This window comes from Quercus lobata, chromosome 7, assembly GCF_001633185.2.
Source record: "Quercus lobata isolate SW786 chromosome 7, ValleyOak3.0 Primary Assembly, whole genome shotgun sequence".
Classification (NCBI taxonomy): domain Eukaryota; kingdom Viridiplantae; phylum Streptophyta; class Magnoliopsida; order Fagales; family Fagaceae; genus Quercus; species Quercus lobata.
The window spans coordinates 522,584-593,351 of NC_044910.1; the positions used below are offsets into that span (position 1 = coordinate 522,584).

General features: G+C 34.1%; 7 protein-coding genes across 15 annotated transcripts in view; 6 read left to right on the top strand and 1 right to left on the bottom strand.

Moving 5' to 3' along the window:
- The window catches only part of LOC115954015 (cytoplasmic tRNA 2-thiolation protein 2-like), a 7,923-nt gene extending 4,509 nt beyond the window's left edge, over positions 1-3,414 (top strand). The window contains exons 4-9 of the mRNA XM_031071863.1: positions 1-126; positions 284-370; positions 957-1,078; positions 1,423-1,501; positions 1,966-2,363; positions 3,061-3,414. The exon at positions 1-126 is cut by the window's left edge and continues 214 nt beyond it. Coding sequence (XP_030927723.1) covers positions 1-126; positions 284-370; positions 957-1,078; positions 1,423-1,501; positions 1,966-2,363; positions 3,061-3,109 — 861 coding nt within the window. The 3' untranslated portion in view covers positions 3,110-3,414. The remainder of the gene's footprint in view (positions 127-283; positions 371-956; positions 1,079-1,422; positions 1,502-1,965; positions 2,364-3,060) is intronic.
- Positions 3,415-5,832: 2,418 nt separating this feature from the next.
- On the top strand, positions 5,833-13,384 carry LOC115952773. Of its 9 annotated transcripts, none has more exons than XM_031070030.1 (9): positions 5,833-8,692; positions 8,820-8,858; positions 9,126-9,359; positions 9,461-9,548; positions 10,072-10,252; positions 11,779-11,842; positions 12,005-12,067; positions 12,161-12,233; positions 12,905-13,384. In XM_031070030.1, the coding sequence occupies exon 1, from the start codon at positions 5,958-5,960 to the stop codon at positions 8,589-8,591; it is 2,634 nt and encodes an 877-aa protein (XP_030925890.1). In that variant the 5' UTR covers positions 5,833-5,957; the 3' UTR covers positions 8,592-8,692; positions 8,820-8,858; positions 9,126-9,359; positions 9,461-9,548; positions 10,072-10,252; positions 11,779-11,842; positions 12,005-12,067; positions 12,161-12,233; positions 12,905-13,384. The 9 variants fall into 9 exon arrangements, 8 of the variants coding, with proteins under 8 accessions (XP_030925890.1, XP_030925889.1, XP_030925888.1 ...); XM_031070029.1 differs by lacking the exon at positions 10,072-10,252 and having other exon boundaries at positions 9,126-9,235; positions 9,328-9,359; XM_031070028.1 differs by lacking the exon at positions 10,072-10,252 and having other exon boundaries at positions 9,126-9,235; positions 9,331-9,359.
- Positions 13,385-15,613: 2,229 nt separating this feature from the next.
- Positions 15,614-19,721, top strand: LOC115952774 (chaperone protein dnaJ 1, mitochondrial-like). Its single transcript, XM_031070034.1, has 4 exons — positions 15,614-15,628; positions 17,268-17,324; positions 17,984-18,123; positions 19,673-19,721. Exons 2-4 carry the CDS (start codon positions 17,283-17,285, stop codon positions 19,719-19,721), a joined length of 231 nt encoding a protein of 76 aa, XP_030925894.1. The 5' UTR covers positions 15,614-15,628; positions 17,268-17,282.
- Positions 19,722-28,963: 9,242 nt separating this feature from the next.
- LOC115953317 (cytoplasmic tRNA 2-thiolation protein 2-like) lies at positions 28,964-36,395 on the top strand. The gene is made up of 8 exons (XM_031070922.1): positions 28,964-29,050; positions 31,707-32,312; positions 32,700-33,039; positions 33,199-33,285; positions 33,872-33,993; positions 34,357-34,432; positions 34,900-35,297; positions 35,989-36,395. Exons 2-8 carry the CDS (start codon positions 32,032-32,034, stop codon positions 36,035-36,037), a joined length of 1,353 nt encoding a protein of 450 aa, XP_030926782.1. The 5' UTR covers positions 28,964-29,050; positions 31,707-32,031; the 3' UTR covers positions 36,038-36,395.
- Positions 36,396-45,665: 9,270 nt separating this feature from the next.
- Positions 45,666-48,065, top strand: LOC115953167 (putative pectinesterase 52). The gene is made up of 5 exons (XM_031070699.1): positions 45,666-45,886; positions 46,026-46,185; positions 46,285-46,521; positions 47,252-47,502; positions 47,903-48,065. The coding sequence occupies exons 1-5, from the start codon at positions 45,666-45,668 to the stop codon at positions 48,063-48,065; spliced, it is 1,032 nt and encodes a 343-aa protein (XP_030926559.1).
- A 5,524-nt stretch (positions 48,066-53,589) lies between these two features.
- Positions 53,590-56,848, bottom strand: LOC115952490 (protein N-terminal glutamine amidohydrolase). Its single transcript, XM_031069671.1, has 6 exons — positions 56,700-56,848; positions 55,782-55,887; positions 55,537-55,614; positions 55,205-55,335; positions 54,788-54,912; positions 53,590-54,038 (listed from the first exon to the last, which is right to left on the bottom strand). The coding sequence occupies exons 1-6, from the start codon at positions 56,771-56,773 to the stop codon at positions 53,884-53,886; spliced, it is 669 nt and encodes a 222-aa protein (XP_030925531.1). The 5' UTR covers positions 56,774-56,848; the 3' UTR covers positions 53,590-53,883.
- A 4,172-nt stretch (positions 56,849-61,020) lies between these two features.
- Positions 61,021-62,275, top strand: LOC115953622 (DTW domain-containing protein 2). The gene has a single exon (XM_031071357.1). It carries the CDS (start codon positions 61,318-61,320, stop codon positions 62,131-62,133), a length of 816 nt encoding a protein of 271 aa, XP_030927217.1. The 5' UTR covers positions 61,021-61,317; the 3' UTR covers positions 62,134-62,275.
- The last annotated feature ends 8,493 nt before the right edge of the window (positions 62,276-70,768 follow it).

Sequence of the window (70,768 nt, forward strand, 5' to 3'; positions counted from 1 at the left end):
GTTCCCATCGAAAACATCTATTCTGGTGATGGGACAAACAGATTGAAGAATTTGCTAGATGCTGTTAGTGATACCACTGGAAAAGAAGATCTTTTGCTACATTTACGGATGTTGTCCTTGCAAAAGGTTCATTCTAGATACTTATAAAAAAAAAAGTTCATTATAGACATTTCAATTTCAATACAAAGCATTTCTCCCAAAAAAAAAAAAAAAAATCAATATAAAGCATATAAGAAAGGTAAGAAAAATTGACTCATCGCATAATTTTTTGTTTGTTTTGCAGGTTGCCTCTGAAAGTGGATACAACAAGATTGTACTAGGATTGTGCGCATCGAGGATTGCTTGCCATGTGATTTCGGCCACAGTAAAGGTTTGCTTTTATATACTCTTCAATGTGTCATAATCCCATATGGAGGCCAATTGATCACCTGTTTAACTTGGGGAACATGCATTCTTTTCACACAGTGGGTATATTACTACTGCAATTTAGCGTCATGTCCATTTGTGGGATGCAATTTTATGTTTCTCTCAGACATGGATTCCTAATATCCCATTGAAATTATTTCCAGAATTTTGTATTGTCTAAGTTGCTGTCGTGACCGACACCCTGTCAATCATCTTCAATTAAACATTTAGCAAAGAAAAACTCACCTTAAGAAGTGATGTATATACGATACCTACTTTCCTAGAAAACAATATAATGCATCGTTTGACAACTTTTCAACTTGCTTATCAATCTGTCTGACCTTTATCAGGAATGCTGCATCATTATATTTTAATTTCATCTATTTTCTCTTAATCTGCTTTCTTTTCGCATCAAATATGGCGTGAAAAAAAAAGGCAGAATTTTTAGTAAGCACCAATTAAAATTTCAGCTCATTGAAAAATACTGGTCAATGTTGGTTGGCACCTTGTGCTGTTATAAATTTATAGTTACTTTTTACCCCCCTTAACAGGGCCAAGGATATTCTTTGCCGGCAGATATACAATATGTTGATTCAAGGTGGGAGATACCAATAGTGCTTCCGCTCCGTGACTGTCTTGTGCAAGAGCTGAACATGCTTTGTCACCTTGATGGGTTTGTAATTCATGCTTTTGTCCATTCATCTTATAATCTTTTGTTCTATTACATGTAAAGAGCCGTGTAGATCAAGTAGCACCTCCTAGTGTTTCCAACGAAGACATCAGGGTTCAAATCCCCCCACCTCCAACTCTTGAATTATCAAAAAAAAAAAAAAAAAGTTTTGTTTACATGACTATTAATAAAACTCTGTTATAACTGAGTCATATTTATTTCTTTTTCACCTATTTTTTTGTATACATTTTATTTAATACACACGCCCACGTACATCAAATAGGACTATGAATAAACCTGGTCTTTTACTAATTGATGATGATTCTCATCTCATCTTGACAGGACAGTTTAAAGACAGTGGAGTTGCTTAAAGGTCCTTGCTCTGGCATCAATGGCTTGGTATCGTCATTTGTAAGGATATTGCAGGTAGACACATGGGATTGCATGTCTTCTATTTCTTTTATGGTGGTCTGAAATAATTTTTAGAGTGTCTTTAGGGGAAACTCATTGGAAGATTAACTTCTTTTGACTGGTTGAAAAGTATGATTCTTGCGGTGTTCATCACAGCTGAGAGGATTTATGGCTCTGGAAAGGCTACCCCACCGTAAAGTCCAATATCGCCTTTGGACCAATAAAAAGAGTATATGATTTGTTCCAATGCATTTGTAGATGTGATTGTAAAAGTAGTTATTGAAATGTTGGTTTTAGAGATCAGAATAGATTAACTTACTGAAGCTACTTGTATATAAATTTTACACCTTAAAAGAGAATGCCCTTTTGAGCTTGTTAGAAATATTCACTCCAGCTTTCTACGTTTTTTTTTTTTTTTTTTTTTTTTTTCCCAAATAGAACCTTGATCAGCAAATTTTTTATGAATCTTTTTTGTCCAGGAAGAAAATCCATCCCGAGAGTGCACAATTGTCAGAACAGCTGGAAAACTTACTCCATTTCATTTCAACAGGATTCCGGAGAGCGATGACTCTGTCATCCCTTTGGCAACCCGAAGGCGTCAAAAGAGATATAATCTAAAGCCTAATGAGTCAATATCCTCAGAGTCATTCTGTACTATCTGCAATAGCCCACTTAACAAATCTGACATGCTAAGATTGAGCAATCTTGGGAGTTGCCAAACAAGTTCTGATAGTTTTGGTGCTGCCTGTTGTTCAAGTTGCCGCTTTCAGATACTTCCAAAGGATCCCTCATCAATGGATCACTTCTATTCACTTTTACCCCAGCCATTGGTTGCCCGAGCAAAGCATAGTAGCTATGATAATCTTAGTTTGCTTAGGTGAGAGTTTTCATTTACTATCAGCACTAACTCTTAGATTTATTTGGGGATTACACGTGGTTGGAAGTTCTATAAACACATTGATCTCACATTGGGCATAATAGTATAGCTGATATATATGTGTGTGTAAATAGATAGATAGATACATAGATGTCAATTGGCAAATAAAAGAATAATGTTGGATGCTAGATGACTTGGAGCAGATTTTGAACCTGCTAAAACAAAGGGTAGAAGAAAATATGTTGGAGCTCATTTTATCTTCCTTTTTGATAGCAAACTTGAAGATGTGGAAGGGAAGTTCCAAATTAGGATTTGTCATAATCATTAGATAATGATTTATGGAGATGGCATTTTTGAATGGAGGCAATCTAATTGTTGATCTGCTACATAATGGGAATCACTTGTCTGCACTTGGTTCTGGGATCACATGCTAGATATTTGCCACATTTTGTCTTCTGCACTACTAGTATTTTGGTACTTCAGTTTTGTCTTTCTCATCCCACAGCAATATGGGAAATTGTCCGGGATTACTTGTCTGCACTTTGTTATAAGTGGGCCTGGTCCAATTCTGAGTGTAAAATATTAGAGCATGAGTGCCCTAAATTTATGGGTACAATGTAACTTTAACTTTTCTACACACAAAGTGTCAAGCATTCTGTGCCAGTGTTAACCTATTTTATGTGTTTGTTGTTTTCAGGGAACAGATACAAGATTGCTTGCTCTCAGACAGTGAAGATGAAAGTTGATTTTACTTGCCCTTTCCTATGGTCCTCAATTTTTGAAGCATATAATTCATTTTTGGTGTTGGATCCTATTACAAATCGCTCAGTTAGACAGTTGCTCAAAGATAGCCTGCCTGCCTTATGAATGACATCATAGCTTTCCTGCCGTCTAAGATGATATATAAATGGTTATCACAGTTTTCAAGTACTGAGAAACTTAAGATTCAAATCTTTTGTACTTTGAAGTGGAAGATATTACTAGTTGGTTACAGTGTTTATCATTTTACCCATTAATCCATTTGAATCCCCCTCCATTGGTTGAAAACTTATCTTCTTCTTTTTTTCCCCTTTGCTTCATAAATTTTGTTTGTTTCCTAAGAATTTTGTCTTTGTCCAACTTGTTTCTATCAGCTATCCATAGTAATAAAATGGAGGATAGGTGTCTGATAATCTGATTGATATATTGGAATATATAATGCATGGAATTGCTTTTACAGCAAGCGAAATATTGTTGTCTACATAGAATAAAAAGATGAGTGCCTATGGACTAAAAAGATTAGCGCTTAGGAAACTGTCAAATGAGATCAAATAATTATCGCATATGGAGTTCAAAGGCTCAATCTCTCCATTTGTCCAGACTCCAGAGACTCCAGACCTCTCAGATTCCAACCATTGTGGGTGGCACCCCCACAATTCCCAGAGATGATTGGTCTAAGGGTTCATACTTGCAAAGGGTAATTCAATAGTTTATCGTGGCAGCTCAAGTATTTCAAGGTAAAACAAGGATTATAAAACAAGGATTTTATAAAGCACATGCCAAAAGATGTAAATTGAGTACTTCTTTTGGAACAAAGTTTCTTTGGTTAGGAAGCAGATTAATTTCTTAATTTCCAGATCAAGGACTTGGGGTTTCTCTAAGAAAATTAATTCCATGCAAATTAGTGAAAGTGTTTGCAAGAATACATGATGGTTGGAAATTGAATACAAAAATTAGGGACATAAGCTTGTGCAAAGGGCAAAGTGGTTTAATCAGTAGTAACTAGTAAGCCATTAAGATAATGTTTGAAGCTTCTCTTTAAGTTGGGTCCTTGCCTTTGATGTTCCCTCATTATCCTGTAGTGGTCTTTAAGTGCATTCGTTAGCACCCCAAATACTAAAAAAAGATCTACATCCAGTGAGCCATAGCTACATTTGCTTTTGCTTGCACTAAACATTAAAAAATTGTTCTTAATTCAATTTTCTCTCTCTTCCATGCATAAAGAAATACTAATAAAGAATATATAAAAAAAAAATATATAGATATATTTAAATGAAGTGGTATAAGAATAGGATATGAGATGTAACTCATGTAAGCTATATTATTAAGTGGTATATTAAAATAAATAAAGTAGTTTTTTGGTGTGCTAAATACTAAATTATTTAGCAAACCGTGCTAAATTTTTAGCAGAACGGATGTGAATACTGTTGCTCCATATTGTTGCTTCCCTAGTAGGAATCCTCATTGATTATTATGTTATAATTTTTTTTGGTGTCTGTAACATTTTTGAAAATATAAATCAAACTAGCTTTTTGTCACATATTTAGCATAAAAGCTACCAAAAACTATATCTTTTGATTAAAACAAATAATGCAAATAAGCTACTAAAAATTATAAAATACATAAACAAGTAACGTTGAGTCAATTTTGTTGCCACTGCTAGCACCATAATATTTCATTACTTTGTAACGTCTCAATTGCAGCTTGCATGGGTGATTGTAGACTAAAGTACACTTAGTGTTTGATTCTACTTTTCTTATAGTTTATGTTCATAATATGCTCATCCATAATATGATTTTCTCATTACAATAACGAAATTAATGTATTTCACAACATTTTAGTGGTACTATTTTTTGAAACAGTTAAACATGAAAGGCACTTATCGACTAATGAAAATGCCAAGTGCCTTATAGTTGTGGGATGCAAAAGACTATTATAGGATGCAAAAGGCACCCTACTTGTAGCCAAATTAGAATGTAGTAGAAGAATGACCTATCCGATGTGAAAGGGTGGATACATGTAATGGAAACATGATAGCTCGGCTAGTTAACACTTCTTAATCTTTCCAAGACCTTCATGGTTTAAAAACCTTGTCCCTGTTGTAATTGAATTATCAAAAAGATTACTAACAAAAATAGACCCAATATGAAATCATAATAAAAATGAAAAGCCAGAATAAAAATTTTAAAATGTAAAAAATCAAGGAAATAAAAAAGGATAAAGTTTTTTTTCCAAATTAAATATGAATTTTGAAAAGCTAACCGTTGGATTGTATATTTTTTATATTCTTAACACGCATGTCGAATTTTGTTCAAATAAGATATTATTTACTATTTCGATTAATAAACTTATTTTTTAAGTATAGTATTTTATCACAAAAATTTGAAATTTAAATATGTGATAATATAGTTATTTATCTTTGATTTTATTAAAATATTGTAAGTATAGAAAATATAATAAGTATATGCAATTTAACGATTAGAATTTTTAAAATTGACAAATAAAAAAAATATAAGAAAGAGTTTGAAGGATAGTTTGGAGAGAAACTTAAAAAAAATAAAAAATAAAAATAAAAACCAATGGGACAAATTTGCTTTTGTTTTCAAAAACTGGATACAGATTAAAAAAAAAAAAAAAAAAAACTAATCTGAATGTATCTGCGAGTGTTATTTTTCTCCACGAGATACCTCTTCGTTCTTTACTTTTTTTTCTATTTTGGTAACTTGGTTGAGCTGAGCGGCTAACTTCCCTTTGCGTGCCCCTGCGATTTGAACATTGAAGTGAACAAATAAGAACAGTTCTATTATCTACGCAGAGAGAGGTTCAGGTTGAAAAATGGAGCTCTCGTCTGACTGGAAATCCCTCTTCCCAATATCATCAGTTTTCAAACCTCCACTTCTCCTCACAGATTCAGACTCAAAACCCATACTGGGTCCACTCTTCTTCAACCCTAAACCCAAAACCCTTTCTGTTCTCTTCACCTCTCCATCTCTCCCAAACCCACCACCGCCTTTCCTCCAAACCCACAACCTCCTCTCCTTCCTTCGCCTCCCTCTTTCCAACTCCCTCCTTCTCTTCTTCCCCACCGGTCCCAACTCCGACCGACTCGGCTTCTTGCTTCTCTCTATCAAAGCTTCCCGTTTCGACACCTGCGGCGCCAAAGACGATGAGGTTTTACACGAAACTACCGGGTTCGAGTACCGCATTCTCAGGATTGCGGTTAACCCCAACCCCTTTCCCTATCCAGGTAATAATCATAATCATAATCATTCCACTGTTGTTGGGTATTTGCTGGCTTCTACATTGTGCTCTGTGCATTGGTTTGTTGTTCAGGAAATTCATAATTCTGGTAAATTTCCCAGAGTCTTTTGTTTAGGTTCTAAGGTTTTTAAGACTAGCTCTGTTGTATATGCTTGTTGGAGTCCACATATACCCGAGGAGAGTGTAGTTTTGTTAGAAAGTGGTGCTTTGTTCTTGTTTGATTTGGAGTCTTGTTTTAGAAGAAGTAGGACTTTCAATTCCAATGCACGTTTTAGAGGGACTAAGTTGCTTGTATCGTGGGATGCTGATTCTGATTCGGGGAACTGTAAATGGTTGAGCTGTGAATTCAGTTGGCATCCTAGGATTTTGATTGTTGCCCGGTCTGATGCAGTTTTCTTGGTCGATTTGAGGTTTGATGGGTGTACTGTGAGTTGTTTAGCTAAGGTTGAGATGCTGAGGATGTATACTTCGGTTCAAAATGAACGGTTCCTTACGTTTACAATGGCAGGATCTGATGGTTTCTATTTTGCATTGGCCTCAGATAGTTTGTTGGTTCTTTGTGATGTGCGGAAACCAATGATGCCGTTGTTGCAATGGGCTCACGGTCTTGATAATCCGTGCCATATTAATGTATTTAGATTATCGGAATTGAGATCAAACTCAAGGGATGATAAATATAGGTGGGCTTCTAAATCGGGTTTTTGTATAATATTGGGATCTTTTCAGAATTGTGAGTTTAATCTATTTTGTTATGGACCTACTATACCAACTCCGAGAGGATCCATTATTTCTGAAGTTTCGAAAGTTTTGAAAACCCATTATGCATGGGAGCTTCCTTCAGATCTCTTATTGTCGGGTCGTGAGTGTCAATGTGGAAGTTGTCTTGTGAGAGAGGAGATTTTGAAGGATGATCTTCCTAAATGGATTGATTGGCAGCATAAGAAGGAATTGGCTTTGGGTTTTGTCATTTTAAACAAAGATCTATCAGCAATGCTTTCCGAGTCGAATGAATTTGGTGGTTTTACATTGATAAGACTTATATCATCAGGGAAGCTTGAATCACAAAGCTATTGTGCCTCGTGGAAGTTGAAAGAACTTCACACAGAGCGGTTCCATTTTAAAGATAATTCCCTGTATATTATGGATGATGAGGAGTACAAATTTCCTAGAAGATTTAAGTACGTGAAACTTGATAAACTCTCTGCATATTTGAATGGTAGTCTAACTGAAGTCCTGGTTTCAAAATTGAAAAATCCTTGCAAGGGTCCTCGAGAAAAGGAATCTTTTAGCTCAGAATCTCATGAAATCTTGTGTGAGAAGTTGAAGGCTTGTGGGTTTGGTCGATTGAGATCGCCTCCTGCAGTTTCTGTTGTTTTTAATGACATTAGCTCGCCAGCAAGCATACATGAGGTTGCTTTGAGAAGGTTGTGGGCAGGCCTGCCAATGGAACTCTTACAACTGGCCTATTCCAACTACTCAGAGTTCCTTGAGGTACTTTTGGACCAGAAAAAAGTATCTTTGGAATTTCTAGTTGTCCCTGACCTACCTCAATTGCCTCCTTTCTTCTTAAGAAGGCCTTCATGCCGTAGCAATAAGTGGTCACACAAAGTGCAGCGAGATGATGCTCTAGTGGGTCCAGTACTTCCTTTTCCTATTTTACTTACACTTCATGAGTATCGTAATGGCCACTCAGAATCGGAAGAAGAAGCAGGTGTATTTTCATTAGAGAGGGAAATTAGCCTACAATGTGATGAAATCAAGCAGGTGGCCAGTGAAATGGCCTTGTCATATTCTAGTTGTGAGCTTCATGGTGACCAAGCTATCTCCCTTGCTGATGAAAGAGAAGATATGTGGGGTAGTTCTCAAAAACCAAAACCTTTTTGTTTATACCATCCAGTTGCATTTAAGTGCTCTACCATGGATCACGTACAGGACAATGTCTTTAAGGATGAGAAATTTGATAACCTGATTTTTAAAGTGCCTGAGAAGAAGCATGTTCCTAATGGCTTGGTGGAAACCATTGGACCAGAACTGTTTGATGATCTCTGCCCTGTTGATTTGAGATTTGATACTTCTGCCAAGAACTTCGGGCGAAATGAATCAAAGATATACAAAGTTTTGAAGAAGAAATGGTCTAAATGGCAAGACGGATTTAATTTATATCAGCAATTTTGCACAGAGTCTAAATTCCAAAAGCAATCAGCATGACAGTTAGATTTTCTCCCCTAAATTTGTAAACATTCCCCTCTCGGAAGATGATTTTAGTGATATGATGGCAGCTCTGAAATTTTTCTCATTGTTATGATTCTGTAAGTTCCTACCTTTTTATGTAAAAATATGCCAGGCCATGTCAGTTGGTGTACACGATATCTTAAATTGCCTAAATTTGCATATAATTGGTAATCTTGTTCATCATTTTGTTGTGGTGAATTTCAGATTTTAAATGATTCTGAGAAGAGGGCACAGTATGATAGGGTAAGAACTTTTTTCTTTCTTCCTTTGCTTATCCGTGATCTTTATATTATTATCATTTTTTTTTGGCTGTCAACTTATGCTAGTTTTTGTGGTTATTGTCTTTGTTGTGCATTCATTAATGTGATAATGTTTGTCGTCCATCCAGTGGTTGCTGCTGAGTTTGTGTCTGTTGAAATTTTCAAAATTTCTGCAATTTAAAGCCTGTATCTCCTATTTAAGGTTTTCAAACTAACTGAATTCTTTTATGTATCTTTATTTCCAATAAAGAAGCGCACACAAGGTAAAGAAAACGTAGAATTGCTGCTGGTGATGCAGAGGGGTTTAGATATGCTTATCAAACTCATTTCTCTGATTCATTCCATAAAATATTCTCCGAGGTAGTTTTCATAACCTTAAATGTAATACAGTCTATTGTCAATTTGTTATGGATAGATTTAAAAGTCATTTGATACCTTACGGATCTTTGAAGAAGAGGCCAATCCATTTGTATCTGATATCCAGGTGAACTCCTTTTGCCTTTAGTTTCCAACTATGAAATGAGGCTAATTTCCTGTATTACCTTGGTAAAACATGTGATCTTAATCTTTTTTGAAATTTCCTAGGTCGAGCTGTCACTCTCCTTTTCTGAAGCTGTAAAAGGATGCACAAAGGATCTGTCTTTTGATGCATTTGTGCCCTGTGATTCTTGCTGTAAGTAAACTCATATTTTGTTGGAATTAATTATGTGTGTGATATCACTGCAGAAAGGGCCCTTATTCTAAATGTATAAGTAAGAATTTTTATGGGTTCCTTCTAACTCCACATGCTAATTTAGGGAATTTTTTAAAAAACTTGCTATGATGTTTTCTAAATTATCAGTGTCCTGCAGCTTAAGTGCTTGTTTGTGTTATAGCTTACCAAATCTGTCAGTTTCAGGTCCCTGGAAACAATTCTTGAAGGCCTACTGTAAAATGGGATTAAAAGTCAATTACATGAATGTAAATAGAGGATAATAAGTATTCAAGTAGCCTAACTTAATTATAATTGAATTTGAGATGTAATAGGTTTGAGGACAATCTATTGACCATCTTCCATAGAATCTTATCCACTCACTGATTTCAGTTGAGTCTTGCTAAGAATATGTCACTTCCGTCACTTGTACTTTCACTTGCATTCGCAGAACTTTTAGAATAAACTCTATTAGCAGATGTACCATCTGTGTTCATGTTGCCAGGTGTATTTCCAGAAGCCTCAGCCATCCCATTTGGAGAAGGCATGGCAAAAGGACTAAAAGGACAAGATCTTGGCGGAATGGATGGTGAACATATTTGTCACCGTGTGGATACATTGCTACATATGAACATGGAAGCATACATGGGGAGCCTGGGGACTTGATGCTAAGAACCCGTGTGGAGGTATAGGAGAATATGCCTGAAATCCCAACCAGTCAAGATTAAATGTATCAGTGCTAGTAGTGGATGACTGCTCCTGCGTAGTTGTAGGAGGTGGAGGAGTTTTCGACACCTTCTCTTTTTGCCTGTTTATCCAGCTTGCTGCTACATATGTTTAGCATCAGCACTTGCTCAAAATTTCCTTCAAGCCATTTACTTTAAACCCGGACTTGTCAAAATGAAATTGTTATCACTTTGAAACTAGATGTGGGGAAGAGCTAGAATGAAGAAGGGGGGCATAGGGGTCAATTTGAAAACAGGCGAGGCAAGATGGGGAGAAGCTCCTGGCCATTTCTTTTTTATAAATTTTTTTGATTTAATTTGATAGGATTGGAAGGGGATGAGGAGTGTGGGGATTAAAGACTGTGAGGAAAACAATCTTCAAGGGATAGTTAATGATGTAAGCTCATGCCTTAAAACATTCTATACCATGATGGCTTGATAAACAGAGCCTACATCCTAGAAATTTACAAGTCAGTACTTAAACAAAGTTTATAGTAACGTAGCAACTAATTGTGCTCATAAAATCAAGTTTAGTGTAGTGCATTTTTACCAGGCGCACCTCTGGAAGAAGGGTTTTCTTTTGTTGTTGTTGTTAACACCCCCCCCCCCCCCCCGGCGGCAGTTTTTCCCTTTTTAAACTGCTTTATGTTCTGATAAAGTATCACTTGTCCCCAAACTTAAGTTGTTAGGAGTGGTGAATCTAATCGTTTAACTATCATTCTAACATTCCTCCTCATTTGTGGGCTCAAACTCCCGCTTAATAAGTGGGGTGCAACACATGAGATTTTATCTGTTCAAATGGGTGGTAGATTAGAGACAAGGTTTGAATTCAGGACTACAAGCTTTGATATCATGATAATTACTTGTCCCAAAAGCTAAAACTATTATGAAATGGTGAATTTAATCATTATTAGAACATTAGTAATATAAATAATACTTTGTGATACCAAGTTGCCAAACAAAGCTCAATGGAGAAAATTCAATCAGACTGGAAGAATATAGCAAGGTGTTTTCTTGTCACCTTTAAAGTTGATGGTAAAGCTGAGATAAAGCTTGGCCATATCAAATAATTGTGATTACAATTTTTTTCCCTTTCTCTCTAGATAGCAGTAGAGGAAGCATATCAGGGGAAAACCATTTTTTTGGAATACATTTAATTAGCATCTAAAAGTTAGAAGGTTTAACAATTCCAAGAAATTCATGAAAGAAAGTGGATTCAAGGCTTTCATCCAATCATGTAGAGTCCTTAGCTCTAATTTTATTTCATTATCAATGAAAACCTAATTACCACAAGTCTATTGTAAAAATTTTGAACCGATTATGAGCAATTGGATATTCAAAATATTGCTTTGCTTTGATGAACATGTTTAAAGTAAAGCATGCTTTGATCTTATTCGTGCCCTTTATGTAATCCCCTTTTAAGTCTGTTGATTACTTGGTATAAATGATTGGGCTGCTCTTATCTTCGTGTTTATCTCATGATGTAGATGGCGTGGCTATCCACCTGATGCCAAGACAAAAGTTTGTCCAACTTGCGGAGGCACAGGGAGTGTAAGTGCTTTGAAGATCTACATTGATGATGATTAGTAGATAAATCATTCTGAAAGGACTCATGTTGTGAGGAGGATTTCTTTTGCCTTTTATTTTGGAAGTGTGACAGGTTAATAGTTTGAATGTTCTTTTGCTTCTAATCCTATCTAAATCATCAACCAGGTAACAATTCCTCTGTTTACATCAAGGTGTGGCTCTTGTAAAGGGTCTGGCTAAATCATTAAGGTCTGATATGAATTTCAGTGAATAACTTTATTGAGCTTGATTCTTGATTTAATTATAAGATATGTTAATGATTTTTTAATTCATCTGGTGCAGGAACACTGTATGTCATGTAGAGGATCAGGGATGGTTGAAGGTGTAAAGGAGATTAAAGTTACAATTCCAGCAGGTTGGTCTTAGACTCTTTTCTTTTAAGAATTCACTAAAGATGTAGCTGACATGGCCTGGGGATGTGGCAAAGGAAAATCATACATCTAATTCTAGCAAATAAAAGGAAAGAAAGAAAAAAAGAAAAAAAAAAAAAGAGAGGCTGCAAAGGAATTATCACATATATTATCATTTAGTAATAATCAGAAACATGTTTCTTTTTATTAGGTTGGCCCAATAAATATTGTCCGGACACATCTACATGTTCAATATATGATTTTAAAATTGGGAAAAATATTTTTGAGAGGTTATATGGCATTAATGGTTATGGAAGTTTGGTGCGATTTTCTTTATTATATTTTTCTCTCTCTTTCATTTATCATTAATTGAATCTTCTCTATGACAAGAACAGGCAGTGGTTCTGTCTTTGACATGAATGCAAGGTTTACATAATAACACAAACTTTTGAAAAATTGAAAAGCGATATGACTGGAGACACATAGGAATTGGAGTTGAAATTGAATAAAGAATGCCTTACAGGGTGAAAAGAAGGGGAAAATAAAAGTTTTTACTGAAAAACCTCCCTTTTGTTGTGATCTATCTCAAATGACAAATAACCGTTATAGATAGATCTTATTGGTAGGAGTTCATGTATTTTATCTTATCATTATTTCTATTTTCTAAATGGATTAGGTGTGGACTCTGGAGATACGATTCATGTACCAGGAGCTGGTAATGGAGGACGTGGAAGTCAACCTGGGAACTTATTCATTAAGCTAAAGGCATAGTTTTACTTATTCATAATATAGCTTACTCAAAGATTCATTGCTGGAGTCTGGAAGAGTGTGTGATTGCAACTTCTTATTAGTTTCTATGATGGTAAAATAAGTGAAAGTTCATTAAGGGAGGTTCCTAGGTTGGGAGATGGTGGGCAACAGCATATAACCTTTTTCTATGAAAAATAAAACCAAAAAAAAAAAAGCATGATTTTTGTTCTAGTTTTCAGTTGGGTAGCCCTGTTACTCTTTTACTTATCCAAAAAAGAAAAAAAGAAAAAAATCAGTTGGGTAGTCCTAATCTCTCATATTGTATGAGTAAATGCACTTGGATCTCTCTCTAAACTAGTTTTACTTATTGATTATATAGCTTATTCAAAGATTTGTTGCTGGAGTCTGGAAGATTGTATGCTTGCAATTTCTTATAAGTTTTCATGATGGTAAAAGTAGTTGAAATTCAGTAAGTGAGGTTTCTAGGTTGTGGAGATGGTGGGAAACAGCATATCCGTTGTCTATGAAAATTTTTAGAAAAGAAGCGAACAAAAGAAAAAGAAAAAGAAAAGGGCATGATTTTTGTTCTTGTTTTCTGTTGAGTAGTCCTAATAATCTGTCATGATATATAAGCAAAGCACTTGGATCTTTCTCACTCTCTGAATTAAGTTTAATCAATAACTAAACACTGTGCACATGTATCACCTCCTAATTTGTTTATTTATCAATGTGTGTGTGTATATCACCTACCAATTTGTTCATTATTTCCATTGGAATTTTTTTACCATAATGAAGTGAATTTTTAAATGGTAGCTTGCTCTGTATTTAAAATCATGTGACATAGCAAGCCACTGTCCAACCTTGATAGTACTTTGAATCTTACCTAAACTTTGATATGATGCTTCTATTATTTCCTTGGTTAAATATTTGGTCATTGATGTCAATTAAAAATGTATTGGAAACATAAGTAAACTATGATTTTTAATTTTCAAAAAGCTTCTATAGAATAGACTTGCATTTGTTATATTTTGCTAATTATATGGACTGTTTCAGATCTCTTAGTCCCTGGATTCTGCCTAGTTGTCTCAAGGATATTCTAGTGTCTGAAGGCTGATCTATCCAGATAATTAGAATAACATCAATACAAATTTCTTTTACTTTACTGCATTTATCATAAATTGGTGCATACACTTACTTACAAAAAAGTCCTGGGTCAGTCAAATCAAAGATGGGGTCCACGTGAAAAAAAAGTGGTGTACTTTTTTTGTTCTAAATATATTTTCTCAGCCTGGTCTTGAGGGCAAACGAACAATAATATACTTTTTTTTTTTTGGATAGGTATGAACAATAATAAACTAATTGTGAACATTGTTTTATTTTTATAGGTATTAATTTTATTGAAATGAGATTAATTCATGGAAAAATACATGAAGTAGCCTAAAGAATTACAATTGAAATAATATCTACATATGAATTGACTCTTTGAAGGATTGAAAAAAGTCACCATCTATGAGACTCGATACAAAAGACGACTCATAGAGAGAACTAATGAAGGATACAAACGACCACTCATTGTTAAATCTTATGAACTAAGACTTGGTAGACATCCTTTCATTTTCTGTTTTGCAAATTATGCTAACCTACTGTACAGTAACTGAAACCAACAATTTAATTTTTCTAAGCCTGCTTTTGAAAATTACTCTCTCATTATTTTAAGGAACATAATAATGCCTTGTTTAGTTTCATTTTTCCTTGTTGCATGGAGAAATTAGATTAGCCAATTTATTACCAACCAAAAAAGTTCAAAAGTTATTCTGTCTCATTTAAAATAATGATTTCTCTCTTGCTCTCTCCCTCCAATGAAAAACTAAAGAAAAAGCCATCTTGTTTGCAATGTTTCACGTGCATTTCAATGGCCTGCAACTCTCATTTGCATATTTAAGATAAAGGTGCTTATAGCATAGATAATCATTCGGTACATTGTTCCTGCACTTTAGTTGTCTGTCACAGAAGCAGAGTATTTTCGTGAACTCATCAGTGCAATTCCAGTTGGGTTGCGTTAACGGGCACCATAAGGTGCCCGTTAACGACACACTTTTGGGTAATTTGTTGGGTAATTTTTTCAACTTTTAGTAGTTTTTCAGTTTTTGGCAATTTTTTTTATCTGTTTTGGCAATTTTTTTAACAACTTTTTTTCTTTTTTATGAGTGAAACACAAAAAAGGAAACGTAACATTTCCCATTCCAGTTTATCACAATTAAAGCAAGCCCCTTCCTATTACTTCCTTTAGATTGACTTTATATTATTAATATGCATTATATGTTGTCATGAACTTGATAAGCAGCAATATGCTATCTTTGCAGTGCAATAACTTTTCTTTCGGAAATTTTAGTTTCTTTGACCGTCTCTGGACACCTATGTTTGAGGCATAGAATGTGAATTTACTTGAACTTGACTAAAAGAGGAATGCTTGCTTATGTGGATGCTTTTTGTCGGTTGTGGCTGCCTTTTGTCATAGTCCTTCTGAACTTTCTGTTGTTTTGGTAAATTAGATTGCTGAAGATCCTGTCTTTACTAGAGACGGTGCAGATATCTATGTGAAGTGTGAACTCTAATATCAGCTTTACCTAAGTGAGAACTAAATCTTTATGTAAATACCTGTCACACTTGAAAAACTTAATTTCCTTCCACATTAAAAAATGCGAACATTATCATTTGCATAGTGTACTTGTTTTTTTAATAAAAAAAGCTAAAAGTTCATTTTATACTTTCTAAATTATGGTAATTGTTTTTTTGGTCTTTAAAGTTTCAATTTTGCCAATTTTGTCCTCAAATTTTGCAAATTTTGTCAATGTGGACCTTCTATCCACTAATGTTAAAAAAGTATAATAGAAAATACACTCATAAAAAAATAAAACTACTATACTTTTTCAATAACTACCTTTTTTCAAAAAAAAAATAAATTCATAAAAAATTCTACACCTGTGCCAAATCCCCAACACCTTGCACTGCAGCAGTACCACCACCCTGCCAAGTGCAAATCTCCAATGGGGGCCTAGCAAACGCCATTCGCTGAGCCATCACAACAGAACCCCAAGCAAACGCCACTGGCCATGCTGACCTTCAAACTCACCATAAGCAGCCACTGCCTAAGGCCAAAACCATAACTGCGGAGACCCAAACTCCCTCATCAAAACCAACATCATAGACATATATTTTCAATTATGAAGTTTCAAGCTGCTGCTGTATAATTTTCAATTTGTCCCTTTTGACCTTGATTTGAACCATACTGTGGGTATAGGTGGTCATCAAGGGGATTTTTGCGTACTATACATTTCATGATTTGGTGAGCAACTCATGAAGGATTTCATTAACAATGTTAGACATATACAATATTAGAACTGTGATCTTTTATGACCTTTAAACAAAGAATATTACGAAGAAATGAAAACCAAGATTGAAGAAAAAAAAAAAGAAAAAGATATTTGGTTGCAGAAAATACATAAAAGAGAGTTTTCAAGAGTCTTGTAGCTCAATGATATTGCTTATTCTCCTTTAAAAAGTAGAACTATAGTTCAAATTCCCCCTCCCCATAGGTAACAATTGAATTATCAAAGAGAGAGAGAGAGAGAGAGAGTTTATTGGGGAAGTTTGAAAATGGGGCAGCAAAGATGAGCAGGTGGGGGAATGTAGGACCTCAAAAGAAAAGAATGACCCACTAGAGTTGAGAGGCAAAAGGATTTCGCAGTCCCATGGAAAGGTTGAATTGGTGTGAAACATAATAACCAACTGGTTCTCATTGGCAAGACCAAACTGTCCATGACCATACTAGAGTGAGATGAGAGAGAAGCTTGGATGGGCTAGATTGAGAAAGAGAGAGCGAAGAAGAGAAAAGAATAAAGAGAAACAAAGAGGGAAAGAGGGGAAAGAGTGAAAGAATATTTTTATAAAAAATATTAAAGTTCAATTTTTTATTTGAAAGATTTTAATATTTTTTAGTACTTATTAAAAAAAATTGTATTGAAAAACTGGAAAAAAGAAAACGATGTCTTTTTCATGGGGTTAATGGCAACTTTTTTTAACGGCAGTGGATGGAAGGACCACATTGACAACAATTGTATAATTGGATGACGAAATTAACAATTGAAACTTCAGGTCCAAAATGGCAACTACGCCAAACTTAGATGGTGTAAAATGAACTTTATCTTCTTCTTTCTTTATTTATTTTTATTTTTATTTTTGGATAAATATACTTTGGTCAATTAATTTGAGTTTTGAACTTTTTTCAGGCTATTCTGGGTGGCATGGTCGATGTGCCAACTTTATCAGGGAAGACGCAACTAAAAGTAATAATTTTATCCTTTATATTGTTCTTTTTGTTTGTTATTTTTTGTTTAACAGAATGTTTCTTTCCTCTCCATATTCTAAGGAAACTGCTTGATTTTTTATAAACAGTGTAACAGTGATGGGAATGGAATCTGTTGAAATATGGCTTAACTTTTATTTTAAAGATTCACTGTGAAGGCATAGGAAGTGCTATAGTTTAAGAAAAGGGATCAAAGGATCAAATATTGTCAGATAAAATGAGCTAATTTGACAAAATAGTGGCAAACTTTTAGCATGAACTTGGTCATGAGTCACAGATATGATGTGAAATTGACATGTAGTAGTGACTAGTGAGGTCTTGAAGAATTGAATGTAGACATGGCACTATGGCAGTAAAAAAAAAAATTATGCAGCACTGGAATCTTCAGTGCTCTATTCCTCCAACTAAATATTAAAGAGAAGAAATATATTTCTTCTAATTTATGCTAAAAGTGTTATGTTAGCTATCTTGAGACTGCTATGTTGGAAGTCATTGCAGCGGGTAAGTTCCTACCTTTTTATGTAAAAATATGCCAGGCCATGTCTGGTGGTGTACACAATATCTCTTGGCCCTTGTTTGGACATGCACCAGCTCAATTTGACGCTGACTTTTGATGCATTACAATTTTGGCCTTCTCAGATACCAAAAGGGGTTCAGCTAGGACAACTTCTGGTTCCAAGAGGCAAAGGTATATTGTTAGTTGCTGCAGGACTGCCAAAGCATGGCTTTCTTGTAGACCATGGAGATCAGTATGTTTGCTTCCGTGTTAACTTTCCCACGTAGGCTTCTTACTCTTTGTTGTTTTTATAATTCTAGCTAAATATTCAAATATTCTATTGCTGCCTATTTCTGCAATAGCACCCACAGATGATGATGTTGAACTTAATGTGTAATTAGGGGAGTTATTTTTTCTTCATTGATTTTGTATGAATGACATTCTATAATGGTGTATTTGGTACTGTAACCTTCGTTTCTTGTTGTGTTCTCTTCCTGGTTTTTCCTTTTTATACATCTTGTGTATTTAGGATAGCGTCTTCTTTTTTACTTTTTTTTTTTTTCAATAATAAATTCTAATTTCTTATACCAAAAAAAAAAAAAAAAAAAAAAAAACTCTTAACAGTAGATGGAGTTCTATCTTTAAAGTTTTTGGTAATCAAGGACTTGCTAAACATACAGTCTATGTAGATCACACACTTGAAGTGGTCCAAACTTGGTTGCCAACTTATTTATTTATTTTATTTTATTTTTTGTTGGGGGGGGGGGGGGTTTGGGGGTGCTAGGCTTGTTTGTTGTTGTCGGTCGTAACTTAGTTGCTACAGAGATATCTCCTGGAAAATTGAACTTCTGTTTTACCTCAACTATACTTTTCAAGAGGAAAGTATCTTAAGACATGAAACGCTTATGGAAGAGACCTTTTGTCTCTCAAAATAGTTTCTATGTTTTCTGAACGTTCATTAGAATACATACTTGTGTCCATCAAGAAGTTTTCTTCTTCATGGTTGCTTCCAAGTTTATACTCATTATCATATATATTTCCATTCATAAGTTTAAGGAAACCCGGTAAGATCATGTAGTTTGACATACTGCCTTAGAGTGGGAGAAGTTGAAGGTAAATCAGAATGCTGATGCATGATTGCTTATGATAAAGAGAAGCCAGTTATTAGAGCCGTGGTATCTCATAATGTTGTAATGTTCTCTCTGAGTTCTTGAAATTGTTGAGACTAATAAAGAAATCGTTTTGCTTATGAAGTTGGGATTGGTCAAACTGGAACCAAGTTCAACCAGAATTGGCTTCATGTTTCTACTTGGCTTGTTTACATACCTTAAGTATTGCCTCTAATTTGATTTGTTCGTGCATGTTAGTTACCATTTGTGGCCCCCCTTCCTACCAAAAAAAATTGGGAACTATTTATGTGACTGATATACTATATTTTTTAGGAAGGCTCATCTTTGTTGTGCCTTATTCCTTTTTTCTTTATTATTTTTGTCTTGTTCATCAGTGTGGCTAGGTTCCCCAATAAGAGCTCTTAGGGCATGCTTTTGAATATTGTTTCCATTGGAGTGTACTTATGTGAATGACTGGATTCTGATCACTTGAGTTTACTAATGTCTGTAATATTATCACCCGTTTTTATGAGGACTTTCAGATAATCGGCTCTTTGCAAAGACTGATATTGTATTTTACATTCCCAATACTATACTAAAGCAAAATTCTTCATCAAACTTTGTTTTTTTCTCTCTTTCCTGTGATATTTTAAAGTTCTGGTGCTAATTTGCTTCAGTGAGCTATATTGACTCACTTGTGTTCTGTTTTATTCTATTTCTTAGTGAAATAAATGAACGCCAGCATGCTATACTTGAAGAATTAGCGGAATAGCTATTTTAAATTCAAGTACATGACTTCATACTTCTTCAACAACAAAAAAAAAATATATATATATATATATATATAAATTTTCTCATTAAAGGGCCAGCACGTGCCTTGTATGTGCAACCCACACTAGTATATATATAATGTGTGGATAAGGAGAAGTTGTACCTGTACCAGGCAGGTTAGAATTAGGGAAAAAAAAAAAAAAAAATTCAATTACATACTTATTTTCTCACCCAGTGTCTTAGGTGGCAGTTGGGAAGGTAACGCGTCAAACTCTCTAGTCTCTAAACTCTCAATGGCACTTCAAGCTAGGTATAAATCATGCATCTAGTTCATGCATATTTACTAACATGTGTGAGATCTACTTCCATATTAGAGAGAGGAAATATATACACACCCAATTAATGATATATTTTCTTCACTTTCTATAAGTCTTTTGTACTGTACATTTACACAATGGCGGAGCCAAGGGGGACATGGCCCCCTTGACTTTTTGAAATTCCCATTAGATTTGTCAAAAATAAACAAAAATCAATTGCAACTTACTTCTAGGCCCCCTGAAATTTTAGATTTTGGCCTCCCAAAATAAAAAATTTAGAACTTTTTGTTATTAGCAAATAGATGGAGTAGAGTTTACTAGTTTAGTCCCTTTTTTTTTTTTTTTTTTTTTTGCTAGGTTAGTGTTTATACAGGGATAGAACCCCTGAGTTGATAGATCATTGGGAGATCGGGTATCACCTGGGCTAGAAGGCTCGGTGGTTACCAGTTTAGTCCTTAAACATTTATATTTGATCCTCAAATATTTAAACTTATAAAAAGAAATGGAACAGAAAACCCAAAACATTAAGGCTGTGTTTGAATCCACTTCAAAGTAATTCCGGAAATGATTTTCCGGAAAATAGGTGTGTTTGGTTGGTCCGGAAAATTCTATTTTCCGGAAATTGAAATCCGTTGACTGAAAAAAACGGCCTTTGACCACGGAAATCAATTACCGTCTCTATTTTCACTTCAAACGATTTCCAGAAAAAGAGAGAGAGCGCGCGCGCGCGAGGGAGAAGACCAATCCGCGCCGATCTCCAGTCCGCGAGAGGATAAGAACAGTCCGACGACGGCGATCGACGCTTCGCGAGATCGCGCCGTTGATCGCGATCTCGCGAAGCGTCGATCGCGATCTCGCCTTCGCGAGATCGCGCCGGATCGAGATCGCAATCGACGGCGCGATCTCGCGAAGCGTCGTTGGCGAGATCGCGCCGTTGATCGCGATCTTACCTTCGCGAGATCGCGCCGGATCGAGATCGCGATCGACGGCGCGATCTCGCGAAGCGTCGATCGCGATCTCGCGAACGCGAGATCGCGCCGTCGCGAGATTGCGACGTTGATGGCGATCGCGCCGTCGCGAGATCGCGACGTTGATCGCGATCTTGCCTTCGCGAGATCGCGCCGGCGAGATCGCGATCCGCCGGCGAAATCGCGATCGCGCGATCTGGATTTGTGTTTTCGGGTTGTGGCTTGTGTCACAATTTGTGTTTTCCTTTCTTCTTTTCCAAACACTAGAAAATATTTTCCGGAAAATTTTTTGGAATGCAACCAAACACACAGAAATATTTTCCTTTTCCAGAAATTAGCATTTCCGGAAAATACATATTTTCCGGAAAACGTTTTCCGGCAACCAAACACAGCCTAAATTGGAAAAGAAAAACCCAAAAAACAAAATATTGCCTTGACCCATTAATTAGTTGTAGGGGTGTGCTCGGTTCGGTTTCGGTCGGTTTGTATAGGTATGGCCAACCGAAACCGAATATTTCGGTTTGTGAAATTCTCAACCGAAACCGACTGAAATGGCTGGAAAACCATCGGTTTCGGTGTATATCGGTTTCAGTCGGTTTCGGTCGATTTTCGGTTTTCCAAAGAGAGGGTTATTGAGATTTTCAAAACCCTAAATTTAATCACATATAAAAAACAAATAGAGTAACAGAGAGAGAGCTGCTGAACAAATCAGAATGACAGAGAAAGAAAAATTTCCAACAATATTTGTTCAACAATTTACAGTATTACATACAGATTCCAACAAAAAATTGAAAATATTTTGATTTAGCAAAAGGGTCCAGACAGAACTTTACCGTTGCTGCACCATAGCAGGAGCCTACCACCATGCTTGAGTCTACCACCATGTCTTTGTAGTGAATTGAAGAAAGAACAGAGACATGTGACTTAGAGAGACGAGAAAGGCATGGCCATGGTCCATGGGACTCAGAGAAAGAAAAGAAAAGAAAAGAATGAGGCGGCTGGACTGAGAAGGGCAGAGACCAGAAAGAAAATTGGGGAAGGAACGAAGGGTAGAGAGAAAAAATTGAAACGAGAAAGGAAGAGACAAACAGAGAAAAAAATGGGGAGAGCAGCGGCTGAAGAAAGAAAAGGGCAGCTGAAGAAAAGGGAAGATTAAACAGGGGTATTTCGGTATTTATGCTACTACTAGGGTTTTAAAAAATTAAATAGCAAAAACTACAAACGTCCCGCACGAAGGCTCGAACCTGGGATCAGCTAGCTAAATCATAAGGAGCATACCATTAAGGCCACTGATCAGTTATGTATTAATATTACATAAATATATATATATATTCGGTTTGTTCGGTTCGGCTTCGGGTGAAAAAATCCAGCACCGAAACCGAAACCGAAACCGAACCGAAAATTTGAATACTTACAAAACCCCAATTGTCTAAAATCCAAATCAACAGTTTCTTCAAAAAAAAAAAAAAAAATCCAAATTAAGAAAGAAAAAAGTACAGATAAAATAAAATAGATCAGTTTATTGTGTGAAAACCACACGCCACCACGCCGTCAATCGAATCGCCTCACCGACGTGGTCCGCTCAGTTTATGCTCCAATCTAAGTCGATAGCAACCGGTTTCTTCCTCTCTCTCTCTCTCTCTCTGCTCTCTTTTTTCTTTTTTTTGGCGATACCATGAGCTCTTTTAGTAGTTATACTGTTGTCTCGTAACTTTAAAGTTAAAACTGATTGACTCTAAACTTTGGCCAAAAGACATGTATGGCTGTATGTGTTTATTTATAACTTTGTTTATTATTCTTTTTTTCTGAGAAAAATATTATTCTTTAGTTTTTAGAATCAACTTATTCACTATTCATATACTAACATCTAATATATAATATATATTATTCTTTAGTTTATATATATTTGAAATTAATTATGTAACTAGTTTATAAATTTCAAATATTCAGCTTTTAAAGTGTGAGTTTTTAAAGTTAATATATAGAACTAAGTATTTGTTTTGATGAATTTTTTTTTTCAAGAATTTTGTTATAATTAGTTGCCCACGGATAAATTTTCTAGCTTTGCCACTGCATTTACTATGCATAAATTGTTTTACAAAGCCATTACAAGGTTAACATTTTATGTAAGAGCGAAGCTTATGGTTAATATAAATTTTATAAATTTATATGATGAATTTCACATATAAAACTTAAAAAAATACATTAAAAAAATGTATTTGTCATGTTGTCGATACATAACATCCATCAAATATATTCATTATCACCGCTATCTCTCTTCGTCGCCGCCAACAGTCTATTATAAATCCTTCACTTCTTTATTGTCAAGTTTGAATTTCACTCTCACTTCTTCAACCCGATTTGTTGCTGCCATCTTATCTGCCAACTTATCTGCCAACAGCCCACTACAATTCTGTTGCTGCAATTTGGGAGAGTTCAAACTTTGTGCTCTGAAGAAAATTCATCCATTTATGGTTCAAACTTATCCTATTGGCTGTATCTTTTCATTTATTTTCTATCATAAACCTATACATCACACAACTGTAGGGAGAGAGAGCCAATATATATATATATATTTATATATAATCATTCCTATACAAGTGAGACATATTTTTACAAATCTAAACAAAGAAATAAAAGAGTCATATTGACGAAGAGAAGTAATGAGGCAGATTCCAAATTCCAGTGAGTCATTGAGAGAGAGAGCTTTGAATTTTACTGATAAAGATGAGTTCAAGAAGTAAAAAGTAGTCGTTCTATGAGAGATGAAAATCTAGAGATTTCCAATGCATGAAGAAGAGAGAGAGAGAGAAAAACAATTGTGTTTTGTTATATCAGCTGACTATGTGTGGGTCCCACCATTTTTCACAATATTACAAATGTGCCATTCAGAATTGTTATTTAAATATTGAATACACTTCTTTAATGGTTCTCTAAATACATGTTTTAAGGCACCTATACTGGGTATTGTTATCTAAATGCCCAAGAAATAGTATCTTTACCAAACAACTCACTCCAAAGGGGGACTCACAATTTTGAGCATTTAAATCATAGAAAACACTCTTCAAAAGCCCTTACCAAATGGGCCCTATGAATCATTGTTGGCTCTATGAGCTTTTGCTCTAAAGTTTTAGCTATATGGATAAAACGTGGTTGACTTTGTTTTGAGCCGAAGGCAGAGTTTTATAGCAGCCTTTAGGTGTCTTTAATGACTAGTTTTTAAGCTAAAAGGTGAGGCTATGGACCTTTAAAGTGCTAAATTGATCTTTGGTTTCTGATTTGCTTTAATTAGGTAAATGAGTTAGCTTGCTTTATGCATAATCTGGGAAAGATTTGACTAAGCCCCCATTGGCTCCTCCTTTTTAGCTGTTTTAGACTCTCAATTGGGAGGCTCACTTAAAGTAAAGGCTAGCAGCTGTAGTTGGCTAATGAGAGCTAACTATGTTTTAGAGACAAAAATGGGTTAGGGCAAAAACTTTGGGCCACAAACAACGAGAGTATAATACCTCTTTTGGGGTGGAAATTTTGGGTATAAGACCTCCTCCATGAGCTTGAGGTGCTATTAGCGTCCCTTGTCTACTTGATAAGACACTTGGGTTGGGTTTATGCAAAAGGTCTGAAAGGAACCAACTCATTCCCTCCAAATCACACTCCCTCAATTTCCCCAATATATTCACATAAGCTTGAGCCATGCTTAGAAGAAAAAAATATATAACACAATACATGAATCAGGCTTGTAAAAAAATATGTCATGAAAATAGGTACCAACAACTAGTAAACTTTGACTTTCACCTTTGAATTTATGTACTATTATTATTTCATCCCTCTCTCTCTCTTTTTCTCTCTCTCTCATAAATAAGTAAGTAACAAGTTTTATTGAGAAACGAAAATAACCTAATTTCGTTTCTCCAATCTCTTATTTGTATAAAAAGAAAACAAAAAGAATATGCTCTTCGTTTTTTTTTTGTTTTTTTTTATTTTTTTTTTATTTCGTTATATTTGTATGTGAAAGAAAATATGAGTCATATTAGATTGATTCAACCTATCAAAGACTGGACAAAGATCATAAATATTTTAGCCCAATTTTGACCCAATCGAATTGAATTTGCTTGATTTGACCTATTTGTCATGGTTACATGTGCAAATTTTTTAGTTTTGAATCAAATACTAGCCCATATGGGTATGAATCAAGTGCACTCAAGGAAATCAACCCATAACATATTGACACCCCCCACCCCCCCCCAAATTTTTTTAAGTAATAAAAATTAGTTAAATTACAAATTGCACCCTTAAACTTAATTTGTTCAAAATTTAATTAAGTTTTATAACTTCTATTTTACTCGTACTCTATTTGTTTTTCAATGTAGTCCTTGCATCCACTTCAATTAGAAAGATTTCAGTTGTGTCCCAAAATGACGTAATTTTAGTTTTTTTTTTTTTTTTTAAATAAAAAATTTACAAAACAATATCATTTTTAGGATGCCTATCTGCACAATGTGATGGAATTAAACAAATAACTACATTGAATAAAAGTAAAGCTCATAGAACTAAAATGAATAAATCTAAAGTTCCAAGACTTTATTGAATTTCGAGTAAAGCTAGAAAATCAATTTATTTTGTGAGGAATGTGTTTGTAAAATATATGGAAGTGTGAGATAAATAATATGAAGGTTAAATATAGTAAATACTTAAGATTATAGATTCTACTGGAGTGGTTTTTTGTTTTATGTCATGGGTTATGTTGCTTTCTAAGAAGGGAGATTTTGTATGAGAAGTAAAGAATGAGATGGAGATGTGTTTTTGGGTAGCAAAATGATGAAGTTTCAGAATATTATAGTGTGAGAGAGATGGATAGTGTGTAATGGTATGGTATAATAGGTGTGATGTAGTAGTGCTATCTAAGAAGAGATATTTTTGTAAGGGAGATGGAGAAGTATGGAAGAGTTTAAAGATATATGCAGCAAAGTGAAGTTTCAGAATATTAGGGATAAGAGGGGGGATCCCCTTGGTGTGTGGCTTGGTCCTCTTTATATAGAACCAAGCACATAACTAGATTAGAACTAGTTGAAGGAAAATTCAGCAAATAAAGAAAAGTCTTTGACAAAGTAAGTGATTTCATTAGTGAGATTTTGTCTTTTAGCCAAAAAAAGAAAGTTAGAGACTTAGGGTCCATTTGGATACAGCTGAAAACTGAAAACTGAAACTGAAAACTGAAAAATACTGTAGCAAAATAATTTTTAAATGTGTGAATAGTATCGTGGGACCCATTTTTAATGAAAAAGTTGCTGAAAAGTGAAATTTGTGGGTTCGTGAACAGTACACGATGTGCTGTGATTGGCTGAAACAAATTGGAAAAGTCAAAATTTGCGGTTACTGTTCATTGAACAGTACATGAACAGTAACCGCAGCACTCAAAAAGCTCAAAAACGCGTGAAAAAAAAAAAGGGAAAACGCAGACGTTGAGACGCAAACGCCCTCTTAATGGTGTTGTCACAGCTATTACAGCTGTTAGATGTCAAATGACATCATCCGAAATGAGATCTTTTACTTGGAGAGAAAATATTTGGCATTAAGTTCATGGTTTGGCTAAAAATGGTAAGATAATCATTATGAGATCCTTCTATTTCTGGTACCACAGCTGGAGCCACTATAGAATGTGTTGGAGTTGTTGCAACTTCTGCAGAAGCTGTTTCTGCTTCTGCTCGAGCAGTTGTTGGTATTTTTGGCTAAGTTTCTTTTTTTGAAAAATTATATGCTCAGTCCATATATAATTTTGGTAAGTAATAGACTAGTTGGTTGATATTTGATGAAGTTTTAGAGATGTAATTATGGTCTTTTTGTATTTTAACCAAATCTTGGAGAGTAAGGAGAGCATTTTAATGCTAGATATGAGATATTAATATATATTTAGTGATGTGCTTGGAATTGATTTAGATGATAATAATATAATTTATATGAAATACTATAATTACATTTTTAAACTTATATTATATGATGAACATTAATTTTTATGTAAAGAGTATGGGGAGTTTTATCATTTTAAGTGTTATGTGATATGAGAAGTTTATCAAATGTTACTTATTGCACACTGACTCGTTAGAGTTCAGGGAATTGGGGAAGACATGCCAAGCAACTTGCTTTCCTTTATCAACTTTGAACCATAGAGTTTTACTGAACATACTTCTTGGCCCTCCAAACCACAACTCCCAAAATTCCCCCGATGAGACTCATGAGCTTGGATTATAAGCCAAAAATGAGATGATGTGCAATGAGCTTGAACCATGGGCTTTGACGCCTTTTGTGTAAATATGGGCTCTTTTGGGCTTTAAGTGAGGTTTTCCCAAAATCCATGATAATGTTGATGTGGTACAGGTCGCCAATGGAATGAAGTCATGTACTGTGAAAAATTTGTCCTCAACAACTTGCTTTATGCATAATCTAGGAAAGATTTGACTAAGCCCCCATTGGCTCCTCCTTTTTAGCTGTTTTAGACTCTCAATTGGGTGGCTCACTTAAAGTGAGGGATAGTAGCTGTAGTTGGCCAATGAGAGCTAATTATGTTTTAGAGACAAAAATGGGTTAGGGAAAAAACTTTGGGCCATAGACAGTGAGAGTAGAAGACCTCTTTTGGGGTGGAAATTTTGGGTACAAAACCTCCTCCATGAGCTTGAGATGCTATTAGCGTCCCTTGTCTACTTGATAGCACACTTGGGTTGGGCTTATGCAAAAGATTTCAAAGGAACCATCCCATTCCCTCCAAATTACACTCCCTCAGTTTCGCCAATATATTCACATAAGCTTGAGCCATGTTTAAAAGAAAAAATATATAATACAATACATGAATCAGGCTTGTAAAAAAATGTGTCATGAAAATAGATATCAACAACTAGTAAACTTTGACTTTCACCTTTGAATTTATGAATTATTATTATTTCATCTCTCTCTCTCATAAATAAGTAACAAGTTTTATTGAGAAACAAAAATAACCTAATTTCGTTTCTCTAATCTCTTATTCGTATTTAAAGAAAACAAAAAGAATATGCTCTTTGTTTTTATTTTTATATTTTTATATTTGTATGTGAAAGAAAATATGAGTCATATTAGATTGATTCAACCTATCAAAGACTGGACAAAGATCATAAATATTTTAGCCCAATTTTTACCCAATCGAGTTGAATTTGCTTGATTTGACCTATTTGTCATGGTTACATGTGCAAATTTTTTAGTTTTGAATCAAATACTAGCCCATATGGGTACGAATCAAGTGCACTCAAGGAAATCAACCCATAACATATTGACTCCCACCCCCCCCCCCCACAAATTTTTTTAAGTAATAAAAATTAGTTAAATTACAAATTGCACCCTTAAACTTAATTTGTTCAAAATTTAATTAAGTTTTATAACTTCTATTTTACTCGTACTCTATTTGTTTTTCAATGTAGTCCTTGCATCCACTTCAATTAGAGAGATTTCAGTTGTGTCCCAAAATGACGTAATTTTAGTTTTTTTTTTTAAAATAAAAAATTTACAAAACAACATCATTTTTAGGATACTTATCTGTACAATGTGATGGAATTAGACAAATAACTACATTGAATAAAAGTAAAACTCATAGAACTAAAATGAATAAATCTAAAGTTACAAGACTTTATTGCATTTTGAGTAAAGTTAGAAAATCAATTTATAATTGAGTAATACTATATCTATAATATTTTCACAATAACAAAGTTTAGATGACAATCTGTTATTAATTATCATCTAGACTTATCATTAACGTTACTTTTTGTGATTTGTGATTTAAGATTTGCTGTAAAATTATTTGGTCTCTGCTTAATTTTTTATTTTTTGATAAAATGTCTCAACCTTTATAATTTATTAATTTAGCCTAAAAAATACTGTTTAGAAAGGAGGGTGTTTTTGTAATTTCGGCCTCCCCTAAAATTAAAATTCCCGGATGCCCCTTCTCGGGCCAATTGCGTTTTGCTTCAAGAGTCCGACTTCTCCCTCTCTTCTCTCTCCCTCTCCGCTGCTCATCGGTGACACGGGTAAGTCAGTTTCTCTTTCTCTTACTCCTTCAATCATTTCTTTTCATGTTCTGCTTTTCAATTCTTGATAAGTAGGTGGGGCCAGAGTTTCATGTTTTTGCTGTGGATTTCCATTTAATCTTAGTTTGAAATTGTTTCTGTTCGGTTCCCTACGAAAAACTAACTAAAAGTTTGTGTCTTTAACTCTTCCCACTCAAAATACTAATGACCCACTTTGTGTTTTAGAGAAAACCTTACTTATTTCACTTTGTCAAAGCTGAATGTGCGACAAAGTTTCCAACTTTCGTTGCAAACGACTCAATTATCTTGATTGTAAACAACTCTGATTGTGCGTTATGTATCTTGAAAATGCTACTGTTATCGGCAGGATTGAGTTTGGGCTTCAATGGCTCAATTTGATTGTGACTATGCTGTATTATGTTTATGAGGATGCTGAGAGCCTTGATTAATTTGTTTTGAATTGAGATGATGTTAGTCTATCTCTTTATATAATAATAAGTTAGATGAAGTTATTTTCTCTTTTGATTCCTTTTATCTAAAGCTGTCAACCCGAAATGATATACCCATATTGACTAGTATTGAAATATTAATATTTAGTTAACCTTACCAAACTAAAACAGCTTCCAGTAGGTTTTTCACAAGAACGAATTATCGTATTGACCGCTAAACCAGTACAAAAACTTTCCCATGAAACATATCAGATAAAATACTGGCCTGTATGGCTGTATGCCAGCATTTCTGGGGTCATTCATGTGTTTCGGTAGTGATATTTTGGACAGTACACAAACAAAAAGGGAAAAATAGGGGTTATAAAATATGCATGCTATTAAGCATAATGTATTGTGCTAATGCATCGGGGCTAATATATTGGGTTTATAAAATATGTGGATTTAAATTTCTCCAAAAAGGCACTGCTTGCAGCTCGAAAGGTTCAGAAACTCCCCTCAGTTCACTCATTGATTTCCACCCCTCCCCCTCTCCCTACCTCTCCCTAAACAGATTTTCTTCAATATCTCCACTCTGCCTCATTAGTACTTCAATGGCAATCACTAGTTTCTCTCATAAAATATTTTTGGTTCTGCTCTGGTTGTGTTGCTTTTCATGTGTGTCTGTATCTTGTTGTGTGTTTGGTGATGATAGCTTTAACAAGGAAGTGTGAAATTTCACAGATGTGTATACTGAAGTTTCTTGCAGCTCCCAATGAATTCTTATTACTTATCAAAAGCAAGTTTCTGTGCTACCAATTTGTGTGATTTTTTTTTTTTTTGCTTGATGGGAAAATAGAGGAAAACAAAGTGAAGACTGAAATTTGACTCTTTTTTTTATATTATTTTTCTATGTCCTAAGTTATTTTTGCTCAATGGACAGTGGAAAAGTTGACTCAAGTACAGTGGATTGAGTTTTGGTTACTTGATCCTAAAATGGAACATTCACATTGAATTTTTGAATTCCTTCTAGGCCTTTTTAAGCTAACAAGCAGGCTTCTATAGTTTCTGCTTTGTTTTATGTATCACGACCATTCTAGATGTCATGTAAACTGTAACTACTCTGCTATTTCTTTGTTTCTTAACTCTTAAGTGCTTCCAAGTCCAGCATTTGTTTTCTGGTTGAGACAGTATAGGCTGTAATAATGACAAAAGCAAGTAAGGGGAGAGAGAGGTGAACAATGGGAAATGGATGGGGTAGTAATTATGCTGGACCAAGCACCACCTGTCCAAAACACTGCTCAAGGAGTCATGATCTATTCTATTCTTTATTCAAGCACTTACAAAAAGAAAAAAAAAAATTTATCCTAACAATAATTACCAAATAAGTTTTCTATTTCTTGTCTTTGAATTTGTTTTGGACTTTTCAAAGCACAAGAAAGCAGCTTTTTGTTGTTATTCTTAAAAGCAAGTTTTTGAAAATAGAAAACGGCACTTTCCAAACATAGCCTTAGGTTTTGATGGAGCATTTTAGCCTCCTTTGAAAATTGTTATATTTAAAATGTTTGTCTTTTTAAAAGTGACATTTACTTCTCGAAGAAATGTATAGTTGGTTGCAAGAATGCCAAGAATGGAACATTCGCTAGACCAAAATTTAATACCTTAATCCTCGGAATTTAATATCTTTTTTAGGAAGACTCTTCAACCTATTATCTATTTATTGCTTGAAACATGAATGAGAGGACTGTGCATGTTTACTCTTTATGAAGTGGGTTTAGTGATGGGTCTATAAGGTCAAACTGTTGTTACTTGTTAGATGCATAATACCTGGTTTCTGTGATTAGTAACTTATAAAATTCTTTGATGCACCCCATTGGTCATTTATTTCTAGCATTGCATGATAATAAATGGGTAGTTGAAGTCAATTTATTGCTTGAAAACCACTAAGAAAAGAAATGATTGAAGCTGGGAATGGGCAAAGTGTTTATAATTGTTTCAAACATAAGCAACATGAAGATCCGAATCCAATGTTTTTCTCTTTAGTGCAAATAGACTAAGATAATATAATGGCAAATCTCTTTTGGAGGGATGGTAGATCAAAATGCTCCACAACACCTTACTGGACTCTACAGTAATCATGATTTATTTGAAAGATTCAACATATGCTTTTGTGCTTTTGTTTTGTTCCATAAAATTGTGTCATTATTTTTTTCTTATTTTTATCTATGCAGGACTCTACCATATCAAACTTAGAGAGAATACAGCCACGGAAGGATGCTTCAAGATTTTGAAGTATTCTGAATAGTTTTGGATGTTTTTATTGGACAGTTTTTTTGTAGAAGCTTTTTAGACAGTTGTACTTTTTGGGTAATTGTTGTTTTGCAACCCATTTGCTGATGTGATCATTTTGTACACGTGTCGATCAACCATTGGTGTATAGAACCAAATAAGGAAGCTGATGTGGTAAGCCTGCTGCAAGAGATACTTTCTCCTACCCAAGTACCAATATTAATATTATTTTGCAGTGGAAACTGGAAAACGCTAAGCTCAGATTCGATGGCGTGTAACCCCTCAAACTGCCAATCAAATTGCTATGGAAATGAAGAAAAAGCAGAGGTAGTAGTAGGAGAAGAATATGTCTCAGCCAATCAGAATCAGAATCTGTGTATAAAATGCAAGACCAAGGAGCCCATTGGTGGCGATGAGGGGCGGATGTTCTGCATTGAATGCTTTCGAAGCAACTTATATGGAAAGTTTAGGCTGGCTGTCACCTCCCATGCCATGATTACTCCTACCGATAATGTCCTTGTTGCCTTCTCTGGCGGCCCTTCCTCCAGGTCTCCCTCTCACTCTTTTCAAAACTCTAAATTGATGGTTCATTTGGATGCAATTATTTCAAGAGAATGATTTGGATTTTAGTTTTTGGTTTCAATAACTTCCGATAAAGTTGAAAAAATGGCAAATTTTCTCTACTGATAAAATTCATTGGGTATAATTAAGCTTATTAATATGTGGATTACAAATGATTAGGTGTATTGGTGTTATTTCAGATCCATAACATACATGTTAAGTGTTTTCGTTGGAGCAAAATCTAATTCATACCAAGCACCAAACATTCAAATCCCTTGATTTAAAAAAAAAAAAAAAAAAAAAAAAAAAAAAAAAAAATCTTCAAATCCAAATGCAACCTTATGTAAATATGTTTTTATTTTATTTTATTTCAGGGTGGCTTTACAGTTTGTACATGAGTTGCAACACAAGTCCCTGAAGAACTTTGACGCAAGTAGAGATAGGTCGTTACCAGTGTTTGGTGTTGGAGTTGCTTTTATTGATGAAACAACCATTTCTTCACTTCCTTCTCACGATATCGACCGAGCAATTCAAGACATCAGATTGATCGTGTCCAATCTAGCCCCGCCAATAAAACAGTTGCATGTGGTTCCCATTGAAGACATCTATTCTGGTGATGGGACAAACAGATTGAAGAATTTGCTAGATGCTGTTAGTGATACCACTGGAAAAGAAGATCTTTTGCTACATTTACGGATGTTGTCCTTGCAAAAGGTTCATTCTAGATACTCACAAAAAAAAAGTTCATTATAGACATTTCAATTTCAATACAAAGCATTTCTCCGAAAAAAAAAAAAAAAAAAATTCAATATAAAGCATATAAGAAAGGTAAGAAAAATTGACTCATCATATAATTTTTTGTTTGTTTTGTAGGTTGCCTCTGAAAGTGGATACAACAAGATTGTACTAGGATTGTGCACATCGAGGATTGCTTGCCATGTGATTTCGGCGACAGTAAAGGTTTGCTTTTATATACTCTTCGATGTGTCATAATCACATTGGAGGCCAATTGATCACCTGTTTAACTTGGGGAACATGCATTCTTTTCACACAGTGGGTATATTACTACTGCAATTTAGCGTCATGTCCATTTGTGGGACGCAATTTTATGTTTCTCTTAGACATGGATTCCTAATATCCCATTGAAATTATTTCCAGAATTTCATATTGTCTAAGGTTGCTGTGGTGACCGACACCCTGTCAATCAACTTCAATTAAACATTTAGCAAAGAAAAACTCACCTTAAGAAGTGATGTATATTCGATACCTACTTTCCTAGAAAACAATATAATGCATCGTTTGACAACTTTTCAACTTGCTTATCAATCTGTCTGACCTTTATCAGGAATGCTGCATCATTATATTTTAATTTCATCCATTTTCTCTTAATCTGCTTTCTTTTCACATCAAATATGGCATGAAAAAAAAAGGCAAAATTTTTAGTAAGCACCAATAAAAATTTCAGCTCATTGAAAAATGCTGGTCAATGTTTGTTGGCACCTTGTGCTGTTATAAATTTATAGTTACTTTTTACCTCTCTTAACAGGGCCAAGGATATTCTTTGCCGGCAGATATACAATATGTTGATTCAAGGTGGGAGATACCAATAGTGCTTCCGCTCCGTGACTGTCTTGTGCAAGAGCTGAACATGCTTTGCCACCTTGATGGGTTTGTAATTCATGCTTTTGTCCATTCATCTTATAATCTTTTGTTCTATTACATGTAAAGAGCCTTGTAGATCAAGTAACACCTCCCAGTGTTTCCAACGAAGACATCAGGGTTCAAATCCCCCCCCCACCCCCCCACCCTCTCTCTCTCTCCAACTCTTGAATTATCCCCAAAAAAAGAAACTTTTGTTTACATGACTATTAATAAAACTCTGTTATAACTGAGTCATATTTATTTCTTTTTCACCTATTTTTTTATATACATTTTATTTAATACACATGCCCATGTACATTAAATAGGACTATGAATAAATCTGGTTTTTTACTAATTGATGATGATTCTCATCTCATCTTGACAGGACAGTTTAAAGACAGTGGGGTTTAAAGGTCCTTGCTCTGGCATCAATGGCTTGGTATCGTCATTTGTAAGGATATTGCAGGTAGACACATGGGATTGCATGTCTTCTATTTCTTTTATGGTGGTCTCAAATATTTTTTAGAGTGTCTTTAGGGGAAACTCATTGGAAGATTAACTTCTTTTGACTGGTTGAAAAGTATGATTCTTGCGGTGTTCATCACAGCTGAGAGGATTTATGGCTCTGGAAAGGCTACCCCACTGTAAAGTCCAATATTGCCTATGGACCAATAAAAAGAGTATATGATTTGTTCCAATGCATCTGTAGATGTGATTGTAAAAGTAGTTATTGAAATGTTGGTTTTAGAGATCAGAATAGATTAACTTACTGAAGCTACTTGTATATAAATTTTACACCTTAAAAGAGAATGCCTTTTTGAGCTTGTTAGAAATATTCACTCCAGCTTTCTACTTTTTTTTTTCATTTTTTTTTTTTTTTTTTTCCAAATAGAATCTTGATCAACAAATTTTCTATGAATCTTTTTTGTCCAGGAAGAAAATCCATCTCGAGAGTGCACAATTGTCAGAACAGCTGGAAAACTTACTCCGTTTCATTTCAACAGGATTCCGGAGAGCGATGACTCTGTCATCCCTTTGGCAACCCGAAGGCGTCAAAAGAGATATAATCTAAAGCCTAATGAGTCAATATCCTCAGAGTCATTCTGTCCTATCTGCAATAGCCCACTTAACAAATCTGACATGCTAAGATTGAGCAATCTTGGGAGTTGCCAAACAAGTTCTGATCGTTTTGGTGCTGCCTGCTGTTCAAGTTGCCGCTTTCAGATACTTCCAAAGGATCCCTCATCAATAGATCACTTCTATTCACTTTTACCCCAGCCATTGGTTGCCCGAGCAAAGCATAGTAGCTATGATAATCTTAGTTTGCTTAGGTGAGAGTTTTCATTTACTATCAGCACTAACTCTTAGATTTATTTGGGGATTACACGTGGTTGGAACTTCTATAAACACATTGATCTCACATTGGGCATAATAGTATCGATGATATTTATGTGTGTAAATAGATAGATAGATACATAGATGTCAATTGGCAAATAAAAGAATAATGTTGGATGCTAGATGACTTGGAGCAGATTTTGTACCTGCTAAAACAAAGGGAAGAAGAAAATACGTTGGAGCTCATTGTATCATCCTTTTTGATAGCAAACTTGAAGATGCAGAAGGGAAGTTCTAAATTAGGATTTGTCAGTCATTAGATAATGATTTATGGAGATGGCATTTTTGAATGGAGGCAATCTAAATGTTGATCTGCTACATAATGGGGATCACTTGTCTGCACTTGGTTCTGGGATCATATGCTAGATATTTGCCACATTTTGTCTTGTGCACTACAAGTATTTTGGTACTTCAGTTATGTCTTTCTCATCCCACAGCAATATGGGAAATTGTCTGGGATTACTTGTCTGCAATTTGTTATAAGTGGGCCTGGTCCGATTCTGAGTGTAAAATAGTAGCATTAGTGCCCTAAATTTATGGGTACAATGTAACTTTAAATTTTCTACACAGAAAGTGTCAAGCATTCTGTACCAGTTTTAACCTATTTTATGTGTTTGTTGTTTTCAGGGAGCAGATACAAGATTGCTTGCTTTCAGACAGTGAAGATGAAAGTTGATTTGACTTGCCCTTTCCTATGGTCCTCAATTTTTGAAGCATATAATTCATTTTTGGTGTTTGTTCCTATTACAAATCGCTCAGTTAGACAGTTAAACAAAGATAACTTCAACATGCGGCAACAAATGAACAAGAATCTAAAGTATTTACTCACATTAGTTCAATTGCCTGCCTTATGAATGACATCATAGCTTTCCTGCCGTCTAAGATGATATATAAATGGTTATCACAGTTTTCAAGTACTGAGAAACTTAAGATTCAAATCTTTTGTACTTTGAAGTGGAAGATATTACTAGTTGGTTACAGTGTTTATCATTTTACCTATTAATCCATTTGAATGCCCCTCCATTGGTTGAAAACTTAACTTCTTTTTCTTTTTTTTCCCATTGCTTCATAAATGTTGTTTGTTTTCTAAGAATTTTGTCTTTGTCCAACTTGTTTCTATCAGTTATCCATAGTAATAAAATGGAGGATGGGTGTCTGATTGATATGTCGGAATATATAATGCATGGAATTGCTTTTACAGCAAGCGAAATATTGTTGTTTACATAGAATAAAAAGATGAGTGCCTGTGGATTAAAAAGATTAGCGCTTATTAAACTGTCAAATGAGATCAAATAATTATCGCATACGGAGTTCAAAGGCTCAATCTGTCCTCCAGACCTTTCAGATTCCAACCATTGTGGGTGGCACACCCACAATTCCCAGAGATGATTGGTCTAAGGGTTCATACTTGCAAAGGGTAATTAAATAGTTCATTGTGGCAGCTCAAGTATTTCAAGTTAAACCTAATTGGTTATCTGAAGAGAAAGGAACAATATTGTGCAGTCCTGTTTCTGATCACAAATTCAAACCGACTTTTTCAATCATCGAGCCAAATCCAATTTGAGATATGCACAGGCTCACAATGAACACCTGCTCTATAAATATTTCACTCAGATTCTTTGACGATTCTACTTTTATGTAATGGTTGCGTTGAAATGCTTCCCAGGGCACTGTGAGCTTTCCTTCTCGCTCCTTTCTTCCTTGTTGCTTCAGTCATGGTGTGCCTGTGAGCAACGGCCTATGATTCATACATGTTCCTATTGGCATGTTCGTTGGATGAAATTAAAATTAATTTGAGATGTTTGAATATAGGTTTTCTGTTGGATTACTTTTGTGAACATGAGATTTACTTGGCATTAAGAGTGGTGTATTAGATCTACAGGACTGATTGTTCTTTAAATGAGAATGTTGAGATTAAGATGGAATGATTAGATTTGAAATGATTGAGCTAGGTTGTTGACAGTATTTTCGATTTAGTCTAATGGAGGGAAATTTTTTTTTTTTAAAGAATTTAGAATTTAGAATTTGTGGTATGTTTGGGATGATATTGTGTTTTTGAAACTCTTGTTAAAATCATGCATGGACATATTTTGTCATTTGTTACTGGTAAAGTTTACCACGGTAGTTGACACAGTATAAGAGCATCCCAGCAGTTTGTGTATTTTTGTACTGTTTGGACAATAAATAGTAACATATATCTTTTATTTAACTACTTTTTCAAATATACCTTCTAATAGATTTTCTATCCTTTCTCCATCTCATTTAAATATTATTTCTTCATTCATTATTTATTCATTTTCAATAATTATATTTTTCAACAAGAAATGTTACAAGTCCACAATATTTTTTGCAATAATTTCACAAGATCATAATGAAATCTTATGTGAAAAGTTGTTACTAATTCTAATTTGAACCCACCACTCAAATTATTTTTTTTACTCACCAATATTAGCTAATAACAATATGCTACTTAAAATTTATTATGAAAATTTGTAATAGCATTTCTCAATTGTCATTTCTTATTTTTTATATTATTTTTTTCATCCATATGTTTCTTCTTTTTTTTCTTTCTTTTTTCTCTTTGTTTTTTCTCCACCACACACGTATACCCACTCCTATCTCCATCCTCCCCTTTTTTTTTCTACTTCCTTTTCTTTTTCTACTAGATTCCAGAACCTCTCTCTCTTTTTCTACTTTTTTTTTTCTTTTTCTACTTGATTCCAGAACATTCTCTAGCTCTCTCCATGATAAGAAACGAAGAAAGAGGTAGAGAGAGAAAGAACAAGTGAGAGATCTTACTCACTCCACCGTTGATCAAAGGATACAGGTCAGCGGAGAATCGGCGTTCACTGTGCCAAGCTGCACCTTCCGCTCCGTAGCCACTCATCTTCCTCCCCAACACAGCCCAGATGGGTCAGATGGCTTGTGTCTTTTCTTTTCTTTTCTTTTTTGCTTTTACTGTTATGATTAAATTAATTTTAAGTTTGTGTTTTTGAGTTTGTGTTTTAATTATGCTTGAGTTTAGAGATGTTTGAGAGAAAGGATTGTTGTGTTTATAGCCATTATGAATGTTTATAGTTGTGGTGAGAGGAGAGAGAAAGAATTATTTTTTATTGAGTTGCATGATTTTTTTAAATAGAAAAATTCATTTGGAGTTGCTATAGTATTCTCTAGATCAGAGCATCTCCAATAGGCTTTCTAAAGCCTTATTTGGAGAACAGAAAAATCAACCTCCAACAATCCCTCTATCTCTTTCTTCTTCTTTTTTTTCTTTTTTAATCTCTCTATCTCTTTCTTTTTCTTTTTATTCTTTTTTTTTTTTGATTTGCTACAGTAGCTCTCTTGACATGGATAGCACTGTAGCAACTCCAAAGCCTTTTTCTCTATTAAAAAAATACCGGTTGAATTAAAAAAAAAAAAATTCTCTCTCTTCACTTTCTCTTTTTTCTTTGTTTCGTCACTCTCTCTCACTTCTCATCAGAGAACAAAGAAGCTTTGTCTCACAGCCTTGAAAAAAAGAAAAGCCAAAGGAAATTAATTTCCACTTGATCCCCTACCAAAGAAAAGCCAAAGGAAATTGAGATCAAAATAAAAAATCAAAGGATTTTTTATCCCAGGAAGAAATTTGAGGGCAAAGATCTCAACCTTGGAGAAGTTTTAGGAACAAAAACAAATGATTTATTCCTAGATCTACACAAATCATACCATAAAAGGGAGCTAATTTTTGCTTGATCTACTGCCGATCGTCCGATTAATTTCCGCTTGATCCATTACTAATGTTGTGCTTTTCTTTCCTGCATATGTGTTGCTGTCTCCTCTGGTGTTCTTTGTTGTTCTTTTCTTTTGTTTGTGTGGTGAAGAAAATAAAGGGTATATAAATGGCTGTAAATCTTTAAGATCTTTTAATAAATGGGTTAGTAAAAAAATATTAAAGAATGAGTAAAGAAAGAATAAAAAGAAAAATATAGAAATAATATTTAAATAGTATAGAGAAATAAATAAAGAATTTGTTAGGAAATGTATTAGAAAAAGTAAATAAGTAATAAAAAAAAAGTAATTGTTCACTTTGCAAATAGTATAAAAATTTAAAGAAACTGCTGAAGATGTTCTCAAGAGAATTACTGTAATAACTTCAAAAAAAAAAAAAAAATTGGAAAATTTTTGCTATTGTTCTCCAAAATTGGTTTTAGAGGACCTATTGAAAATGCTCTAAGGTCTCCATATAAGGCTCAAGACTTCCCCCTTACTTAGGTGACGTAAGATTTAGTCAAGATTTGCTTCTCTCTTACTTTAGCCCAATTAAGAGTTCTTTTGTACTTTTGGGTCCTTAAAATCTAGTTCTTCAAAATACTACACATTCTCGTGTGGGACCTACCCACCACCTTGTGGCATATGGGTCTACTTTGATAACATTTTGCCATGCGCACACCCCCCTCCCCCCCCAAAAAAAACTTATCATTGACGTTTTTTTTTTTGGTCAACATAAGAGAATGATTAGATCAACTAGCCATAAAGGGCAAGGCAGTGGCTATAAGCCTTAAAGAGAACAAGCCATTAGCATCAGAGTTCACAATTACATTAAGATCAAGGGTAGGGGGATCATTGACATGTTATTGTCTCTGTTAAGTTCCCCCTAAAGATTTTAAATTGCTTCATACTAATTAGAATCTCGAGCTCTTTAATATAAGGTATAGGACCTACGTAGCTGATGTAGGAGTCTGTGTGGTTTTGGTTCTCTATCAAGTCTCACCTCACCTCAACTCACTTAAGGGGTTTTTGGGTTTCCCGGCATTGAAGGTTTTTAAGAAGGTAATCTAGTGATTTTGTGGCATTTTTATCATTTTAAAGGTAATGGGGATATCATAGAATTTAATTAGGGATGAGTCATAAAGTTTGCTAGGCTATTAGTAAAACTCGGTTTTTGGTTGAGCCTCACAAGGGGGCTAGAAAATGATACTGAGTTTACTTTGGATCCATCTAAGGGCTATTGGGCTAGACGAGATTTGCGTCTCAATCTTAGTTTGGAAGTTTTAGTTGTCAATTGGTTGCTGAGTTGATCAACTGGGTGAAAACGCATTAGATTTATTTTAATCTAGTTGGACTGATGCAAATGACCCCAATTCATATCTTCATTCATTGACCCAATAAAAATTGATATGTATCAATGACAACTCAATGCCAAGTCTGATTTTAATCAATGTATAGTTTTAGCAAGACTCATAAGAATCTTGTTTTTTGTCAACTAGTCATTAGATAAACTTAATGTAACTCACGGATAAAATGAGTTGATTATTGGAAATTGAACTTAATTCTGGTACCAACAAATAAAATAAAATTATTGGATTCATCAAAACATACATATAAAACCAAGTTGCACCTGCTGCTTTACCAAAAAAATATTTCACTCAAATTCTTTTGACAATTCTTCTTTTACGTAATGGTTGCATTGATATGCTTCCTGGAGCACTGTGAGCTTTCCTTCTCGCTTCTTTCTTTCTTGCTGCTTCAGTCATGGTGTGCCTGAGAGCAATGGCCTTTTATTTATCATTATTATTATTAATGAATTGACCCCTTTGCAAATTAATTAATTACCCAAGTTAATTAATTAGATAAACCAGTGAATTCATTTCATTTCAAGTTCTTAAAACTGGTTTACATCTGAAACAACCTCAGAATTTATCATAGGTGGAGTTTCCTCCATCCATGTGACAAGATCATTGATACATTGAGCGTATTTTGCTAGTCCATGTGCTGCTTTATTTCCAACTCTTCGTGTATGTCAAAATGCAACCTGGCGTATCTGCTGCAGATGCTGTAAGGTACCTGCAATGATGTTTGCAATAGCAGATGAGGCCTCAGATTCCCCTTGGAGAGTCGAGCAAACCACTGAGCTATCACCTTCAAAAATTACATCTTGTAAGCCGATATCTGTAGTAAAAATAGCTGCAGTCTAGCAATGGCCTTTTATATTGCATAATCATATCATCCAACATTAGCATTCAATTGATTGTTCATTTTAGGAATATTCTCTTGTCACCACTTCAAACCATATTTCAACCAAGATAATATAAATTATTAGTTTGCAATGCATCTTCACACAAAATTAACTAGTGAGCTTAGGGGTGTGCATGGGTGGGGTTGGAGGGTATAAATTATTATAATTCATATAATATGTTTAAATTATATTCAAAATTCCCAAGTTCATCCAAATTAATTCTCAAAATACCAAAATCAATCAAACTAAAAAAATTAAATAAGGATAATAGAATAAATTTATATACATGGTGGGTTAGGCTCGGTTAGATGAGTCGAAAAAACTATCAACCTGAACCTAATTTGACCAAAGGCTCAAAATAAAATTCTAACCCAACCCACTAACCACGAAAACCAGCTTAAGGTGTCAGGTTAGGTTCGTTTAATTGGGTTTAGTGGGTTTGATACACACCCCTACTACAAAAGGTACAAAGAAAAATGAGTGGAAACTTAAAAGGAGATAGAGCTAGAAAGCATTTTAAAATGCTTGCTTTGATCCAAACGTCCATAATAAGTTTTCAAATAACTAGCCGGGGCACTCTCTAATATGCCATGAGTGCCTTTCTAGGCCAAACATGTAGATGCAGCCCTTATGTTTTTGTTGGGAGCAACATGTGAATGCTTCATATTGGCAACCAAGCCAAAGTGTAGATAAATTAGAAAAGTGGGTAACTCCAAACAATCGAGTAGCATCTTTATGCATTCATGAAAACTCATCTCAATTAATGTTTCTAGTATTACTGTATTAGGAGGGAGAATTAATCTAATTACCATCTCTACCCTTCAAAAAAACACTAAAGGCCTATCTTAAAGCTAAAGTGTTTTCTTTCATAACTCAAAATACGACCTCAGCCTCAGGGAGGTGAGGTGTTTTAAGAGCACGCACATACTCCACTGCCTTTTCTTGGGGGCGAAGGCATGGGTTGTAGTTTTGAAACACTCTCTAATCAAATTAAAAAAAAAAAAAAAAAAATCAATTTAGAGAGAGAGAGAATCTGTTGGCTGTGATATGAATACCTTTGGTTCGTTCTCAAGTGAATTCGTCTGTGGAGCATGAAATTGCTTTGACCTTCATGGTGGTAAATTTACAGAGACAATCCCTAAAAGACTAGTAATTATTTCTGCCAGAGTGAGCCACGGAGAAAGAGTATGTGCAATAAAAATTGCTAGTGTAAAATTTTTTACAAAAAAAAAAAAAAAATCCACATTAAATTATCTATTTTACACTATATTTTATTAAGGTATTATTTTTTTATCAATTTTTTACTACTCTCTCAAATTACATCTCTCTCTATATGAGTAAAGAATTAAAGTATTAAAAGATAAATTTGCATAAGAATAGTATCTGTGCATATTTGCACAGTTACCGTAACTACAAATGTATTTTGCATAATAATACATATATTGATCATGTGGATGATTTTTGTAGTTTTTATTTATTTTAGAAATAGATCATTTTTATAATTGGTTGTGCAAAATTTGCCCTTATGTCATTTTATACGAACCAGTATGAATGCTCTTACTAGCCACCTTAAAAAAGATTTCTAGAGCAGCCACTAACATTTTACAACCAAAATTAATCCGTTTATACAAATTTAAATACTCATACAATTCTTCATTGCTCATATGTTGTGCATCGTACAACCAAAATTAATTCCTCCAATATCTGATTGTTACTCCATCTAATTGAAGCTTCTCACCTTACTCATCTATGAAGTAATGATTTCCACAATATTAGAGGGGAGGTAGCGATGAAGGGGAGGTAGCGATGAAGTGAGATAAAATTTGAGGAAATCAAAGGATTTGATAAAGAGATAGAGAAGAAGAGGTTAAAAAACCTAATTTTAGGAAGAAAAAAAATTATGAAAAGAAAAGTGTTCAACGTACAAATAATGACTTCAATAGTGTCGAAGGTAACATACCTCTTTGAAAAGCAAGATGGTGATGAAGTGAGGAAAAAAAAAAAAAAAAAAACAACTGTGAAGATTAAAGGAACCATGGGAAGAGACTTTTTTTTTTTTTTTTTTTGATAGGACTGTGGAAAGAGACTTGATAAAGAGATAAAGAAGAAGAAATTTTTTTAAAAAAACTTGAAATTAGTAATGTGGGGGCCGGATAGTCACTGAAATTATTAAAGTCAAGCTAATTGGGCTTGTGGCCCATCCGAGGACGCAAATCTATCCGAGGAGGCCCATATCAGGTTGTTGGGGTAACCAAACGAAAGGAAAAGTGAATATCACAAAGGGTGAGTTCAGTGTTCGTCCGAGGACGATCAGAAAGCCATCTTGTTACAAACGTATTTCGGAGCTACATCACCACTAAAGGTGGAGTAAGGGACCAAGGGTAAGAAAGAAAAGACAAACAAATATCTATGACAACAGTTGTCTCCGCATTAATTGCCCCCCAACCAATTTTCTAGCTGCATTAATGTGGAGGTGATGCCTGAACAGTGATGAAGCAGCCTGACAGCTACTAGTAGGGGGTTCCAGAAGGTGTTAGATGAGACAGAAAGAGATCTCCTGAACCCAACCTACACGTGTGTGGTGAAGATGGTATGAAGAGGACAGTATATAACATGAAAGAAAAGCATGCAGAAGGAGATCGGAACAAAAAAGAAAGACACAAAGAACACTCAGAAGAGAAAAACTTAGAAACCAAAGGAAAGTAAAACAAATTGCTATGTCGGTTCTAATCCACCATAAACGTGAAGTTATTGTTTTACTTTAAAAAGTTAATTTAGTTCTTGAACACCCACGTTCTACAAATTATATTGTTTGGGCCCTTAACGTGCGAATCCAATACCATTTTGAGGTCGTTACAAATTGAGTCCTGACAAGTAAAAAATTATAAAAAGTAATTACTCATTCTTAATGTAACTATTGAATTATAAAAGGTGCTTATGGTTATGGAACTATATAGATTATTAAAAAGACTTTTTCTTTTGATGGAAGATTAAAAGATTAGACTTATGGAACTATCAAATGAAATCAAAGAATTATACATTAGTTGAAACGACGGTGCAAATGATACTAATAAACAAAAATAAATAAATTTTTCATAAACTTGCGACTGACTACATTAATTTTTAGGGTTTTCTTAAGAGTTGGGAAAGTGGGTTACGTTATCGCTTATCTCTAGAGTTTAGACAAATCCCCCATGCAAGGGCTATCAAATTTTCTAATAAACAAAGTCATCGTGACATTTTCAAAGGCTAAATATTCTATTTAAATCAAGTCCCATTTTTTCATTTTGCATTTTTTTATATAGATTTATTTAATAGAATAATACACAACAACTATGCATATCGATGAATAAAAGAGAAAATATTTTCTTACACTCATTTTACATTTGTTAATGTATATGTTTTAAAAGGCAAAAAAATGTAATATTTACATCTAAAACATGAAAATGGATATGAGAGTATAAAAGCTCATGAATAATTTTTTCTTTTAATAATTGGACTATGAATAAATCTAGTCTCGTGCTTATTGATGTTTCTCATTTCAACTTGATGGACATGAGTCACAGGACTACGAAATGTTTTAGGTCAAAGAAATGAGTGCCCTAAGAAAAAAGAGAGAAAAATATGGTATATACCAATTTGAAATTACGTTGATTTGATTGCCATTAATTGAGGTCTATAATTAACTTCCAAAACGATAATAACTAATTAATTTCCTTCCATTCTTGCTAATATTTCAGTTTCTTTGTCTTATATAAGGTAAATATTAATTTTCTTCAACTAATTTCAGGGAAAATCCCCGTGTACCTATTGCAATATTATTTATGCAGATTCACCATATGCCCAGCCGGAGCCGGATCTCTTAAAACTCTTCCCAAAACCAACATATATATATAATTTCCATTTTACTATACAATTCACAAAAAAAATTAGGAAATTTTATTCCTATTAATTTTAACTAACTAAATTTTATTCACGTAATTTATTTTTCCCATTTATATATAGGCTATAATCAAGGTCATTTTTTTTGTTGTTGAGAAAGTACTATAATTAAGGTCATCACCTAATGCTTAGACTTTACAATTCTATAATTTCTTACCGCCATTGTGCCATATACTGACAATTCTTCGTCCCCAAGAACAAACTGATCATTTTCTCAACCAAAAAAAAAAAAAAAAGAACAAGCTGATCAACTTCCAAAAAAAAAAAAAAAAAACTCAATAGTAGTTAGTTGCGTCTGTGAAGTGTTTGCTGCAACATGTTGTGGCAAAGTGACCTTGATGCATCTTCCAGACAGTATTCAACCAAAATGAAGCTTAATCTTCCAATATTTATTTTCTTCATCTTGGTTACCTCCTCTAAGGTTTCAAGGGCTGTAGATTGCAAAAATGAAAATATAATTAGGTCCACCATTACTGTGGGCAAGTCTGGTCCTACAGGAGTATTTCAGACAATACAAGCCGCCATTGATTCGATTCCTTCCAACAATGATCAATGGATTAAAGTTCATATTTCTCCAGGCATATATAAGTAGGATTATTTTGTTATATAGTATTTAACTACTCTTCATCATATCTGTACCATATACTTCTTCTTTTTTAAATCAAAGAGAGATTACAATATTTTTTTTTTATTAAATTGAAATTTGGTTTCATATATTAATGTGCAGTGAGAAGGTGACTATTCCTCCGGAAAAACCATGTATTTTTTTGGAAGGAAGTGGGCGCCATGTCACAATTATTACACACGATGACCATGATCAAACAGATACAAGTGCAACATTCACATCGTCCCCAGACAATGTTGTTGCTAGTGGCATTACCTTCCAGGTATCGATCAAGGCACAAATTTGATATATATAATATTTGAATGAAACAACATATATATAAGCAGCAATTAATTAAGTTGATGTCTGTTTGTGTTGGCAGAACTCGTACAATCGGGCTTTAGCTCTGAATTCCTACTATAGCAGCATGGCAATACGGGACCCAATAGCAAGGGCAGTGGCAGCCAGAATATATGGTGATAAATCAGCATTTTTTGAGTGTGGTTTTGTGGGATTTCAAGATACACTATGGGATGTACAAGGACGACATTTCTTCAAACACACCTACATTGAAGGAGGCGTAGATTTTATTTGGGGCAGTGGCCAATCAATATATATGGTACATGATAATGACTAGTTTATTTTTTATTCAACTTCACACAAACACTCAAAATACTGCAATTCAATTAGTTTAGCAAATATATTTCTTTTGTTGCAAATGGCTAGGTCAAGGTTTCAGTCTTTCTTTTTTTCTTCTTTTTTCTGTTATTCTAGTCGTTAAATTTTATATGTTCTTGTAAGTTAGCTCAATTAATAAATTTTTTTTATTTTTTTAATAAAAGATGTAGGATCTAACCTGTCTACACTAGAATTCTATCATATCTATCTATTATTTTAAAAAAAAACTTTCATATTCTTGTCAAATTTATTGATCATTTTGCCCATTGTAATTTATAAAATTCATCCAAACTTTAAAGATATAATTTGGAATTTTAACCCCCCAAAAAAATCATTACAAGATATTAATATGGGTCCAAATCCATTTTTGGAAAAGTTTTATTGGGAATTGAAAAAGTTGTCAAAACTTTTTCAATTCCCGATAAACCTTTTTCTAAAATTAGTTTCATTAGTAAAATCCTATTAATATAACTTTTAAAGTGAGATTCTGATTGAGATAGCTTTAATATGGTTCAATTCAATAGCATATTTTCTTGAATCTATCATTCAAAAATTTTTATCATTAAGGCAGAAAAAAATTATCCATTTTAAAAATAAAAATAAAAATTTGATATGAGTTAAAATTATGTTCACCAATATAATATAATATTTGTTATTTGTTGTGTATGCAGGATTGTATGATAAATGTTACAGTTGGGACAATGCTCCCTCAAGGCTGTATGGGGTACATAACGGCACAACGTCGTGAATCCGCAAATGAAGCAAATGGGTTTGTGTTTAGAAGGGGTAGTGTATACGGGAGTGGCCAAGCTTTGCTAGGAAGAGCATATGGTCCCTACTCTAGAGTCATATTTCATCAAACAACCTTCAACAATGTGGTAGCCCCTCAGGGTTGGGGTGCTTGGGATTACCCAGGACAAGTGTAAGATTATTTTATTATTCAAAATACCAATTTATCTTTCTATATTTATTTATTATTATGATATTATAAAGTACAAACAAAACGAAAAAGAAAAGAAAAGACACAAGTTCTTTACCATGTATATACTCTATGGTTGATACTTGATATACATACAATAAAAATGAATTGATATTTTGATATGCCTTGATTTGAAACCTAGCTATAATCGAGGTTAATTATTTACATAATAAAAATGGAAAGTTTGCTAAAAAAGAGATACGCTATATATGGTAAGTGATAGATATTTATCTCAATATTATATTGTGAGCAAAAGTAGGGTTTGCAGATAGCCTATTTAGCAATTACTTTGTTTGTATCAATATTATTTAGTCTTTTTTGTTTGTGTGTGCAAAAATAATAGGGACAAGTTTACGTATGCTGAGGTTGATTGTCGAGGACCAGGATCTGACACTTCGAGACGAGTAAATTGGATGAAGAAGTTTAGTCCCTCTGATCTAAATCCTTATTCAGTATCAAAGTTCATAAATCAGGACGGGTGGCTTAACAAAATACCATCAAGATAATTATTACCGATCCCTTGTTCTTTTTTTCTTTTTTTTTTCTTTTTTTGTAATTTGCTTATTCTTCTTGACACAAATAAGAAATAATCTTTGCTTTGAGTCATGATCTAATTTTATTGGTTATACTCTTTTGCACTAAGATTTGAACGATATTGACTGAAATTTTCCTTTATAATATTATTACACTGATTGTAGGGGTCAGGCTAAATATTGTCACAATAACAATAATGGAGTAACTTTTTGTTGAGGGTTGTTTTTTTTTAATGGAATTGAGAAGAAAGAAGCATTGTGGTATATTGGGTGCTGAAATTGGCTCATTTTTGCTTCATGAATTGGAAATTGCATGTTATGTGGTCTGCATTTTCGGTACTTTGGGAGGCCAAAATATGGTACCAATTTCGGTCTGATATATGAAGTCTGAACTCTAACGTGACCATTTTCGGTCATTACATGGCCAAATAAGTCTGTTGGGACATAACCGTGATCATATCATACCCTTTGAAATATTTTGTAACGTCTAGAAATCTGGTGCACTTAATTAATTAACCCTTTGAAACGTATCGGTTTAAATGTATGTCAGGTTGTTTCGGCCTATATTTTATGCTACAATCAATACAAAATCATGTGTTTGGGGTGAATGTTTAAACTATGAGAGAATAATTTCTTTTGAATTAAAGTGATATATATATATATTTTATAATAATAATAATAATAATTGTGGCGGTTCTAAAACTGCCCTTGGACTAAGTATACAGAAACTATCTCAAAGATGGTGTTTGAATAATAGTCACAATTTATTTATCTAAAAAGGTAGAGAAAAAACTTCACAATGAGAAACTCAATAAGTAATTGATTTAACGAACACATCTTGTATTTCAGTTGAAACTAGCACATTACAATAGGAAAAACTCTCTTTCCTGTGGTGTTGCACTATAATAGATTAGAAGTTCTCTCTATTTCTCTCTCTCTTTCCTTTTTTCCGATCCCCACTATTTGCCAGTTCCCCCCCCCCCTTATATAGGCGTGTTTTCTGTCCTTGTCCTTCTAGCTATCTTGTCTCCAGCCAGATTCTCAGGGATATTTTTCCTCCCCTTCCTTGTCTTGGAACATGACTTTTGGGGGTGTTTCCACTATTCAAATTGTCTTATATGCATTCAATGCGACAGAGGTTAGGTGGAGATCCCCTCATTAATGGGGAGGTAAAGATCTCTGTCATTCTTATCTATCTAGAGGGTTTCTAGTGGTCCAAAGTGTTAGTTGTAGGCACACTGTGGATTATCCGTGTACGTTTCCTTGGATAAGACTTTGCTCCATGTAGTTTATTGCCAACTTTGCGGGAACGATCTATGAAGATTCCTTTCACCTCCTTGATATTCGGGCCAGCCTTATTCCACTTTACAGGGTCTTCTAAGCTATTGGGCCTTACCTTAAGCAGATGGATATGGCTTATTCCACTCCATGAGGTCCATTAGGTTTTTTTTTTTTTTTTTTTTTTTTTTTGAGAAACTGGTCCATTCGGTACTTAGTCCTCAAGTTTAGGTGAGAACTCTTCCACTCCCCACAATAATAATAATAATGGTGAAGTTGGATTATAAAGTTATTTTGAATTTTTAGATATATAATATAGATAACTCTGAAGTCTGAAGTGGTACATTAACTCTTTCTCCAAAAAAAAAGAAAAAAAATGTGGTACATTAACACCAAAATATTATATTTGGTTGCTTGAGCCACGTAGAAATGATCTCCATTATAGTATTTATGAATTTTAGCATTCTTATACTTTAGGAAAATTTCATTTTATCACCATAAATTATACTTCTAATTACAATTTGCACTCTAAACGTTTTTGTGGTCCCCAAACCTACAGGGATTGTGATACTGTTCTAAGGATTTGAGCCAACAATTTATTTATTTGTGGGCTAACTAACAATCCTATGGGTAGGGCTCCAAGCAATAACTAGATTGTCCCAACTGTCTCTTTTTTGTAAACCTTTAAACCTACAAGCCTTCAATGATGGCAATTTTTCTTCTCCTCTTTATTCACCCTCCTCTCCTTATCTCTTTTCCCATTTTTCCCACTGTTTCTCCCAGTTTTTTTCCTACCCTTTTTTTGTTTGCCTTCCTTCCCCTTATATAGTCTCTCTTTAGTGGGGCACTAATCATTATTATTTCACCAAATTACATGCATTCCCATTTTTGCCAGAATCCCAAGGAATCATCAATCCTTCTGAGGATTCCATTGAAACTTGCTCCAGACGCCAAATAGCGCTCGGCTGCGAGTTCCCGAAAGGCACTAACATCCTTCAGATACCTACTTCAGTTTAGTCAACTATAAATAGTTTTTTCCCTAGATCACTAATCGGCATTAGGCCAAGCACTTAAGGATTTCCCCGAACGATAATATCTTTATCCCAATACATGTGTTATTGGGCCGTGCTCATTCCAACCATGTTTGAGGTCCACTTCTCTCTTATGGTCTGAGTTGGGCTACTCAGGTCAATCTTGGGCCTTGATAAAATGGGTCAATACTGATTTTTTGGGCCCAACCCCCCCCCCCCCCAACCCACAGTTTCAAATTCATATTTTGCATCCTAAACTATGATCTGTGGAGATTATATTTTGAATGATTTGTGGTAGGACAAGATTGACTATATTCTAAGATTCACAGGACCTATTTATGAGATGTTTTGAGTGGCTGACATGGATGCATCTATTCTTCATAGGTTGTATGAAATGTGGAATTCAATGATAGAAAATGTGAAGAAAGAAATATATCGGCATGAAGGCGAGGAAGAATATGAGGAGTTTCCATTTCATAAGGCGGTACACAGTATATTCATTGATCAGTGGACTAAAAATTGCAAACCACTTCATTGCCTAGCTCACTCCTTAAATCCTAAGTAAATTTTCTATCTTCTTAATCTTTTTTTTTCTTTTAGGCATTTTGAAACAAATAAACTCATTAGTTGTACTTATTTATTTGTTTTAAACTAGATATCATACCAATCAATAGATTGATCTAGTCAAAGGTTGTGTTGCTCCACATAAGAATGTTGAAATTTCTAAGGAGAGAAACAAGGGCCTCAAAATTTTTTTTCCTAATATTGATGATAGAAAGAAGGTGAATGTGGAGTTTGGTTTGTTTTTAGGAATTATGAGCTATGATGATGATAGCATGGAAGAAAGGTGGACCTTCAATCCATCGCTTTGGTGATTAGTCAATGGGTCCAAGTTACTGATGCTTCAAACCATAGCTCTAAAGCTTCTAGACCAGCCTTGTTCATCATCATGCGCTAAGAGGAATTGGAGTACATATGGCTTCATCCATTGTTTGAGGGGGAATAGAATTACTCCTAAACATGCTGAAGAATTAGTGTTTGTTCATTCTAATCTTTGACTTCTTTCAAGGAGTAGGGAAGAGTACACTAAAGGAAAATCTCAAAAGTGGGACATTGGTGGAGATACTTGGGATGAGCCATTTGGAGGACCTGGGTTGCTTGAGACTGCAAATCTCACACTAGACGAGCCAGAGATAGAGATAAGTCTTGTTGAGAATGGTGACTATGGTGATGACAATGATGTTGTTGTTTTGTGATCATCTTGAAAGTTTAAAGCTTGTTTTTCTTTTATGTTTTTAGTTTGATGTTGAATGTAGTCTATTTAAACTTTTGGCTTGTACTTTAAACATTTTATGGGTGTTATTGTACTACTTTGAGTGTTAGTTCACTTATTTGTTATTCTTACTTAATTTAAATTCTAAACATAAACATATTTTATGTCTAAAAATATTTTAAAAATATACCTAAATATAAATATTAATTAGTTAATTGTCATACCCACGTTGTGTCGTACTCTTATTTATCAAAAATTTCCATACTCCTGTACTCGTACCCGTATCCGTGTCTGTGCAACATAGGTTCTGACAACCCCGTCCATTTCTTCTTTTGTTTCAAACATCCATATTCTAGCAGTCATTTATGTCATGATCTTTTCTTTGGGTGAAAAGATGTTATAACTCTGCTGCCCATTCAGTGGAAATGTTCGCGTTAAGAATTTTTTTTTTTTTTTTTCAACTCAGGCAATCTTCCCCTTATTTCAGCCTCTGTTTTAAGGAAGATGCCCTCTTTGGGTTTTTTTTTTTTTTTTTTCTTTGCTTAATGAATTGCAAAAAAAAAAAAAAACTCGGTATTAATAACTTTTGGTATCCTTATAGTATACATCACTTTTGGTTCAAGAAGATAAGGTAGGAGATGAGTGACACGGTTAGATTCACAATTTCCTAAGGGTTTGAAAAGCAAATCAACTAAATTGTACTCATAACTTAACTGGTTGGCACCTTACAATATTTTAAATGAAAATGTTTAAATTTAAATCCTCTTACCTTGATTTAACCAGCAAATTATTAATAAATAAATAAAGTTGTATTTTCTCCATTTTATTTGTAATTTTCATGATTTATTTGAATGTTACACATGCGCTTTCAAAATATAGATTTAAAAAAAAAAAAAAAAAGGGGGGGGGGGTTATCTTAGAAAAATAACAATTACTAATTGGAACTATTACCTTTATTTTAGAAAATAATATCAAATCATTGCATTTAAATTTTCTTATTTAATTCAGTTTCCAAAAAAAAAAAAAAAATTCTTATTTAATTAAAGTTTGCACTTGTCATGGAGAAAAAATACAATTATAGCTTTGTAATTGTCAATGTCAGGGAAGACAATTCAGCAAGAAGAAAAGTACAATTTTGACGGTGAGAAATCAAAACTTTAGATCCCAAATTACAGATTATATCAATTTTATGCTAATTATAATTCCAAGCCCAATTGTGAATATGATTAGACAATCGATATGTGCCTGGATAAACAAACCCAAGCAGCAAATCTCACAAACACATGCACATAATTTCTCCTTACTAGTTTTTGGTTCTACCAATTGAGCCAATCTCAAATCCAAGTCTCCTTGGACACTTCAAAGCCTCTTGAAGATTTTGGGATTGCTCCAATGATTTCTAGCACCAATCTACAACAATGATCACTCAAGGTATCTAAATGTTTAAGGCTTGGGTCTCCTCTCTAAGGATTTGGCAATTTGAGACGATGAAGGTAGAGACTACAAAGAATCTATGAATTCTTAGGGTATTTTTTATGGGTATAGTGAGATATATATATAAGATGGGTAAATAGATGGGTAAAGCAGGAAAGTGAATAACTGAATTCTCTTGGGTTTTGGTGAACTCGCTCAACCAAGATGAGAGGCAAGGAGCAGGCAAGATTGCTAGAAACTAAATTTCAAAAATTGTAATTCGCCTAACATGTCACCTGACAAGCCTAATCTCCCTTTACCAAGATTCTTCAAGCAGCTGCTCCAATTCCAGCACTTGGACCTTTCAACCAATACAATGTAGTCCACAAATGTACAATATACATTGGAAATAATAACAAGAAAATCCATAGAAATTTGGCATGGAATATGGCAACACTAATATTCTAATCAAGTTGTGGAAATGCTACAGGCACGGTGATTCTCTTTTTCAACAATGAAAACTTGCCTTGTCAATTTAAAACCTAAATTTAACAAACCACCTTGAAATGATCTTTCAGAGTTTTTGTTGCCTACAGGAAAATAACTTAGATTATTAAAATGTCTCCTAGAACTGTGCATTTGCACACAATAAATAAATAAACAACAACAACAAAAATCAAGATCAACTGACACAAAATGGCACACCAAGGGATTTGACTTTCATATATATACTCACAAAAATAAAAATAAAAATGCATAACTCAATGAGGTCCAGCGGATAAGAGATTCAACAATATCAAGGCATTTTCAAAAAGAATTCCTCCAGCTGATTTTCGTTTATCACTGCACCGAGCCTCTGTGTAAAAACCGCATTGAGAAAGTCTCCAGCATTTGTCATGACATCTGCAGCATGGATCTCATTGTACTCATTCAAGTTGTGCACAGCTCCATCTGCACAGGCAGAAACAGGAAGACAGAAAAAGGCCTTAAAGCCATGGAATTCATATTTTATAATCAGCTGGATAAGGAATTTTTACCTTTAGCTATATAAATAAGCATGAACGTAACACCACCAACAGTATATAGAAATAATAACCAAGAAAGAGGGGGAGAGAGATGAAATAATATTTACTAAACGGTTGGCTTATTAAGGAAAACAATTAATATCTCTATCAAAATAGTGATTAATTACACTTCATGTTTCTCCCAAATCATCATATAGCTTTGAGGATACAACTCCAAGTCAATGACAGAGCTCATCCATTTCCACCTCTGAATTTGGAAGGAATCTGTTCAGATACTTCTACTACCAGCACATTTCTCTGATGTCAATTCTAATCACTGACGTTCAAGTTTTGACATCTCTCTTTATATTTTAGGGATGTTGTTTTATATATACATATACATAAATACCGCACATCTACAAAGCACAACATCTTCTTTGAGCTTTATTTTTTGCCAAAGACATAGCTTGACAATGTATAAAATGTTTCTTTCTCTATTCTTACATTAAATCTTTTAGCATAAATTAAAGAGAAATTTGCTACCATGAAAATCAATCTGCACTTTAAGCAACTGAATCCATAAAAACAAGATGGGTTGGGCATATTTGTATCAGCTCTATCTAAATTTGAAAAGGAAATTGAAGATAAATTAAAAACTAATAGCCACAAATTTTCATACATTTCCAAGCATTTTACCTTCAGCAACTATGGGTTCATATTTAGGGGGTTCAGCAGTCCAGTTCCCAGCAGAATCTTTCATGTGTCTTCTATCAGAAGCAAAGTAACGAAGAAATATCGGAGCATGCACAATGCGGTAAAACCTGACACCAAAAGAAGCAATTTCTTTCAATGAAACCGTATAATTTCATACTAGGACTAGAGTTTTGATATTGTACTTCATTGATCAACATACAAATATGGTTTGACAAAACAATATAATATCAGGATGCTCCAAAGGTGCAGTATAGCACACAATTTTGGGTAATATAATTATTAAAAACCAGTAGTATCTGATACTTTTCAATGACAATGCATTGACAAACACATCAAGAATGTGCGGGAAGGGGGGAGAAGAAAAAGAGCTAGTAATGCAGCAAACTATACATACATCACCTTTGATACTCAGAAAAGAGCTGAAATGATGGTTGGAAAGTTTCTGACACATAGGAAGTTAAAGGAGAAGGATATGGAAGACTTGAATCTAAATCCCATACTAAGAGAGGAGTGTCGCCTTCTTTTTTTCTCTGTAAATCATTTGCAAGAACATATAAATTGATAGACCCATCAGCAGAAGTTCAAATGTTGTATGTAGACAAATGCTAAAACAAATAAACATGGATGAGCAAAATGAAACCCATTCGTCTACACTAGTTCTCCTAAAAGAGAAAACATGAATTACTAGATTGCATCTATTTATATTGCAGTGAAGAGGATTCAGCGCTCACCTGAACACAAATGGCATGATAATCCCAGAGAACAACCCCATCTGCTCTTTTGCTGGCCTTTTGATTCCACAATGGGGTCTAAACAATGTATTTAAAAATATTTTAAAAGATCCATTTTTTTATAAAATTCCATGTACTTGTGCTTAAGGACTTGTCTCAACTCACCTTAAAAAAAATATATTATATACAATTCTACCATATATTCATAGGAACAAAATTGGGTATATTCATATCAAGATACATGCCTGTTTCTTCTCATTGGAAATGAAAACAACAAAAAGATCAGATCCGTCAGCTGCTGCTGTTCCACTTGCGCTTAATTTCTTGCAAAGAAAGTATACATTCTCCTCGCTACATTATCATGGAAATAAAAAAAAATAAAAATAAAGCTCTTAAGAAAGTGTTTGAGCTTATAATTTGAGAAGAGTAGAACATCTTCCTGCTACAGATTAATGCAATGTATGTTTTAGATGATGATGATAAAGTGACACCATAGTTGTAAAGATTTATCCTTATTATTAGTCAATATTTACTAGTGCATCACAGCCAATATAATTACATATGTTGTAAGGAAGTGTATTTTTCTTTTGTTTGGTTCCAAAAAACGGATGATGAATCATGAACCCATGACCTCACCCTCCACCTAGAGCTTATAAGGGAGGAGGTGCCAATTGAGCTATAACCCATTGGCAAAATTTGTGAATTTAATCAGACTTGTAGTAGATATATACGCAAAATTGCTATGTTATTGGTTAATTTTGAGTTATAGAGATAGTTAAGCTGTTGATCAATTTGGGTGGCAGGTGGGCCAAATTTGAGGTGATCAGTAAGCATATAATATTAGCATCATAGGATAGCCGATACTGATACTTCCCTCGTTAGGAAAAGACACTCCTCTCCTAATGATGAGGTCCTAGGAATAGGAACCCAGAAGAGTTTTGTTCAAGAAATTTCACAAACACTTTGAGAGCCTAATATAAGCCTAGTTACCTGCATCATAGTTTTTCCCTTCCCATTACAATCAGAATTGTCACCATAATGTTTTCAATTTCGTTACTCAGAACACAAATTGACATATATAAAAAGTAAAAACACACTGCATGATCTAGAAAACAAAAAAATGGAAAACACAAAGAAAACATAAATAAAACCCATTATTTTACCAGTAATAAGGAGTACGAAAGGAGTCAGAAAGGGCCGAACTGGTTTGGTCGGAGCCGGACTCTGAGGTCGCCATTGTTGTTTGATAAGTCTCTCTCTCTCTCTCTCTCCAAACAAAGCTTTTTGAGTTTTCACACAATCACGCTCCAATCAAACACAAAATGTCTCTATTTTATAGACAGTGGTGGCAACTCGATTTTGGCCTTTATCTTACGTGTCATAATGGAAAGTTGATGTGCTATACAATCACTGCAATTTGTCCTAATTGGCCCAATTAAAATTTTGGCAAATCAATTAAAAAAAAAAAATCCAACTCACTTCCACTTCAGCATAATAGTGAGTAATGCAAGAATCACAATTTTTACCACAACTTGCTCATATGGCAAGCCATGAGTGATAGAGTTCTAAACCCACTACTTTTACTTCAACACTCACGACTTGCCACATCAATAAGTTATAACAAAAGTTATGGTTCTAGCATTATTCACATAATAGCATATGAACTTTAAAACACGTCAATAAGTTATAACAAAAGTTATGGTTCTAGCATTATTCACATAATAGTATATGAACTTTAAAACACGTTAGTAAGTTATAACAGAAGTTATGGTTCTAGCATTATTCACATAATAGCATATGAACTTCTTTTAAAGAAGTTTCTCCACCCAAAAAAAAAAAAAAAAACTTCTTCTAAAGAAAGTTAGATACGGAAGTTTTCTTCTTAAAATTCAAAACAATATTATTTTTTTCTCATACGTTACTCCACTATTTTTCTCATTTTTAAGGTCCAACTAGTACCAATACAAAACAATTTCCTTTAACTTATAACCATTGAGGCATAATTTAAGAAATGTGATTGACTTATTATTGGTTTTTTTTTTTTTTTTTTTTTGAGTAAAGGCTTATTATTGGTTAGATTTAAACAATATTATAAAAGAAAACTTTGTCAAATTTTAAATAGCATTGGGTGGGTTCCAGTTAGCTCAACAAATAAAATCTCTTGTCACAACTGACTCAATAAAAGTTGGATTCTTTCATACTTAAGATGAATATTAAGCTTTTCTTCTTAAAGATCCAAAATTGTATTCCTTTTTAATTTTTTTTTATGCATACATTACCTTACTACTTTTTTCCTTTTTAAGGTCCTTTATGATGGTTACTGATGCCAATATCCTTTTAGCTGAATTGGTAACACCCCATGCACAAAGTATTTCGAGTTCTAAGGAGAAAGGGTTCAAACTGCAAAATTAACAACTTATTGTAATTATCTCAATAACTCTGACATGGTGTCAACCTTATGCTCTTTGATAATTAAGTTTGATACTAAGCTTTTATTCTTGAAATCCAAAGCAATTTTTCTTTTTTGAAAAGATGTTTTTGTGCATGCGATACTCCATGATTTTCTCCTTTTTAAGGTCATTTCTGACGGTTACTAATAGGGAACCGTTTCCTTGAATTTTGTTATTGTAATAAATGATAGGTAGCAACTTATTACTGCCAAAGCGTCATTCAAGAAATGTGATTACTTCATTATTGGTTAGATTTTTGCAAGATTCTCAAACAAAACTTTTGTTACAATTTTTTTTTTTTTTTTAATATATACAAGATAGAAATTTTATTCTAATATAATCTAAGTGTATATATGTGTGAAAACTCTCTTCTAGAGACTTGAATCCTGACCCTTACCCCCCACACCCCACAAGCACTTATATTTATGGAGTGACCATCACACCGAGAATGTGCGGTGGTTTTTGTTACAGATTGAATAGCTCTGACATGGTGTCAACATCATGCTCTATGATACTTAGGTTAGATACTAAACTTTTCTTCTTAAAATCCAAAGTCATTTTTCTTTTTTGAAAATATTTTTTATGCATACGTTACTCCATTATTTTTCTCCTTTTTAAGGTCATTTCTAACAGTTACTAATAGGGAACTGTTTCCTTGAATTTTGTTATTGTAATAAATGGCAGGTAGCAACTTATAACCGCCAATGCGTAATTCAAGAAATGTTATTAGTTCATTAATGGGTAGATTTTTTTCAAGATTTTCAAACAAAACTTTTGCTATAGATTGAATAGCTCTAACATGGTGTTAACCTCATGCTCTTTGATACTTAATTTTTTTTTTTTTTTTAGAATACTAAATATTTTAATACATAGGAAAATGGGAGAAGGTTTAAAAGTCACTGAATTTTCTCCTTAAAATCCAAAGCCATTTTTCGTTTTTTAAAAGATTGTTTTGTGCATACGTTACTCCATTATTTTTCCCATTTTTAAGGTCATTTTTGACAATTACTAATAGGGAACCATTTTCTTGAATTTTGTTATTGTAATAAATGGCAAGTGGCAACTTATAGGAAAAATTGCACTTTACCACCCTAGACTATACCCAATGTTACACTTTACACACTAAACTTTTTGAATGCACGTTTTGCACCCTAAACTATGACTTTTGTTACACTTTGCGCCCCAACATTAAGTTTAGTGTTAACTTGGATGGAAAAGTATGACACTATGTGAAAATACCTAATTGACCCTCTTCTCAATTCATTAAAAACAAATGAAAACCTACACTTTACTACCCTAAACTATATTTCTTATTACACTTTACATTCTAAACTTTGAATTTCCATTTAAGTTAACACCAAACTTAATGTTGGTATACAAAGTGTAACAAGGATCATAGTTTAGGGTGCAAAACGTACACTTGAAAAGTTTATGGTGTAAAGTGTAATATGTGGTATAATTTAGAATTATAAAGTGTAATTTTCCCAACTTATAAATGTCGAGGTATAATCCAAGAAATGCGATTAGCATATTATTAGCTAGTTTTTTTTTTTTTTTTTTGGGCAAGATTCTTTAACAAAACTTTGCCACAGACCTAATAGCATTGATGTGGTGTGACTAGTGTCAATTTTGGGCTCTTTTATACTAAAGTTAGATATTAAACTACCCTTGTGCATTCTTAGTGTGATAGTCACTCTAAGGAGAGAGATTCAAGTTTTTAGGAGAGAGATTCACACTTTACTTTTAGGGTCATGCTAACGAGTGTCCTTATAGCAATGATTAACAATTCATTTTAAGAAAGTTTTAACACCTCTTTTATGGAAAATGAAAAAAAACTGTCAAAATATTAATTACTTTTTTCTTTTCTTTTCACATAAATACTTTCTTTAAATGGATTGTTAATCAATGCCCTAAAGACATTCGTTAACATTTCTCTTTTATGTATACGTTACCCCACTATTTTTCACCTTTTTAAGATCATTTTCAACGGTTACCGATAAGAAACCATTTCCTTGAATTTTGTTATCTTAATAAATGCAAGGTAGCAACTTATAACCGTTTGTGGTGTGATTTATGAAATGTGATTAGCCCATTGTTGGCTGAATTTTTGCAAGATTGTGATACAAAACTTTGTTACTGACTGAATAGCATTGATGTGGTGTCAACCTTGGGCTCTTCAACACTTGAGTTAGATATTGATCTTAATCATTCGATGTGCACATGGTTTATGCAAGATGCTGAATAATTTTGAAATTAATTAGACTACACATGTTACATTTTGACAAAAGAATATATTAATAAAAATGTTTGAATTATCACAAAAAGTAATATTAAGGATTATACAAATTTTATTACATAGAATTTAGAAACTAATATGTCAAATTTTAAATGCAGCACAAAAAATATTTAAATTATGTTATTGATGTGGTACCAATCAAATTCATTGTGACAACAATTTATAAAAATTTTACAACATTGATAATAGCTTTAATATTTCCCATATCGTCTAGAAAATTTATTTGTTGAAATTGTAAGTTGATGGACCAAATTAGATCTCATGTCAAAGTTCAAGTGTGATATTTATAAAAATCCTTAAATAGATGTGAAATTGTCATTGCAGCCATCATATCATGGATTAAAAAATGTTGGTTCACAATAATTGCATTATTGATTTAGATTATGGTCCTTAGATTTTTTTTTTTTTGGTAAATCTAACTAGATGGCACTGTTATTTGTTGAAGTTGTAAGTCGATGGACTAAATTAGATCTCATGTCAAAGTTCAAGTGTGATATTTATAAAAATCCTTAAATAGATGTGAAATTGTCGTTGCAGCCATCATGTAATGGATTAAAAAAAGTTGGTTCACAATAATTGCATAATCGATTTAGATTATGGTCATTTGATACCCCACTATTTCCCCCCTTTGAAGGTCATTTCCAACGTATTAATAAGGAACTGTTTCCTTGAATTTTGTTATTGTAATATACAAGCAAATAGTAACTTAAAACTATCTGGGTGTAATTCAAAAAATGCGAATAGCTTAGTATTATTTGGACTATCGCAAGACTTTAAAACAAAACTTCGTCACAAGCTAAATAGTACCATTGATGTGGCTATGGGCTCGGACTCAAACTTAAGTTAGATATTGACCTTTAGATATTGACCAATGTGATTATAATCTAAATCAAAACGACATGTTGGCTTGATAGTATGGACTTTTTTGATGGAAAATATAAGTGAAAAACGACATGTGGTATTCAGATCTAAAGCCCAAGAAAAAGCACCGTTTTGGCAAGCAAGCACCCAAAACGCACGCACAAAGAATTAAGGATGACATCAGACGCAGAAACAGAGAACCCACCCATTCAAACCACCGCCGAATCAGAATCAGAACCAGAAGCAGAACCACCACAACCGCGGCGGCCCATCTGCTCAAAGTGCTGTAGACCCAACAGAGTCTGTCTCTGCGAAACACTCCCTGCTCAGCCCATCCCAACAAAGACCCATATAGTAATCATCCAACACCCCCACGAGGCTCAACACAAGCTCTCTACGGTACCAGTCCTCACCAAATGTCTTCTCAACTCAACCACCGTCGTCACCCGCCGCCTCCGCCCAGGCTTCTCTCCTCTCCTCGACCAATCCCCACCCGCCGTCTATCTCTTCCCTCCAACCCCTTCCTCTCCCGCTGTCACTCTGTCCCAATCCCAACCCCAAAACGACAACGACGATGGGAATGCCGTTTTGATCGTGTTCGATGCGACGTGGAAGCACGCGAGGGAGATGGTGAGGGCGAGTGAGGAGTACTTATCGAGGTTCGCGAGTAGGGTTTGTTTGGAAGGGTACGACGAGAGCGTAGGTGGTCGGAGTATTTATGATTCGGATTCGGAGTTGATTCTGAGGAAGGAGCCTTGTGGTGGGTGCGTGAGTACCATGGAGGCTGTGGCTAGGGCTCTCAGGGTTATTGAGCCTAATGGGCTCTACATCGAGGCCCAATTGTTGCGGGTTTTGAGGGACATGGTTAGATTGCAGGCTCTGTACTTGACCAAGCCCATCAAGCCTAGGCCTAAGCTGGAAAAGAGGAAGAAGGCTATGCAGATTGAAGAGAAGAGTGAGAGTGAGGAACTGTTGGATTTCAAGAGCTGACAAAAGTTCTGTTGTTCTGATTGTATTGTTTGACTAAACCGAAAAGAGAAATGTGTGTTGGTTTTAATTTTGATTATCCAAAAAAACTAATCTTTGTATTTGCGTTTTTCTTGTTTAGTTTAATTTAGTTTCAATTAATATATGGAAGTAATGTTGTGTTTTTTTGACTAGATTGCTTAAAAATGAAATCTTAGGAAGGGGCCAATCACCAAAAATGGAGTTACCGGCATTCACTTAACCACTTTACTTATCAGCTCTTTACTCAACATCACCTTTCACTACTTAAAGCCAGAGTCTTCAATTGTAAGACCTCATTTTGTAAAACTTATTAGATGCAAAGGCGTAGCCAGCAGTATTGATATAATAAACATAATTCATAATTCTATTCAATATTCGATATTTGATATATAATTATATTCTTATAAGCACTAATAACCATACAAAAACTCACTATAAACATATACAAAAACATCAAAAAACAATATTTCACATCAAATTTATTGCGGACGACGATTTTTCATGGAATAAAATTATACATCATCACCTCAAACTGAAATTCCTAACAATTTTCTTTTTTATATAAACTATCATATCATTTTTTTTGATAATCCGCATAGAAAAGTATTATTGAAAACAAGAGGGAGATTACACAGAAGGTAGCTAGGTTTGCTTCTTTACAATAAAAGCAACAAAAACCGCTGGAGCTGAACCCAATACAAAACAACTAGAAAATCTATTACAGAGAGACCAAGATGCTAAAACATGAGGAGCACTATTGGACTCTCTAGGGGTCCACTTAAACTCTAGCCTGCAACTTGAGGATTTTTGCCTCAAAGTATCCTGAGTTAGATTGAAATTATCCATGGGATTACTGAACTGGGATTAATGAGAGCATCTACACATACCTTGGCATCACTCTCAATTAATTGCTTCTGCTTTCGCTTGGACACGGATAGTGGTTTCCACTCGTTTTGAGAGAGCAAAAACTAATGTCCCTCTCTTATCCCTAGCAACAATCGCAACATAGGACGAACTATCATATTATCGGCTAAAAACTCATCCTCTAATCTATTGCCAAGTTTTGTTTTTATGAGTTTCATAACTGAAAAGACAAGTCAATCTATCAATCAAATAATAGATTTTAGACTCTTGATATTGCTAATCCACACATAGTTTAGATATTATACCCATATTCTAAAAATCTAGATATTTTCTCACATCAAGCTCATAACGTTGCAATTGAAGCTTCAAATGGAAGTTTTGATGATGAATATTGAACAACGAAATCTTAATAAATAAAGCATATTCATAAATAATGGTGAACTTCTTTTTTTTTTTTGGGACAAAACTCACTGTTAAAGGCTTAAAAAAAACAAACTTGAAAGAAATACCCATATAAGAAAAAAAATGATGATGATTGTTGAGAGAGAGAAAGAAGAAAACTCATTGTATCAGTTTAGCAAAGAGAAGACATGAACGCGGGACAAAAAAATGGATTCATGGACGCATTTATCATCATGAACATGGGATATCAGTTTAAAATGGGTCACGGGTTGTGTTGACATGGGAATTAAGAAGAAAAAAAAGGGGCAATGTGGACTGTGGTCTGTGCTGGCTACAGTAATTGTAATACTAAGAAGTAAGAACATCTCCAATAGCTTGGATAAAAGCAAAATAATCTCTATAATAGAGAATAAAACCAAAAAAATGGTCCCCAATGGATTCTCTAAATCACAATTTATTTTTTGTTCATGAACAGTAGCTTATCAAGTTTGATAGACTATTATACATTAGCAATTAGATTTTTTTGATTAAAAAATTAGGGGATTCTAGCCTTTTGCCCCTATTGGGCAAAATATTTGGCAATATGCTCTTGTTTCCCCGATTACCTTAAAATCGAGTTACTTATGGTACTCAATTATTACAAAGCCAAGTTTTAGGTAGGTTCTTGCCACACTGGATCGCCTCCTTGGCTTTTCCACATTAAAATATTCTCGCGTTACTGTTTATAACTCGGCAATGGGGAAACCAAGTTATGTGCAAAATAAAAAGGAATTTTGAATGTAATGTCTCTAAAACAGTTTGTCTCCTTTCCTCAACAGTTTCTCTCCCTTCCTCAATCCTAGCCACCCTTAGTCCGTTTAGTAGACCTTTCCCAAGTTCAACACATCTTCATGTTCTCTTATTTCTACCCGTACCCAAACCAAACCATTTAGTAGACCCTTTCCGAAGCTCAATCCAAACCCACACCCAAACCCACACCTTTTCACTCTCACCATAGCCCAAAGCTCAACCCAATCCATCTTCAAAGTTAAAGGATTAGAAACGTATTAAGGTAATTTCTAAATGCCAATTTCAATTTTTTTTTCCCTTTGCATTTAATCTGAGTTATGTGTTGCTTATGCATGTACTTTGATTTGAGCGTGGCTTGTTTTTCTCTGTTAGATTTTTCTCTATTCATTATTATTGTTACTATTTTAGCTTTGCTGGGTTTGGTTTTGAATTGGGTTTGATGCACATCTAGGGCACAAATTCATGTAAAATATAGTTGGCATGACAACGATGTTCATTGTTAGGGAAAATTGCTTTTAATTCATATAGTTTGAAAGTGTATCAAATCAAACTCTATAATTCCACAAATTACGTCATAAGTTATGTCATGATTTTGAATTAGGGAAAATTGCTTTTTAATTCAATGCTGAATGATCTTTGAATGGGAATAAAGGTTTAGGCTTTAGGCTTTTGAATGGGAATTGATATATAATTTAATCAATGGAAAAGAATGGAATATGAATTGCTGTTCTTATTTTGTGTGAATGATGTAGAACGAGCTTTGATACTAAAATTTTATACAGATGGAAAATTTCAATAAAGAAACAAAGACGAAAAATGATAAAAAATTAAAAACCTAGGAGTCAGTGATGGGAACGTAACTGGCAGTTTCCTTTAAAGAGTTTTTTAATTTGGGATGTTTCAGATGATGAAGAGTTCTATTGGGACCTTCCTTAGTCTAAAGTTGAATTGACTCTTATTTGATTGAAGTTTCCTTTAAAGACTTTTTAATTTGTGATGTTTCAGATGATGAAGAGTTTTCTTGGGACCTTCCTTGGTCAATCTAAAGTTGAATTGACTCTTATTTGATTGTTTGTTTTTGTTTTTCCCAATTGAATTGCTTTTAATTAAGTTCTCCCAAAATAAAGACAATTTGATAAATTCCAGGTCTTTTGGAATGGGCTGACCTTGGCTGCACCAAAGGCCTTGTCGCCTCACACCTTAGGGCCTCGGGCAATATAAGGCCTTGGCACCTTAAGGTTGCCTTTCACCTTTAACTACCTTGACCCTATTTCTAGTTGACTTAGGAAAGGCAACTATTGATTTACAAAAATGTGCTTGATTCGAAGAAAATAAATGAATTACTAATAACCTAATTTACGACCAAGACCTGACCAATAAAAATATAATTGACTTCTAATATTAACAAAATATTTAATTTGTAGGTTTCATAAATTTTATGTACATAATCAACTTTGTAGTTCTTGAATTCTGTCTAGGGTAAAAGAAAATTTGATTTCTTTTTGTAAGGCTTGTGGCTTTTATAGAAAAATGCTAGATAATCTTTTTTTTCTTCTTCTTGCAAAAATTTAAGAATTCTTTTTCCATTTCTGTCTCGTTTGTATCCATAATCTCAAAATTGTTAACTCTTGGACTGGGGGGTTCATAAAAACAAATTTAAAAAATAAAATAAAATAAAATAACCCAAAAGAAGAGAAACCAAAGCTCTTGGACTGTTATGGTCACCAATTCAATGTTCATTTGACACATAACTATGCACACACCATCATTTGATGGTAAAGGTCTCACAATTGTTTAATCCATTTAATTAAACTCAATATTAATTTGATTATTATTAGTTGCCTCCAAAGCTGTGCTTGTGAGTGAGATGTCCATTGCACTAGAGTCTCTAATGGCACCTTTACCTACTTCCATGTTTGTCTCGCCCTTTTTTGTTGAAAACACACCTCACTAGCCACTAAGTTCCAATGAACCCTTTTCACTTCTTGCTTTATGAAATAAAATTTCTTTTAGAATGTGATGTCAAGTACAAAAAAAAACTTAAAGATGAGGGGAACAAGTAAAAGGAAAGAACTTTACACTTTGTTTAAAGAAGGGACATTCTACTACTGATTCGTGGTAGGGCTTGTTTAGGGGTAATTTGGTTAATGTCATTCAAGGCCATAGAGGTACTGATCCTAATTGGGTACCTTTTAATTTTAGAGCTATGTTTTAGTGTTTTACAATGATTTTTTTTTTTTTTTTTGGTGGTGCTTAATTGATTCTTTGGTTTGCATTTTGTTGTGTTCATTTGTTGGTTTACTTTGTTTGATTTAGACATTGATTCTCACGTTGGTTGGTTGGTTAGGTTGCTTATACATTCTGCAATTATGTGTCCTTTTTTGTTTATGCCTTGCAGCCATGAACATTAGGATCAAGTTAGGCATATATGCTCAAGCTAGCTGTTTTATATTTTAGTGTTTCACTTTAACTCCTCTTTGATATGATTAAATGGATTGAAAATCAGTGTATATAAAGATGCATGATATATAATTCAATTGAGCAATTATATGTTTTCAATTTTCTGTCAAATCACTCTCTCACTTTGTTTCTCTTTCACTCTCTCTCTCTATTTGTTTCTGTGAGTTTGTTCTAGAACATTCAATTACTTGCTTGTGTTTACATGCAAAAGCCAAGCTTTTCTTCACTATTAAACATAGACTTACATGTCTTACATGATTGCATGCATGTCAGATATGCAGCAACTGCAAAATGTGGATCCTGGACCCACGGTTGGTACACAGTTGACACAACAATCAAGTTATCGATCCATGGCACTGTGGGAGACGCCTGCCAGTCAAGTACGTAGTTGTACTAAACTTCGGACATGTCGAAATTGTTTCTTTTTATTTCTATAGGGTTCTTTGATTATTTTTAAATAGATGTTGGACATGGTAGCATTTCTCTTTTGGTTTAGGCGAAGTTTTATTTAATCCAAAGAGAAAATGGTATGAAGTAGAAATAATCGTGAATTTAAAAACACTCTTTCATTAACAGCATCAAGAAAATGGTATGGAGCAGAAATATTCAAAGTCAGTAGATCTCATTTAAAAGCCATAGTAATCAATTAAAATGAATTCGCTGCCATTATTTTTCCAAATGTGCACATAAGACACTTGACTTTGATTCCTAATTCCCTACTCCATTTGACATAGTGAGGCACTTTGTTCATTAATTTCAAAACATAATGCCCATCACCTTAGTGCTAATTTTAAACAATGTCGTTGATCTTGAATTGATACTATCTGAGTGAATAACCAGTTAAATATTTTGTTAATATTAGCAGTCAATATTAGAATGGTCTACTGAACGGACTGAGGGTGGCTAGGACTGAGGAAGGGAGAGAAACTGTTGAGGAAGGGAGAGAAACTGTTTTAGAGATGTTACATTCAAAATTCCTTTTTATTCTGCACATAACCCGGTTTCCCCATTGCCGAGTTATAAACAGTAATGTGGGAATATTTTAATGTGAAAAAGCCAAGTTGGCTATCCAACGTGGCAAGAACCTACCTAGAACTCGGCTTTGTAATAAACGAGTATCGTAAGTAACTTGATTTTAAGGTAATCGAATATCGAAACAGGGGCACGTCGTTATATAGTTTGGAAACAAGGGCATATTGCCAAAGATTTTGCCCAATAGGGGCAAAAGACTAGAATCCCCTAAAAAATTATATCAACTACTATTATATCAATTCTTTCTCTTTCTTCTGGATTTCTTTTTTCTCTCATACTCTCTCTTTGTTGCTTCTCACAAGACAAGTGAAAGGAGGCTTTGCCTTTACATTTTTCCTTGGATTCTTCTTGTTATCTTCTTAAATTCCAGCACCGTGAGATCATTGAATTCAACCAACAAAATCAAACAATTGAAAGGAAAAAAAAAATCTCTCCTCTTGTTCCCTTTTTGTTGCAAAATTTGAAAATGTTATGAAATTTAAAAAATATAACAATTGGGAATTTGAAAAATATAGCAGTTAGGAATGAATAAAGGAAGAATAAAGAAATATTAAAAAAAGAATGAAAAAATAATATTTAAATAAGATAGAGAATAGATAATGAATCTGTTGAAAAGTGTATTTGAAAAAGTAAGTAACTAAAAGGTAAAAACCACTGTCCATTCTCTAAACTGTACAAAAATTTGGAGAATCTACTAGAGATGCTCTAAAGGTGAAAAAAAATTTGGACAAATGGGCTGTCAATGGAAAATGCTAAGACCACCAAAAATGACGCAACTTTGTGCCACAACTCGCCACATGGCGAGTTGTGATTGGTGAAGATGTGTCTCCACATGGCCCACAAACACATCTTCACCAATTACAACTCGCCTCGTGGTGAGCTGTAGCACAAAGTTGTGCCATTTTTGATGGTCCTAACATAACTCGCCGTCAATGATGCATTTTGATAGAGTGAGTTAGTCCATGGGATTGACTACAAATATTTTGGAGAATTTGAAGGACTAGCTTTTTTTTTACGACTTTAGATCATGACCTATTGCACTAAGTAGATCTTATGGTTAATTAGGGGGCCAGTTACATTTTTTTTGGAGGGACCTATAGCTTTTTTGCAGTATAGCTGTAGAAGAAGAAAAATATTTTGGATGCAATACCTAATATTTCTCAATTAAATTTAGATACATAACTAATTCACCACCAACAATATTATTCAAAAGGTTTCTTTGGCGATTAGGGTCGCTCACCAAAATATCCTAGTCGCTTGTAGAATTCTTAGGTCGAGTAAATGATCTAGAGCAAGGTTTTCAGACCTGGACTGTTCATTGAATCGTAAAAGGAAAAGATTCAAGGTTTTTGAGGTCAAACCGAGATTGAACTGGTATCGAACCGTGATGACGTCATAATTAATTTAATAATTAATTAAAGCCTAAATATAGATATTAAATTTATAAAACTAGCAAAATTGACTAATACATCTATATATGTGAGGAAAATTTAATGATTTTCAAGCATATATTTAATAATTAAATAAGAAAGTTAATAAAATAAAATAATAACCATGAAAACATTAAAATTTATGATTAATTTTTGAAGTAAAGTTGAATATTTTTAAAGGATTTTAATTATAATTTTTTTTATTCCTTGTAAGAGATGGATAATTTAATTAAGTAGAATAAAATTGTGTTAAGTTGTTTTTATTAAAAAAAAAAATTGCTAAGGGGTTGGACCGCGCAGTTCTTACCACTAGTTTGTGCGGTCCAACCCCGATTTTAGGGATTCACGGAATTAACAAAAAATCCAGTTCTTTATGCTTAAAAAATCGATTTTCATCCCAGTTCCTAGTTTTCACAATCCGACCTCCCAGTCCGGTCTGGTTTTGAAAACCTTGATCCAGAGGAGGACATATGTAATGGGAATAATCTTAGGGCTAGAGTCGTCATCGACATTACAAAACCTCTTCACAGAGTACAAAAGAGGGCAATGATCTTTATGGAGGAATTGGGTTTGCGCCAAGCCATTTTTGAAGGAGATTCGGAGCTAATTGTAAAGGCATTAACAGGTGTCTACCCAATCTGGTCTAGCATTGGGCACATTGTAAAAGAATGTAAGGCTTTAATGGGTTTTTTTCAAACCTATTCTTTCTCTCATGTTAGGGGCAAAGCAATGGAGTAGTTAATGCTTTAGCTAGCATAGCAAAAAAGTCTTCTCCCTTATCTGTATGGATGGAATCCGTTCCGTAGTTTTCTCATTTCAATAAGGTGGATCGATATTTCTTCTATAAAATAAAAAAAATAAAAAATAAAGAATAAAGTCACGAATTTTGGCATTTGCAAAACTTAGCTGCTAAGCAAAGCAAATAATATTAAAATAAAATAATAAAGCGAAGCAAAGAAAACCTCCATGAAAAGCGAAGTAACTCTGAAAAGTGAAAAGCAACCGACTCTCCAATTTGTTGATAAAGTCATTAAACAAGGTCACGAATTTTGGCATTTGCAAAACTTAGCTGCTAAGCAAAGCAAAGAATATTAAAATAAAATAATAAAGCGAAGCAAAGAAAACGTCCACGTAAAGCAAAGTAACTCTGAAAAGTGAAAAGCAGCCGATTCTCCAACACCATAGCATCAAAGGATTCCCTAGAGGGACAAAAAAAACAAAAAACAAAGCATCAAACACTTCAAACTTCAAACGTTTGAAACAACTACAAAATCCCATTGCCAACCATACTCCTCATTCAAATACGAAACTCGGTCCACACTCCAATTGGCCACCATAACTCCATAAGCCGCCGTGGCTGCAACCATGCAAAGCCAATTGCCACTCAAACCTCTTCCCTCTCTCTTATTTGTTCATCATTATTATTTTTATTTTTTATAATTCATGTTTTATACATGATTGATGCTAGTTATTATTAAGTAATTTGATTTGGTTTTAAGTAATTCTGTTTACATTTATTTATGAAGGTTGAAATCAGTGACACAATCTGGGTAAGCGAAGCTACAGTAATGCATTTGATAAATCAGGTGGCTATTGCTCTATATCTATTCTTTCAATTTTATTTTATTCGGTACAGCTGG

Bases quoted from the DNA above. Each gene is read 5' to 3' on its own strand.
- LOC115952490 (XM_031069671.1), bottom strand. From the start codon at position 56,773: ATGGCGACCTCAGAGTCCGGCTCCGACCAAACCAGTTCGGCCCTTTCT. The intron at 55,888-56,699 runs GTAAAATAATGG...ATGATAATGTAG, and splicing joins TTTCGTACTCCTTATTACTG to CGAGGAGAATGTATACTTTC. The intron at 55,336-55,536 runs GTGAGCGCTGAA...AATGATTTACAG, and splicing joins ATCATGCCATTTGTGTTCAG to AGAAAAAAAGAAGGCGACAC.
- LOC115953317 (XM_031070922.1), top strand. From the start codon at position 32,032: ATGGCGTGTAACCCCTCAAACTGCCAATCAAATTGCTATGGAAATGAA. The intron at 32,313-32,699 runs GTCTCCCTCTCA...ATTTTATTTCAG, and splicing joins TCTGGCGGCCCTTCCTCCAG to GGTGGCTTTACAGTTTGTAC. The intron at 33,286-33,871 runs GTTTGCTTTTAT...CTCTCTTAACAG, and splicing joins TGATTTCGGCGACAGTAAAG to GGCCAAGGATATTCTTTGCC.
- LOC115953167 (XM_031070699.1), top strand. From the start codon at position 45,666: ATGAAGCTTAATCTTCCAATATTTATTTTCTTCATCTTGGTTACCTCC. The intron at 45,887-46,025 runs GTAGGATTATTT...ATTAATGTGCAG, and splicing joins ATTTCTCCAGGCATATATAA to TGAGAAGGTGACTATTCCTC. The intron at 46,186-46,284 runs GTATCGATCAAG...TTGTGTTGGCAG, and splicing joins CTAGTGGCATTACCTTCCAG to AACTCGTACAATCGGGCTTT.
- LOC115953622 (XM_031071357.1), top strand. From the start codon at position 61,318: ATGACATCAGACGCAGAAACAGAGAACCCACCCATTCAAACCACCGCC.
- LOC115952774 (XM_031070034.1), top strand. From the start codon at position 17,283: ATGGTCGATGTGCCAACTTTATCAGGGAAGACGCAACTAAAA. The intron at 17,325-17,983 runs GTAATAATTTTA...TGGCCTTCTCAG, and splicing joins CAGGGAAGACGCAACTAAAA to ATACCAAAAGGGGTTCAGCT. The intron at 18,124-19,672 runs GTAGGCTTCTTA...TCTATTTCTTAG, and splicing joins TTCCGTGTTAACTTTCCCAC to TGAAATAAATGAACGCCAGC.
- LOC115952773 (XM_031070030.1), top strand. From the start codon at position 5,958: ATGGAGCTCTCGTCTGACTGGAAATCCCTCTTCCCAATATCATCAGTT.